A 72,089-nucleotide genomic window follows, 5' to 3' on the forward strand; every position below is an offset into this window, starting at 1 on the left:
CATTTTTGGTTTTGCATTTTTGCTAAGCAATGATAGTATAACTTGACACTAGTTGGAGATAAAGCATATGTTTAATACCTTGTGTATAGAAGCAATTGACATTTTTGAAAATAAAGAAAAATTTAAGTTGAAATGATCATGTGGATTCAAATTAGTCTGTATAAATGTCTCAATTAGATTCTTGCTGGATTTGACACTCTTTTAAGCTTCACAATGCACATATGCACATTGGAAACTAAACTGTGAGGCATGCCACTTGATCGACCTTGACCTTGGCCTAGTTAATTTGATTTGATGAACCTGATAGATGAATATCTTTGGCATGATTTAAGTTGTCTAAAAAAAAAAAAAAAAAAAACTGAGAAAAAAAGAAAAAAATGACCAGTTGACGTTCGTAGCCTTTCCAACTCGAGCTATTAAGCCCTAGGAGTGTCTCTACACTTAGCACCCTAAAACCGTCTGGTTTGGGAGTTGTTGGCCTAACGCTTACTACAGGGGTTGGTTAGAAAGCTTAAGGGACTTAAACATTGCACGGTCATTCAAAAAAATAAACTGGTAATAAGCATGGTTCGTTGGAGTTCGTAGCCTTTCCAACTTGAGCTATTAAGCCCTAGGAGTGTCTCTACACTTAACACCCTAAAGCCATCTGCTTTGGGAGTTGTTGGCCTAACGCTTGCTACATAGGTTGGTTAGAAAGCTTAAAGGACTTCAGCATTGCACAACCATTCTATGTTTCGCTTATGAGTTGTAATAAATTGTCAACAAGCAACTAAAGTTGTCTTGCAAATAAAATCATGCCTTAGGGACCTCATTTAAAGGGGAATTCAATGATTTGAAAACTTGTGCTTGGAAATTGGAAAAGAAAGTAAAAGCCGCATGTTGAGAATCCAATTCACTTTCACTGAAGCTAGAGTTGATTTCCATTCAAGAGATGATAATTGAGTTATTTATATAGACTTTGATGTTGATGCATGTATGTGGAAATGTATTTAGCCAATTTTTGTATCAATGTTTCATATATGCAAGGTAGTCTTCCCAATGACCCCATCTCCAGCTTTTTTTCTATTTCAAGTTATTTTTGAGCAATGTATATATCTTATTTTACCATGGATGATATTTTTGTAGTAGCAAGCCCATGGTTGTCTTTTCATTAAATTTTTCATTGTAGTTTTGCTAAGGGACTAGCAAAATGTAAGTTTGGGGGTGTGATAAGTGCCGAATATTATATATTCAAGCGCCCTAAATTACATTAGTAAAGTCCGTTGTATGTTAATTTATATAGATTATCTTCATTTCTATGTTTTTATGCATTTTCAGGTTCATTGGCCAAAATGGAACAAGAATAAGGCCTTGTGGAATCTTGAGCAACAAAAGGTGCCAATGCTGAATTCTGGCAGCAGTAGAACCTGGACTTTGCTTGCCATTTTGACCTTCCAAACTCGAGAACTGGACTTCCCTCATAACATAAAAGATTTAGGGCTCTGAATTAGCTTTCTAAATCTTTAAACGGTTTGTCATTCGGAGCTTGGAGCAGAGAGTTATGGCCTTATTACCAGAGGTGCGCAGAACTGCCTGGCAGCAATGAAATTCTGTCTTGATCTTCATTTTCGACCAACCATCCTTGAGAATTGGATCTTTACTAAAACATGAAATATTTAGATCTCTGAATTATCTTTCTAAATCTTCAAACGGTTCATCATTCGGAGTTTGGAGCGCAAAGTTATGGCTGTTTAACCAAAGTAGGTCTGGGCGGAGCAAGTGAAGCATGGAGCTTTTTACACTAAATTCGAGTGCTCGAGGCCTTGCTTAGAGTGCTTGAATTTTCGGCAGAATGCCCTTCGGAAATGGCTCATTTCAGCCCACTTGCACCTTGGTTTCTTCAATTTGCTTTCCTCTTTAATGAAGTGGTTGGAGATGTTGGTTGGTGGCTTTTTGGTGGTAGATAAGAGGGATATGAGCCACACAATAGGGGAGGGCTTCATTCTACAAGATTAGAGGAGAGAGAAGAGAGCAAAGGAAGGAGAGTTCTTGGAGCAAGAAAGGGGAGCTCGAAAATGGAGATGAGGATCAAGCTTCTTCTTCAATCTAGGGCCACCATGGGTAACTAAACCCTCTTCTAGGGAGGTGATGAAGCCCTCTCTAGTAAGCATGTTCTAGCCTTAGTTTATTTTGGGGAAAATGATGTATATATGTGATTATTTCACAATCTAGAGTTACACTTGATGTAATGAACCTAATTTCTTATAAATGATTATGATGAATGTATTATCTTGTCTTAGATCATCTTTTCTCATGATTGTATGCCTTGCATTTCTATAGTGACATTGGAAATGAGATTGTGAAATGGGTTTCTTGGCATGTTGTATGAGAATCTTGATATTCCATAGCTTAGGACCCTCCTTTGATGGACTATTCTTGACTCTTGACTTCATGTGCTCTTATCATGTGATTAAAGGCTTGATAATCTCTAACTTAGTAAGCATGTCCAAGGCTACACACTAGTTTAGGTAGTTCAAACATGTGCATCTTTGATAGGTTATACTTGCCATTGATTTCATGAATTTCTTGAAGGAATGTAGCAATTTTGGTTGTAGCATTCCATGGTCACATATTTATGTTGTTTCCCCAATTTAGCTCTAATCTAGCATGTGTTTAGGGATGGAGCGGATTCATTTCCTTAGGCTTCTCTACTTGTATTATATCTCTTTACTTCCTAGCACATTACTATTTTATGCATTCTAAGTTCTAAGTTTAAGTGACAAACAAATAAAACCCTCTATAAACCCCTTATCATTCTAAGAACAATTCTAGACACTTAGGTTGCCATAGACTAGCGCAGTCCCAGTGGTTCGACTTACCCGACCAATAGCCCTATTTTACAATGATTCGTGCTATTGCGAAGGTTGATGTATAGTTGATCAACCGATCACCCACTTAATATTTTTTCTCGAATGAAGTGACAATCAACTTCAACATGTTTGGTCCTCTCATAAAACATAGGATTTGATGCAATGTGAATTGCTGCTTGATTATCACAGAACAATGAAGTAGGATCCTCAGCTATCAACCCAAGTTCTTTTAGAAAATGTTGTATCCATGTCAACTCACTAGTGATATGGGCCATTGCCCTATATTCAGCTTCAGCACTAGATCGAGCTACCACCGTCTGCTTTTTACTTCGCCATGTAACAAGATTTCCTCCTACAAATGTGCAGTATCCTGTAGTAGATCTCCTATCTGAAGGAGAACCAGCCCAGTCAGCATCTGTAAAACCTTCCACCCTGAGATGACCATTTGATTTATATAGTAACCCTAAACCTGGAGCTTTCTTGAGATATCATATAATCCGAAGAACAGCAATCCAATGTGGCATTTTAGGAACTCCCATGAACTGACTTACAACACTGACTGCATATGAAATATCAGGTCGAGTGACAGTGAGATAAATTAATTTCCCAACAAGGCGACGAAACCTGCCCGGGTCATTAAATAGATCACCCTCATCAGATACAAGTTTTGTATTTGAATCCATAGGAGTATCAACCGGACGACCACCCAACATACTTGTTTCTTCTAATAAATCCAACACATATTTGCGTTGGGATAAACTTATACCCTTCTTGGATCCAGCAACTTCAATGCCCAAGAAATTCCTAAGTTTACCCAAGTCTTTAGTGTGGAATTGATATTGCAGAAACAACTTCAACTTAGCAATGCCTTCAAAATCATCACCTGTGATCACAATATCATCTACATACACCACAAGAAATATGAAGCCAGCTTTAGTGCGCTGGTGAAACACCGAATGGTCGGTCTAACATCTCTTAAGACCAAATTTTAATGCCACCTCAGAGAATTTTCCAAACCAAGCCCGTGGAGATTGTTTCAATCCATATAGAGCCTTTTTAAGGCGACAAACAGTGTGAAGATACTCCCCCTGAGCAACAAACCCAGGTGGTTGCTCCATATAAACCTCTTCTGCTAAGTCACCATGCAAAAAGGCATTTTTAACGTCTAACTGAAACAGAGGCCAATGTCTATTAGCAGCAAGAGAAATCAAAACACGAATAGAAGAAATCTTAGCAACGGGAGAAAATGTCTCGTCATAGTCAATACCATAAGTTTGGGTACAACCTTTGACAACAAGACGGGCTTTTAAACGCTCAACAAACCCATCTGGAAGATACTTCACAGTATATACCCAGCGACAACCAACAGGTTTGACATCCGGTGGTAATGGAACAAGATCCCATGTGCCATTCTTATGCAAAGCATCCATTTCATCTTGCATTGCTTTCCTCCAGCCCAAATCAGATAACGCATCCTGCACAGTTTTAGGAACGAATGTAGTAAACAACTGAGAGGAAAAACATGAGAATGATGGCGATAAGGAATTATAAGAGACATAATGAGCAATGGGATGGTTAGTAATACATGAGCGAGGAGCTTTACAAAACGCATTAGGCAAGGAATCAGACACAGTGGAAGGCGCCGGATCCAAGGACTCTGAAGAGGATGGAGGAAGCACGACAACCGATGGCTTTGGTCTTCGAGTGTACACCTGTAACGGGGCAGATGAAGGAACAAGAGATCAAGGTTGAAGAGAGAGTGAGGGAAGAGGAACGGCAGAAGGAGGCGATTCAAGAGTGATATCAAGAAGTGAATCAGTATCTGAAAAATATGGGATGGACTCAAAAAATGTTACATCTGCGCTAATAAAGTACTGTTGAGAAACAGGACTATAGCAGCGATAACCTTTATGAGAACGAGAGTAGCCAAGAAATACACACTTGGTGGCACGTGGGTCTAATTTATCAAAACCAGGACCAAGATTATGGACATAACATACACATCCAAAAACCCTAGGTGGAAGAGAAAACAAGGGAGAATCAGGAAATAAAATAGAATGTGGAGATTTGCCATCTAATACAGATGATGGCATACGATTAATAAGATGATAGGCAGTAAGAACAGCATCACCCCAAAACCGTTTAGGCATACGCGTATGAAACAAAAGAGCACGAGTTACTTCTAAAAGATGTCGATTCTTACGTTCTGCAACACCATTTTGTTGTGGAGTATAAACACATGAATTTTGATGAATAATTCCTTTATCACTAAGATATGTATCAAATGGAGTTGAAGAATATTCCTTAGCATTATCAGAACGTAGAATACGAATTGGACATCCAAACTGAGTTTTGATTTCTTTGCGAAATTTTTGAAAAATTAAAAATAACTCAAAACGATCTTTCATTAAAAACAACCAAGTTAGGCAAGAATAATCATCCACAAATGTCACAAAATAATGAAATTTATTGATTGAAGAGTGTTTTATTGGACCCTATACATCTGAATGAACCAAATGAAAAGGACTAGAGACACGATTATTAACCCTAGACTTGAAAGACACACGATGGTGCTTACTAAGTTGACAAACTTCACATGACAAGAATTTCAAATGACTAAGACTAGGAACTTGACGCTTCAAAACTTGAAGTGACGGGTGACCAAGGCGACAGTGCCACTGGAAGACTGAAGAGCCACAGGAGAAGATTCGAAATCAAAATAATATAAGCCACCAGCTTGATGACCCGTACCAATCGTCTTCTTCGTCTTGAGATCCTGAAACACACAAGAAGTAGGATCAAATGTAACAGAGCACTGGAGAGATTTAGTAAGCTTACTGATAGACATTAAATTAAAGGGAAACTGCGGAACATGTAAAACAAACGAGAGAGACAATGAATCACTAAGTGGAGTTGTCCCCAAACCTGAAACCTGAGTGGATGAACCATTAGCAAGAGTAACACTTTGAGAAGGATGTACAGAATGAAAATCAGATAGAAGAGAAGAACATCCGGTCATATGATCAGATGTTCCAATGTCTATGATCCAAGGACTGCGAGTGGAAGACAATAGACATGTGTGTGCAGTACCTGACTAGGCAAAAGTAGCCGTGGAAGATGAATTAGATGCTTGCTTATAAGACAAAAACTGGGTATACTCATCTCGTGGAACATGAACTGTATCTGATTCAACTACGTTATGTGATCCAGAAGCAACATCATTCGGAGAAGAGGAAACTTGATTGGCATAATTAGATGGTTTCCCATGAAGATCCCAACAAAAGTTCACAGTATGATTAGAAAGACCACAATGGGTACACTTTCTGAATTCCCTGCCACGGCCACGTCCTCCACGGGTGGAGCGTCCCCCACGACCTCCACGGTAAGTATTATGTTCACCCTTTGAGACCACTAATGCTAAACGCTCACCACTCTTTCCAGTAGTCAAATTTGAGGTATCACTTGCAAGTGTAGCACGCTGAAGTCTAGAAAACACCTCAGCAAGAGATGGACGTGTTGGACTGCTCATAATCTGTGCACGAAAAGGCTCATATGCTGATGATAAACCAGTAAGAAAACGGACAACATTAAAGTTCGCACGCTGTTGTTGCATACTGCGAACATCACCTGTAATGGGCTGATACATATTTAACTCTTCACAGACTCCCATAACTTTAAAATAATACTCTTCTATACTTTGAGTACCTTGTTCAAGATTGAAGTACTGCTTACAGAGCTCATAAACACGAGTGATATTACCTGTCCCAGAATACAATTGCTGCAATCTGTCCCATATCTCCTTGACAGTATCCAAATAAAGTATAGTTAAACTAATTTGGGGTTTAATACTATTTATCATCATAAAGATGATCTGAGCATCTTCCTTTTCCTATGCATCAAAGGAGGCATCAGCTGCCTTGGGTTTCTCTTTAGTCAAATGAGAACCAAGACCTCTGCCTTTGAGGAAAATGGCAACAGATTTAGCCCACAATATAATTCTTCCCATTCAGTTTAACTGAAGTCATGGGAGAATGAAGACTGTTCGTGGGTGACAATAAATCTAAACTAGATGCCATGTTGAATCCAGCAAAAACAGAGAAGAAGAAAAAACGCAGGAGAGAAAAAAAACAGATTCTGTATTCTGGCCGAACCTGGAAACCGGGTCGGATCTGAAACTGGGTCGGATCTGGTCAACGGACTCAAACGGGTTGGACTGAATTGGGCTAACCAGGGTTGAAGTAGCCAAATAGAGGTCTTCTTCTTTACACCTTCACGGACGCTTGGGAATAACGCGGCGGCAACGACGGCGACCCAATCACAAGGAACGGCCGAACCAATAAGCAGTGATCGCTGCAACTTCTGGCCAATAGAGATGAACCTCACCTCTGCGAATCAAGATTTTAGAGGTCGATGAGCTCGCTGGCAACCAAAGAGAAGCTGCCGGCGACGACGAACACGGCAGAGACGACTGATCGGTTGATCAACTATACATCAACCTTCGCAATAGCACGAATCATTGTAAAATAGGGCTATTGGTCGGCTAAGTCGAACCACTAGGACTGCGCTAGTCTAATACAACCTAAATGTCTAGAATCATTCTTAGAATGATGAAGGGTTTATAGAGGTTTTGTTGGATGTCACTTAAGCTAGGAAATTAAAAGTGCATAAAACAATAAATTGCAAGAATTCAAGGGAGTGAAGTACAAGTAAAGAAGGCTAGGGAAATGAATCCACCTCCATCCCTATACACATGCTAGGTTAAGATTAATTTAAGGGAAAAACAACATATATGATAGTCATGATACATAACAATACTAGGTTGCTATAAAATCCTCAAGAAGTTCATTTAAATAGAAAGGCAAGAATAAACCATCAAAGGTTCACATGATCAACTACCTAAACTAAAATGTAGCTTAGAACATGCTTACTAAGTCAAGGATTATCAAGCCCTAATTTAAATGGTGAATGCACATAAAGCTAAGAATCAAGTATAGACCATCAAAGGGAAACCCTAAGCCATAAACTATCTAGGTTCTCCAACTCCATGCCATTAAAACCATTCCATGATCTAGCTTCCATTGTCACCATGGAAGTGCAAGCAATATGATTAAGAAAAGTAACCATCCAAGACAAGATGAATAACTTACAATAATCATTTATAAACATTCAACATTCATTACAACAAAAATGAGGCTCTTGATCATGGAAAGACTATCAAAAATACATTGTAATCCCCAAAAATAAACTATACTAACACATGCTTACAAGGAAGGGGTTTCATCACCTCCCTAGATGAGGTTTAGTTATCATCTCCATTTTTGTGCACCCTCTTTGGAGCTTGAAGAGCACCCTCTTTGCTCACTTCTCTCACCTCTAATCTTGTAAGAAATGAAGGATAATGAAAATGTGTGGCTCTCCCCTCTTTATCTAGATAAGAAATCCACCCAAAAAGCTCTCTCTCTCCTCCAAGAAACATCCCCAACCAACTCATAAAGGAAAGCTTCCAAAGTAAGTAAAATCTGAGCACAAGTAGGCTGAGTCATGTAGAATTCTGCCCTAATTTCGAGTGCTCGAAATAGGGCCTCGAGCACTCGAAAATTGGGCAGAATGCCCTATTCTCCATTTGCTCCGTCCAGACCTACTTTGATAAAATGGCCATAACTTTGCACTCCGAACTCCAAATGATGAACCGTTTGAAGATTTAGAAAGATAATTCAGAGTTTTAAATACTTCATGTTTTGGTGGAGATCCAATTCTCAAGAATAGTTGGTCGAAAATGAAGATCAAGGCAGAATTTCATTGCTGCCAGGCAGTTCTGCGCACCTCTGGTAACAAGGCCATAACTCTCTGCTCCGAGCTCCGAATGACAAACCATTTGAAGATTTAGAAAGCTAATTCAGAGCTCTAAATCTTTCATGTTATGAGAGAAGTCAAGTTCTCAAGTTTGGAAGGTCAAAATGGCGAGCAAAGTCCAGGTTTCACTGCTGCCAGAAATTCAGCTTTTGAGCACATTGTTGATCAAAAATCCACAAGGGCTTATTTTTGCTCCCTTTTTGCAATTAAACCTGAAAATGCATACAAACACACAAATGAAGATAATCTACAGAATTAAACAAACAACGGACTTAACTAATGCAATTTAGGGCGCTTGAATATACAGTATTCGGCGCTTATCACACCCCCAAACTTACATTTTGCTAGTCCCTTAGCAAAACTACAATGAAAAACTTAATGAAAAGACAACTATGGGCATGCTACTACAAAAATATCATCCATGGTAAAATGAGATATATACATAGCTCAAAAATAACTTGAAACAGAAAAAGAGCTGGAGATGAGGTCATTGGGAAGACTACCTTGCATATATGAAGCATTGATACTAAACACATTTCAACATGCATGTATCAACATCATAGTCCATATAAATAACTTAATTGTCATCTCTTAAATGGAAATCAACTCTAACTTCAGTGAAAGTGGATTGGATTCTCAACATGCGGCTTTTACTTTCTTTTCCAATTTCCAAGCACAAGTTTTCAAATCATTGAATTCCCCTTTAAATAAGGTCCCTAAGGTATGATTTTATTTACAAGACAACTTTTGTTGCTTGTTGACAATTTATTGTAACTCATAAGCGAAATATAGAATGGTTGTGCAATACTGAAGTCCCTTAAGCTTTCTAACCAACCTATGTAGCAAGCGTTAGGCCAACAACTCCCAAACCAGATGGTTTTAGGGTGTTAAGTGAAGAGACACTCCAAAGGGCTTAATAGCTCAAGTTGGAAAGGCTCCGAACTCCAGCGAACCATGCTTATTACAATTTTTTTTGAATGACCGTGCAATGTTTAAGTCCTTTAAGCTTTCTAACCAACCCCTGTAGCAAGCGTGAGGCCAACAACTCCCAAACCAGATGGCTTTAGGGTGTTAAGTGTAGAGACACTCCAAAGGCTTAATAGCTCGAGTTGGAAAGGCTACGGACGTCAACTGGTCATTATTTTCTTTCCTTCTCAAATTTTTTTTTTTTAGACAACTTAAATCATGCCAAAGATATTCATCTATTAGGTTCATCAAATCAGATTAAATAGGCCAAGGTCAAGGTCGATCAAGTTGCATGCCTCACAGTTAAGTTTCCAATGTGCATCTGTGCATTGTGAAGCTTCAAAGAGTGTCAAATCTAGCGAGAATTTAATTGAGACATTTATACAGACTAATTTGAATCTACATGATCATTTCAACTCAAATTTTCTTTATTTTCAAAAATATCAGTTGCTTCTATACACAAAGTTTTAAACATATGCTTCATCTTCAACAAGTGTCAAGTTATACTATCATTGCTTAGCAAAATTATGAAACCAAAAATGCATAAATGCACCCCCAAACTTGAATGTCACATTGTCCTCAATGTGAGAAGACAAGTAAATCAAAATAAGCGCAGAGAGGGTTAAAGAACAATAATACCAAGTGGAGTGACAAAGGCGAAGATGTTCAGCTATGTGAGTGTGCAAAAGCGTCCCCCCAAACTTGGACATGAAGACCTATCAAAATAGAACTAATGTACACAGGTAAAAATCAAAACATAAATAAAAAGAAAAACAGGACTTATTTATATATATATATATATATATATATATATATATTAAGTATAGTTATTATTGTTATTATTATTTTATTTACTTATTTATATATATATATTCTTTTTTATAATATTATTATTATATATATATAGTTAATTTATTTGCAAGCCCTTATTGAGGCTATATTATTGTTTTAATTTCGTGTTCAAGCATCGGTCCTTGTCGTGGCCATTTATTTTCTGTCTTAATAATTGAGGAGAAAGGGAACATCGTATGTGGAGTTGTGGTTGATGAATTCCTTTGTTGAGTATATGCTTTGTTGTTGATGTTCGGTCGTAGGTCACTTTCCTTACCCACAATTGATTCTCCCATTGATATTAACTCTCTTGAAAGAACTCTTAGACGGAACCCTAGGGAACCTACTCTTACACGGGATCTTGAAACTGAATTTAATACAATAGGGGATAATATAGGAAATCCAGGGAATGAAAGGGCTGAAATTCCTAATATCGAGCCAATGACTCTTAGAGATCATTTCATCCCTACCACCTATGCTTCTCCATCTTGCATAGTGATGCCAAACATCGATGCAGCTCAATATGAGATCAAATCTAGTACCATCCAAATGCTTCCATCTTTTCATGGTTTTGATAATGAAGATCCATATAAGCATCTCGATGAGTTCCTTGAAATCTGTTCGACCATCCGGTTGAGAGGATTTCCTAAAAATGCACTCCACTTACATCTTTTCCCATTCTCCCTAAAGGATAGGGCAAAATATTAGTTGAACTCCCTCGCTCCCAACTCTATTACTTCTTGGGCTCAATTGCAACAAGAATTTCTTAAGAAGTATTATCCGGTGAGTAAAACCAACCAAATGAGGCATTCCATTCTAAGCTTTTCTCAAGTTGATGGAGAACAACTCCACGAGACTTGAGAAAGGTTACAAGATCTTCTTCGGAAGTGTCCTTATCATTTGATCCCAAAATGGCAATTAGTGCAAGCTTTCTATGCCGGCTTGACCGACACCCATAGATTCATGGTTGACTCTTCTTGTGGTGGGATGTTCATGTCCAAGAATGCGGATGAGGCTTGGACCTTACTTGAGAATTTGAGTGAAAATTCACTTCAACACAATTCTCGTAGGGCTCCGACCTCAACCACTCCAAAGAACACCAATCCTTGTCAACAAAAATCAATAAGGGAGGAATCATCTCAAGTGGATGCCATTCCTCATAAATTCTACCAATTGATGGCACCACATCTTCCCCCTTCATTGTCTCAAAATTCGGCAAGTTTGGTTTGTGCTTCATGTACTAGTCCATTCCATCTCTCGGAAGATTGCCCCACACCGGAGCAATTTCCCAATCCCAACCAAGAGCAAGCTAATGCCATGTTCTCAAGGCCCGGGCATAACCTGTATTCCAATACATATAATCCAGGTTGGAGGGACCATCCGAATTTTTCGTGGAGGCAACAAGCCCCATAAAATTCCCAACTTCAAAATCAAGGGCCTCAAAATCAGCCCTTTTCTCAATAACAAGGTAGGCCTTTCCAAGCCTCTTCAAGCTACCAACCTCCATACAATCCAAATGTCTCCACTCAACCTCCTGTGAATCCAATTGATGAGATAGTGGCTGCAAACAAGCAAATGATGGAATCATTAAATGTGCAAATGATGGAATCATTAAACAAGCAAATCATGGATTCCAACAAGCATCTCTTGACATCCTTGCAACCTACTCTCCAAATGGTTCACTCCCATACTCAATCCATAGCTAGGCTCGAAAATCAAATGGGACAAATAGCTAACCAAGTGAACCAACTTCTTCAAAAAGACAAGGGTAAGCTTCCCGCTCAACCATTTGAAAATCCTAGAGGGATACATGCAATTGATGAAACCCCTCTTCCGAGTGGGCCGAGTCTTGAGCATGTTCAAGCTATCACCACCCTTCAGAGTGGTAAAGTGGTTGACAACAAGGTCGATGGAGACAAAAGTGAACAAAATACTCCTTTGAAAAATCTAAATTCAAGCTCTTCCAATCCAAATCCAAGTTCTTCTTGTCCAAATACCATTCACGAAAATCCCACGCATGTAACCCCAAATGTGGAAACTACTTATGAGCCAAAAGCTCCGTTCCCTCAACGTCTTCAAGAGTCGACACATTTTGGGAATAAGAATTGCAAAATTCAAGACATGTGGGAGGTCTTTAGGCAAGTAAAGATCAATCTTCCTCTCTTGGATGCTATCAAGCAAATTCCTCCCTATGCAAAATTCCTTAAGGATTTGTGCACTCAAAAGCGCACTTCCAGAAGTCATTTACCAAAGAAAGTGAGGTTAACCGAAAATGTTAGTGCGATCATTCAGCACAGCACTCCTCCGAAGTATAAGGATCCGGGTGCCCCCACAATCTCTTGTGTCATTGGTGACAACAAAATCGAGAGGGCCCTCCTTGACTTAGGAGCTAGTGTGAATTTGATTCCATATTCGGTTTACCTACAACTTGGTTTGGGAGATCTTAAACCAACTCCGATAGTATTGCAACTTGCTGATAGATCTATTAAGCAACCACGGGGAATCATTGAAGATGTTATCATAAAGGTGGATAGGTTCTACTTCCCGGTAGACTTCATGGTTCTTGATACGGAACCAGTCCACGACCCAAGAAAACACATTCCCATAATTCTCGGACGTCCTTTTCTAGCTACAGCTAATGCTTCTATTAACTGTAGAACCGGATTGATGGATATCTCTTTTGGGAATATGAATGTTAAGCTCAATATTTTCAATGCTGTGCATCTTTCTCTGGATGAGAGTGAGTGTTTTGCAATCACTATTGCTGATGAACTCATTGAAAATCCAATTCCACCTCCTTCAACGGAGGATCCCCTACAAGCTTGCTTGGTCCACTCTGATTTTGAGGATTTTGATGAGGAAAAATCCATTCGGAAAGTCAACTCCTTACTTGATATTCCATCACCATTTTCCTCTCCTTTATGGGTAGCACCAAACCCATCTCTATCTTGGGAATGTCCATGTCCTTCCATTTCTTCACCAGAGTTACCTCAACATTTTGAGGGTGAACCACCGGACAAAGGTAAGGAGAATGTTGACAAGTTGTTGGAAATTCTTCCAATCATTCCGGCCCAATCTAGAATCATTGTCCATGATACTCAACCTGTGAACAAACCATTTGAGTACAATGAGGTATATGACTTGGAGATTGCAAATATGAAAGGTCATGATCCTCCCATTGTTAGTCAAGACAATGACATTCAACGAGCCTCCATAATCTCGAACAAGCAACACCTTTGCTTAAATCTGAAAATAAAAGAAATGAGATTAAAAGTGATGCTCAAATCCTCTAAGGCCAAACTTGTTTCTCTTCGGAAGGATCAATATCCCTCACCATTCATTGATCCAAGTTTGAGACCATATGAAGGAGGCAAGTTGCATACGGAGCGTTAAGGATCCATCTCTCCAATGGATCCCGATCCTGGTTCGTCTAGCTATCAACATTAAATTTAGCAAAGCAAGCGAAGAAATTCTTTCGATGTTCCAAGCTTCCCTACCTTCTCAAATTGCTCGTGCCTTGAAATTTTCTGGGAAATGGTTTAGAAAAGCCAAAAATTTGATTTTTCTGAAATGGTCTTCAGTTGTGTTCCGCAATTTTAGACCGGCCTCTTGACCTTCTCAGCTCTAATTTTCATTCCCGGAAATTTCCATCGCTTTCTAGCAATTTCATAGGATCTTTAGCATGCAACTCATGTGCACAACCTCTCATTTTCAATGCATTGTTGGATCATGGTTCCCCAAAATTTTCCATGCATTGGAGATGAAGTGCAAGGTAAAAAAAAAAAAAAAAATTTCCTACATTCATCCATGCATTTGAAGAGACCAAATCCCATCCATGCATTGAAAAGATGTTCTAAGGTTTAAAAATTTTCTCAAAATCATCCATTCATTGTGTGAGGTTGCAAAAGTTGGGAAATCTTCTTGAAATCATCCATGCACTCATTGAAAAAAAAAAAAAAAAAATTGCACAATTTGAAAAATTTTCTAAATTTTCCATGCATTGCAATGAAGTGCAGAGTTTGACAATTTTCCCTCCTTGCATTAGAATGGATTGAAGTTCAAAAGTTTGAAAATTGTCCATGCATTAGAAAGAAGTTGAAAAGTTTTCAAAATTTTCCATCCATGCATTACATTGGAATGAATTTGCAAAGTTTTAAAAAAATTTCTGAAATTTAATTCATGCATTGTGTGATGTTGCAAAGGTTTAAAAATTTTCCTACATTCATCCATGCATTGGAAATGTGTTGCATTTTGAAAATTTCTCCAATTTGATTCATGCATTAGCAAGATGTTGCAAACTTTGACACATTTGTTTCAGCAATTGCATCCATTCAAAATGCTCACTGGGCCAAGATTCTAGCACTCTAGCTTCCATTTGGATTGCTCCAAATTACCACACCAATTTTGCATGCTCACTGCCCAAGTTTAGAGCGCTCTAGCTACCATTTGGATTGCTCCAAACTTCCCCACCATTATTCCGAGGCTGCTGCTTGTATTTAGAGCACTCTAATTCCATTTTAGAGTGCTCTAAATGTGAACCAATCTCATCCCAAGCTCACTGCCTTCATTTAGAGCACTCTAAATTCCATTTGGATTGCTCCAAATTTTCAGCCTAACTTCCCAACCCACTGCCTCATTTTCGAGCACTCTCAATTCCTGTTAGAGTGCTCGAATTTCCTGCACTAACCATGCCGAGCCCACTACCTTCAATTCGAGTGCTCCAAAGCTCAGTTCGAGCACTCGAATTTGCTTCCTCACTCTCTTGTCAACCATAAACCAAGCATGCCACAGCACCCATCTCTTTTTCCACCCCTCAACCAAGCAAACCATTTCATGCAACCACCACCCCTCGGCACCTCCAACCTTCTCTCCCCGGCAACAGCGCCAAAAATTGATCGGTTGATCAACTATACATCAACCTTCGCAATAGCACGAATCATTGTAAAATAGGGCTATTGGTCGGGTAAGTCGAACCACTGGGACTGCGCTAGTCTAATACAACCTAAATGTCTAGAATCATTCTTAGAATGATGAAGGGTTTATAGAGGTTTTGTTGGATGTCACTTAAGCTAGGAAATTAAAAGTGCATAAAACAATAAATTGCAAGAATTCAAGGGATTGAAGTACAAGTAAAGAAGGCTAGGGAAATGAATCCACCTCCATCCCTATACACATGCTAGGTTAAGATTAATTTAAGGAAAAAACAACATATATGATAGTCATGATACATAACAATACTAGGTTGCTATAATATCCTCAAGAAGTTCATTTAAATAGAAAGGCAAGAATAAACCATCAAAGGTTCACATGATCAACTACCTAAACTAAAATGTAGCTTAGAAAATGCTTACTAAGTCAAGGATTATCAAGCCCTAATTTAAATGGTGAATGCACATAAAGCTAAGAATCAAGTATAGACCATCAAAGGGAAACCCTAAGCCATGAACTATCTAGGTTCTCCAACTCCATGCCATTAAAACCATTCCATGATCTAACTTCCATTGTCACCATGGAAGTGCAAGCAATATGATTAAGAAAAGTAACCATCCAAGACAAGATGAATAACTTACAATAATCATTTATAAACATTCAACATTCATTACAACAAAAATGAGGCTCTTGATCATGGAAAGACTATCAAAAATACATTGTAATCCCCAAAAATAAACTATACTAACACATGCTTACAAGGAAGGGGTTTCATCACCTCCCTAGATGAGGTTTAGTTGCCCATTGGTGAGCTAGAAGAAGGAAGAAGCATCATCATCATCTCCATTTTTGTGCACCCTCTTTGGAGCTTGAAGAACACCCTCTTTGCTCTCTTCTCTCTCCTCTAATCTTGTAAGAAATGAAGGATAATGAAAATGTGTGGCTCTCCCCTCTTTATCTAGATAAGAAATCCACACAAAAAGCTCTCTCTCTCCTCCAAGAAACATCCCCAACCAACTCATAAAGTAAAGCTTCCAAAGTAGGTAAAATCTGAGCACAAGTGGGCTGAGTTGTGTAGAATTCTGCCCTAATTTTGAGTGCTCGAAATAGGGCCTCGAGCACTCGAAAATTGGGCAGAATGCCCTATTCTCCATTTGCTCCGCCCGGACCTACTTTGATGAAATGGCCATAACTTTGGACTCTGAACTCCGAATGAGGAACCGTTTGAAGATTTGGAAAGATAATTCATAGCTTTAAATACTTCATTTTTTGGTGGAGATACAATTCTCAAGAATGGTTGGTCGAAAATGAAGATCAAGGTAGAATTTCATTGCTGCCAGGCAGTTCTGCGCACCTCTGGTAACAAGGCCATAACTCTCTACTCCGAGCTCCGAATGACAAACTGTTTGAAGATTTAGAAAGCTAATTCAGAGCTCTAAATCTTTCATGTTATGAGAGAAGTCCAGTTCTCGAGTTTGGAAGGTCAAAATGGCCAGCAAAGTCCAGGTTTCACTGCTGCCAGAAATTCAGCTTTTGAGCACATTGTTGATCAAAAATCCACAAGGGCTTATTTTTGCTCCCTTTTTGCAATTAAACCTGAAAATGCATACAAACACACAAATGAAGATAATCTACAGAATTAAACAAACAACGGACTTAACTAATGCAATTTAGGGCGCTTGAATATACAGTATTCGGCGCTTATTAACGACGACGAGCAACTCCCAGATCTGACGACGCCGCAGATCTGACGACGATGAACAAGCCGCTGCTGATGACGACAAACAAGGAACCGATGAACCAATGGTAGAGATCACCAACACCATAATTGCAATTTGAATCTTAGACAAGAAGAACCCAATTACAGATTCTCACACCCATGATCGTACGCTCTGATACCATGTTCACAGTTATATATATGAGAGGGAGAGAGAAGTTTCAGACTTGTCTATATTCATTATACTTGAAAAACCTAATAAAGTGTACAAGGCTTATATAAAGAGTACAAGTCTTACTTAACTACACAAGGGCCCCTATCAACATTCTGTAATTACATAATGGCCCAACACTTATATATATATATATATATATATATATATATATATATATATATATATCATTCTAACACTATCTACCCTATTTGAATCACGGTCTTGATCATTTTCCTTCTTCATGTTTCATCTTTGAGGCTTTGGGATTAAATGACTTGACTTCCTTTATCCTTGGAGTGCATGAGATGAGTCTTGCTTGACTTTGCTATTACTTGATTTCTTCTCCATTTTTGGACTTCAAGTGACATACCTGTCACATGTTCTCAAGGTAAACATTAGTCCTTAAAACTCCATTAATGGCTTGTGATCATCAAAATTACCCTTAGGGTCAACAGGACTCAATGAAATTTGAAAATTCAGTCATAGCAGCGGACCAATCGCCCATTGAAGATCTTTCACTTGGATTCCGAATGGCATTGAAATCCCCCCCCCCCCCAACACCACACACACACACACACACACACGAAAAAGACCATCTTCTTCAGCTCCTCCCACAACCCTCTTCTTTCAACATCACCACCTGGACCATAAACTCCAGAAAAAGCCCACTATGACCCGTCTTCCTCCAAAGCAAACAAAAGGGATAAGGAGTATCTCCCTTTCCACATATCTATCTTCGAAACCCACCTCTTATCCCAAAGGACAACAATACCCCCTGTCGTACCCTCTGCATTGATCACCTCCCAATCCACAAATCTACTTCCCCACAAACTTTTCAAGATCCTAACTGAAGGGTTATCCAGCTTGGATTCCTGCAGGCACACCACATGTACTCCCCATATGCGAAATAAGGTCTTCACCGCCTTCCTTTTGTTCAGGGCCTGAATGTTCGGGTCATTCAGGCCCCGAACATTCCATGATACTATTTTGAGCTTCATGGACACAAAATCTCTGCCAACCCCCCTCCTTCCCTCACTTCCCTTTTACACTCCCTCCTCCACTTCTCCCTTCGTAGTTCACATAACAAATGAGGCTTTTCAGCTCCCTCTCCCCCTTCCAATACTGACCTTTTTTATGCTTCACCACTGCCCATTCATCATTCACTGATTGGAACAGACCCTTAACTTGCTCCTCCTCTCCATCACATGGCATCCCCAAGAGATTACTTTCCCTCTGAATGCACTCCATAAACCACGCATCATTTGAACCTTCCACATTTGAGGCCCTTTGATCATCCCTGATGACTGGCAGAGGAGTAACAATTCCTATATTTCCAATTCCACCTGCATCACCATTCTCCCAACAGGAGGTGGAATATCCATCAAAGAGCAGCAATCAGCAATAGCCCAAGAATCACAACCCGTACTCACAGATTCTTCGCCATACTCCCTAACATTAGGAGAACAAAAATCCCAAGTATCCATTGACACATCATCCTGCTCCTCACTTGGCACCAGATCACCTGCCTCAGCCTCAGCACACTGTAAACACAGATCAGATTGCAAGACATCAGCAGACTCCCCATCCAAGACCATCTGTATCCCACATCCCACACACATAATAACACTGCCATCTCTCTTTCTACTTGGAATAAGTTTCAAACACTGACCATTGTCCACATCAATGCTGGGCTCGTAACAAGTGATCGACCCTGAAATCTCAGATTAGTCAGACAGCTCCCCTCTGCCCTCCTCAAAACTTCCTTCAAATTCCCCTTCCTCCACCGGTTTTATTATCTGAGAATCTGGCAACAAGCCACCATCCCCCACCCCACCAACACTCCTCAACACCCCAAGAGGAGTAGAAGGAGGAGGAGGAGGAAGATAGAGAGCAGAGGTCATGTGATTCAGGTTAGAGCACATACCTGGAACTTTGGCCGTATTTTTGTTTCTGTTTCCTGGACCATCTCCTTCCCTTAGATTTTACACGAGGCTTCTTGGATGGATAAAATCTATGAGGTTCCAGATTAGAAGAGGCAAAAGATTGGCTCGGTTGAATCTCATCTCGAAAAACAATCGAGTTAGAACATCTCAAAGGGCTTTCATCAAAATCCTCAGCAAAAATCAAATTACTTCCATACTGGTTAACCCAAGTGGAAGTTCCTCCGCATATGCATCCTCCCCTTCCAAAATCTCCTCTTCCGAACAAACATATGAGACATCCTCAAGTACCGGGGATAGCCTCCTACAAACGGAGGACAAAATTCCTTTCTCCACCCCCGCAACCCGTCTCAACCTCTCACACACAGGAAGAAGAGAAGTATAAGGAGCATCACTAGAATGCCGAGGAGACTTACCCGAAACACAGTCAGGCTGCAAATCATTTACCCTTCTCTGTTTCTCCTCTCTAGCCTTTCTTCTCCTTGCACGAAGTTGAACTTTTTTAGGTCTAGGATAAATACCCAATGATGATCAACTGCCCTCACGAACCTCATTGTTAACTATTTTGGAACTTTCATAAAGAGAGCTGCAAATGTCCTCAGATTGGCCATTTGATTTATTCGGTAAGTTTGGTTAATGGAAAATGACTCTCAAGCATGAGAGACGTATAGACTCTTGTATTGATTAGTTAGTGCTTTGATTTATTCGGTGGGCTGCAAGGGTCTACTATCTGTTTCTTTAGGTAATAATTAATTAATAGCTTGGGAATATACTCTCAAGAGTTAAATATATATATATATATATATATATATATATATGTATGTTTATTTATTACATACATTATTTTATTAAATAAATGATTTACATGATCAAATAGGAAATAATCAAGGATTCCAAATAAATGGATTAATTAAGTGGTTGGATTGATGGCATTTGTTCATTTGATAGCTAATTAAGAATAGAGGGGTCATTATGCAAATTGACTTAGTGGTTAGTAATTTTTTAGTTGGAGTGCAACCGTTCTTATATAGTGGAGTTAAGTTTGGTTAATGGGCTATTTGAATTGGGTCAATGGGATTGATTGGGTCAATTATTAGCCCATTGGAGCCACGAAGAAAAAGAGCCCAATAGATCCTCACTCCTATCCCATATGATGAGTTTAAGCCCAAGAGGTAGGAAATAGCAAATGGAGTGTAGTGATTGACAAGGGCACTCGATAAGTGTTGTATAAAGAAGTATAGAGTGATATTGCTAGGGTTTTTGCTTCATCTCTATTGTTCCCACAAACGTGGCTTGAGGAAATCATCAAGGGGGTCATAGGAGTAATTCTTGAAGTCAAGGAAACGACAAGGAGGAGGGAGAAAGGAGAACTTGAAGATTCAAACTCTAGGTTTCTACATCTTCATAGAGTTGGTGATTTCGAGATTTGTTCAAATCTCATAGGTATAAGGCTCTACAACCTTATATATGTGTGCATTTATCATCTATATTCATATAGTGAAAGGTCTTTACACATAAACTTGGATTTGGGCAATTCATGCTTCCACAAAAAGTTTTAAAATTCCGTTTTCCCCACAATTTCATTGGAAACAAAGTATCATTTTCAAGTTGGGGTTTGCAGAAATGAACATGGCCTCTTCTTCTTCAGATTTATGGAGTACATCAAAGAGATGCTATCCTTGAGGAGTGCTAACAAAAACATAAAAGTGCTAACAGAAACGCTAAGAGCAGCTGTCCTAGATCAGAGATTCGAATACCACTGGAGATGTCACAAATTGGAAAAACTTACATTTTTCTTGGACTTGCTTGTTTAAAAGTAGCAAAATTGAGGCTGTTAAGGTGGTGAAAGAAATCTTGGAAACATTTAGTAATTGGGCAGGCTTGTTTTCTAATTCTTTGAAATCCTTGATTTTCTTCTTCGTGTCAGTCAAGGGGATAAAGAAGCTACCATTCAAGCCACTGGATTCCTTGAAGGTCAACTTCCAGTGAGAGATACTGGTGTTCTCTTGTCTCCTCTAGACTTAAGAGATCACCAGTGTGAGGATCTTGTTGAGACATTCACTAAAAGATTCCAGTCTTGGACATTTTAGTGATTGTCTTCTGCTGATGGGCTTCAACAACTAACTTAGTGCTATTTGGATTCAAGTCTTCTGGAGCAACTCTGCCTGTATATTGCCCAAGAAAGTCATTAGGGAAACGAAAAAAAAAGAAGAGCTTTTTGGAAGGGTGGTGCTTTATGTGGTGGTGGTGCTAAAGATTGCTTTTGAGGAGGTCAGTCTTCCTAACAAGGTGGGAGGATTTGGAATCAAAAGTTCTTATTCTAACGTGTGCTCAAATAACATCAACTCTCTTTGGGTTAAATGGATTAGCACTAATTTTCTAAGAGGAACAGCTTCAGAATAGCAAAGTTTCTGGGGAATGCTCATGGATCTGGAAGAAACTTTTATAATTGAGAGAAATCTCTAAAGAGCTTGTCAAGCAAGGTAGGATCCCTGATTTGGATTCCTAGTCTGGGGATAGCAGCTACTGTTGCTCAAATAATATGAAATGATTGTCTTGGACATTTTAGTGATTGTCTTTTACTGATAGGCTTCAACAATTAACTTAATGCTATTTGGAATCAAGTCTTCTGGAGCACATCCGTTTTTGTATATTGTCTGAGAAAGTCTTTAGGGAAAGGAAAAAAGAGAAGAAGATTCTTTTGGAAGGGTGCTTCTTTATTTGGTGGTGATGTTAAAGATTGCTTCTGAGGAGGTCAGTCTTCCTAACAAGGAGGGAGGAATTGGAATCAAAAGTTCTTAGGAGGCCTTCTTTGCCCTCCACTTAAGCTGCGCAAAAAAGGCCCAAAGCCAATCCCAGGGAGCAATAAAATTCATATAGACAGACACCTACGGAGTGTGTGCTCAAAAACATCAACTCTCTCTGGGTTCAATGGATTAACACTAATTTTCTTAAGGGGAACGGCAAAATTTCCAGGGAATGCACATGGTGCTGGAAGAAACTTTTAAAACTGAGAAAAATCTGTAAAGAGCACGTCAAGCAAGGTATGATCCCTGGTTTGGGATCCTGGTATGGGGTAAGCGGCTACTGTTGCTCAAATAATATGAAATGGTGACTGGAACAGGCCAAACTATGTGATAAGAGCTCCAAGGGAACTGGCAGAGGAATGCCTCCTCTTCTAAATCCCCAACCTAAAGATCAGGTAGGGTTATATATGGTTTCCTTCTGGTGGAAAATTCACTGTGGCTTCATACTTGTGGAAAAATCACTAAAAGGTTTCAGCCTTTCACATTCTAATGGTTTTCTTTTGCTGATTGGCTTCAACGATTAACTTAGTGCTATTTTCTATTCAAGTTCTTTGGAGCAGCTCCGTTTGTGTATTGCCCGAGAAAGTCGTTAGGCTAACAAAGAAATATATCAAGAAGATTTATTTGGAAGGGTGCTTCTTTATTTGGTGGTGGGGCTAAAGATTGCTTGGGAGGAGGTCTGCCTTCCGAAAAAAGAGGGAGTAGGGAGGAGGGACGAATTGGAATCTAATGCAATCAGCTATGAGAGAAAACAAATAAATCAGAAAAAGGGAAAACAGAGAGCAAGATTAAGCTAACAAATAGCTTAAACACCCACAACTCAATCCCAAAAGAAGGGAGAGGTAAAAGCTGCAGTAGCAGACAGTATATATTGATAATACGCCAAAAAATCTGCTGATTACAACTTAAAACAACCCTTTTATAAGTCACAAGGGATGCCCTAGCAAAGATTTAATCCTAGCCCTTCAAATAAATGTAATCTAAAGGCTAGTATTTTGTCCAGCAGAATAAAGAGCTAAAAAAGGATGAAACAGACCTTAAATAGTCACGACTCAAATAAAAGGCACATGCCTTATAAAATAAAATCAAAATGACAATAATACCCTAACTAGAGCTTAAGACAAACATTAAACATAAAATTAAAACAGATTTAAGACCCACAAACAATGCTGCCCCTATTAATGCAATTTCAATCTAATCTTCCGAGGATCTTCAACTGTGTGAAGAAAATCCTCTTGCATTTGCACTGCATCAGAATCGAAGTCTTATTCTTGGAACTGAGTAGCTATAGTCAGACACCTATGGAATGTGTGCTCAAAGAACAACAACTCTCTCTGGGTTAAATGGATTAACACTCATTTCCTCCGGGAGAACAGCTTTACAAGCTGGAAGAAAATTTTAAAATTCAGAAAAATCTCTAAAGAGAACGTCAAGCAAGGTATGTTCCCTTGTTTCCTAGTGGCCCTCTCACTCGATTTGGAGGTTGGGGTTTCTACAATTGGTATTCTATCCTACAAAAAGTAGAATTTATCAATTTCTGTCCCAGCCAAAATGACACATTGAAAAATTCTGTTAAAATACTCTTCATTATGCTGTTGTTTAAATTGGTTAGAGAATTTCATGAAATTGCTTCTGAATAATGACCTTAAGAGAATATGGGATTTGACAACCACTGGATTTAAAATCCCGGGATTTTAAAATTCCATGACTCGTAGATTCTCGTGAAATTTAATGTGTTAATTGTTTTGTTCATGCATCTAATTTTGCCAAAAAAAAAAAAATGAATATATAAATTCTAATTGCTAGCTACACTTATGTGGTTCTCTTTTGATATTGGCTGATTGAGTTGAAATGTTATTTCTATTGGAATACTATCATTACAGTTGATAGTTATCTTAATTTTCTTTAGTCACCTTGCCCGTGGGTTCTAGATTTTACTGCTTTTGAGGCATTCTGTATTTTTATTTTAAAATCTATCTCTCTATCTCTAAATTATTTTTATCGCAATCTTCATATTTAATGTCTAATTATGTGATTTGGTGTGTTGCCCTTAAACCTCTTAAGTTGCAATGTGTTTTCTTGTTCCTTAGTATGTGCCTATCTGGCAGCATGATAAATATTATAATGTTGTTTATATGTATGTACCTAGTGCTTATTTTTAGTTGATAGATTTAATTTATTAATTTTTTTTTGTTTATTTAGCCTTATTTTCAATTAAATATGGTTCACTATTTTATATGTGGCTTTGGCTTTCTAGGAAGTACGCGTAGTTCCCGATCTTCTAGTTCATCATCCTCTTCTGGAATTTCAGGAAGTAGTTCCTGGTTTCGATCATTTCGTTGGCCATCCTTCTTCCAACGAATGCCTAAGCTCAATGGTAAAAGATTGAAGTTTTTTAAACTTATGGTATTGATGTTTTGTTTCAAAAGAATCAAAACCTTTATTTTTGCATATCTATAGACACAATACATTCGTAGTGCATTTTTCCTTTGCTTAAGTGACCTTTATATTTTACCATCTTAGCTCAAATCTAGCAGATTGTTTTTGGGTTATTTCTTCGACATGACAAGGACGTAGCCACTAATTTTTTTGAAACTGAAAAAGAATGTTTTTATTTGGAATAAACATCTTGATCGATTTTTTCCCAGAATTATTTTCAATAAGGATCACTTTAATTTCTTAACTGGTGCTGTTATTGATCGTTGCTGCACATTGCCAAGCAAGCTTAATTTGTTTTCTAACATTTTATCTCCAATAAATGTTATTTCAACCATCTCAAGAATGTGAATCAGCTTTAATTTTACTTTTTCTTGGTGACATGTCACACATTTATTTTAGAGAAAATTACATATAAATGGAGTCAAAGTTCCATATTTACTTAGAGACTGAGTCAAAGTTCCATATTTCTCTAAAATGGATTGCTGAGGTGGCACATGATTTTTTACTGTTTAAAAAATTGTGGTGCCTAAAATGTCCTTCCCTAACAAAAAGTTAGTACCTTCAGTTCAAAAAAGTAGTACCTTCGGAGAAAAAGTAGTACCTTCGCGGGTGTTTAAAAAACATGGTACCTGGACGCCAAAAAGTAGTACCTTCAGTTCAAAAAAGTAGTACCTTCGAAGAAAAAGTAGTACCTTCGCGGAAGGGTATTTTAGGCACCACAATTTCTAAACAGTAAAAAACCATGTGCCACCTCAGCAATCCATTTTAGAGAAATATGGAACTTTGACTCAGCCTCTAAGTAAATATGGAACTTTAATTCCATTTATATGTAATTTTCCCTTTATTTTAACATTCCCATTTCTGGTGCAATCATTTTTTTATTTCCGTAAATGGTGGTGGAGTTCCATTAAAGATAAAACAATACATTACATAACTTTAGACCTTTTAGCTTGGTGGGGTGTGTTTATATGCTAATAACTAAGGTTCTAGTCTCGTGATTGAGTTCCGTCCTCGATAGTATCATCTCGGATACCCATAATAACATTATTTTTTATCAACCTAATAATGAAAAAAAATTTGTGCTTTGCTAGGGAAAAGAAAGAATGATAGAAAGATGGTTAAGAAATAGGAGAAAACAAAGAAACATAAATATGCAAGAGTTTGAACCTTTGAACTAAATATAAGCATAAATATCTGATTGTTTAATATAAAATTGTTTTATAAAATAACTTTTAAGTAATTATATAATGACCATCATATCATTGAAAACTAATAAACAACTCCTCATAGTTACACTTCAACCTAGCGTTCCTTCTAAAACTTACTTAAAATCCTCAAGTGCCTTGCTTATAAAAAATTAAAAAAAATTCATGGCGTGTCCATGTTGTGCCCGAATATCTATGGCGCGTCCAATGCATGTCCATGACATATCTGTGCCGTATTCAAATATTCAAAAAAATAAAAAAAATTCAGACACGGTTTTTGGCGTATTCTACACGTGTCAGCACGTGTCCGTGTCCGACACGGATTCCTTACCTTTTTAGGCGTGTCCATGCTTCGTAGCTAGTGAGTGTGTGGACTCCAGATTGAGTAGTGGGGTTCCAGGGCTTCTATGCAAGCTTGACATTGAGAAGGAGTATGATCATGTGAGCTGGAGCTTCTTACTTGTTAGAGGGGATGGGGTTTGGGGAGAAGTGGAGGATGTTGATTGAGTTTTGCATCTCCTTAGTGAGATTCTCAGTTATGAGGTAGTTCACGAGGTTGGAGGTAGGGGGAACCTCTCTTGCTTTTATTGTTTGTCATTGTGATGGAGGCTTTTAGTAGACTGATGAGGAGAGTAGCGGATTTCGGTTTCATAAGAGGGTTCAGGGTGGTACCATTGTCACGTTTGAGTTCTTTATGGGTATATACAATTACAACTATGACTACTTCTGATCTTTCTAGGGGCATATTTGGTACTTCTTCTTTGATCACAACAACAATAACGTTGGCTGCTACCATAGCGTACTCGAAAAGAAGGATAACTTCTATCGATGCTGATCCGAATCTATCGAGTCTAGTGGCAAGTGGCACGGTACCTCAAGTCGCCTAGGAAAGAGGGGTTCTCTAGGTCCGAATCTTCACTTAGATTTCGCAGCAAGTTACCATCTTCCCCTTTGGAGACAACAGATGAGAGATCTTCTTACTTCCCAAACAAACTCTCCTATATATATATATAAACGTTGGTTTATCAAGAATACACAAGAAATTCACTTTCAATTGTTGATTAATCGCCAGAGATGGCTTAGAACCAATAGTTCAATTATTATTACGCCTTAAGGGAGTGCCCGTGATCTTTACTCAGCTCGCCTAAGAAGACTTGCATGTGAAGCATATAGCTGGGACCTTGCACGGCTAAGGTACGCTCTAGTGTGGGGATGTAATGGCTGAACCTATCACCAAAGGCCCAATGAAGTGGGGGGAGGGGGGGGCGTCTGAGGAAACTACTAGAGCCATTTCTTTGATTAGCCAACATCCGTATGCCCGTTGGGCTGCTAGCCATACATTCTTTCTTTTTTGGGGGAATAACCTTGCCTTTTCCCACTTAATGTGAATATAATCCCGATGCAAATGCAATCTCTTGCTCCTGAGGGCATGGGCACAAGATATTTTTGTTATAACTGTGCTATACTAAAGCATTCTACTGCCCTTCTATTTTATTACATGATAGCTCGTGAAACGGCCCCTTTTTCGGTAAATGAGATTAAGATGAAATGTATTATCTAGCTTGCTCTTCCAAATCCAATTTCGGCCAGCGGTAATGTAATCGGGATTTCATCTCCTAAATTTGATTTTCTATGAAAGCAAGAGACGGAAAATCAAACGTGCTTGGTCCTCTCGTGGAATATATGATTTTTACTCAAATTTATGGCACTCAGGCTATATCTCAAAACACAGGAAAATCATCTTGCTGCAAGCCCAAATCACAAACTAAGCCTTTCAACCATATAGCTTCCTTTATTGTCTTTCTGGCTGCCATCGACTCTTCCTCAATCGTAGACTATGCAACTGTAGACTACAAAGTCACCTTCCCAATTGATCACACACCCATAAAGAGTGAGTACATATCCTGTCCAGGACCTCCTATAAAGATCTTCAGTATAACAACACTCCCATACGTGTCGCTGCCTTTTGTCATAGACTAAGCCAAAATGTGCAATGCCTTGCAATTGCCGCAATATCAACTTTCTAGATTGCCAATGGACCTTATTACGTCTATCAATGTATCTGCTTATTACATAACCGCATGTGAAATGTCTGGCGTAGTGCACACTATAGCATATATGATGCTACTAACTGCATTAGCATAATAGACATGAGACATGTGCTCCACCTCCTCCTTGATCTTTGGTGACAATCGTGTCGAAAGTCTAAAGTGGGTTGCCATTGGAGTACTCATGCTTTGGTGCTTGCATAGTAAAGCGTTCCAGCACCTTCTCATTGTATTTCTTCTGTTACAAATACAATCTGCCTGCTCCTCTATACTTGTGAATTTTCATACCTAAAATCTTCTTCACGTCACCAAGATCCTTTATCTCAAATTCACCACTAAGTTGAGCCTTCAACATGTTGATTTCTGACACGCTGGTGTAAGCTACCAACGTATCATCAATATACAGGAACAAATACAAATTTGAACTATCTGAGAACCTCATGTGATATACACAACTGTTGAATTCAGGCAATCACATCTTTGTTGAAGTGCAACTTGACGTCAAAGTGCTTGGTCCTCTCATGGAATATCTTATTTTTACTCAAATTTATGGCACTTAGGCTATCGCAAATCAGTCAAATCATCTTGTTGTAAGCCCAAATCACAAATGAAGCCTTTCAGCTATATAGCTTCCTTTCTTGTCCTCCTGGCTGCCATTGACTCTTCCTCGATCATAGACAATGCAATTGTAGATTACAAAGTCACCTTCCAACTGATCACACTCCCATAAAGAGTGAGTACATACCTGTCCAGGACCTCCTATCAAGATCTCCAGTATAACAATACTCCCATTCATGTCGTTGCCTGTGTCATAGACTAAGCCAACATGTGCAGTGCCTCGCGAGTACCGCAATATCAATTTCGTAGCTTGCCAATGGACCTACCCATGTCTATCAATGTATCTGCTTACTACATAACCGCATGTGAAATGTCTAGCGTAGTTCACATCATAACATATATGATTCCACTAACTGCACTAGCATAATAAACACGAGACATGTGCTCCACCTCCTCGATCATTGGTTACAATCATATCGAAATTCTAAAGTGGGCTGCCATTGGAGTACTCAGGCTTTGATGCTTGCATACTAAAGCGTTCCAGCACCTTCTCAATGTGTTTCCTCTGTGAAAAATGCAATCTTCCTGCTCCTCTATACCTTTAGTATAAATACAATATAGAAGGAAAATGAGAGAATTGTGTAAAGGCTTGAATTAGATATTTAATAATATGTAAAGGCTTGAATGATATTTAATAATATGTAAAGGCTTGAATGATATGAATTACTCATTCACAGCTCTAGTATTTATACATAAAAAGAGCACACGCTCATATCACAAGAATGGAAACTAAATCACAGCATATTCTAAAGCATATTCTATGGCATATTCTATAGCATAATCAAATCTCTACTAATATGGTAAGTCATTCCATAATTCGTGACTATCATATATGCTAACACTCCCCCTCAAGTTGGTGCGTGGATATCTGAAACGCCCAACTTGGACAATGCATTCTCAAACACAATTTTGCCGAATGCCCTTTGGAAGAATCTACAAGTTGCAGAGTGAAAATCTGACTAGCAATGATTTTCTCTCAGATGAAGGGCGGATCAACAAATCAAAAATGTCTTCTCAGACCATAAACAATTAACAATGTCTCCTCAGACCATAAACAACCAACAATGTCTCCTCAAACCATAAACAACCAATTATGTTTGCTCAGACCATAAACAACCAACAATGTCTCCTTAGACCATTTCCCTTCACATGTTTAAAACATGTAGGCGGAAGAATCAAACCATTCCCCTTCATACATATGTTTAAACAATGTAGATGGAAGAATCAATAATGTATCCTCAGACCATAAAAAAAAAAGAAACAACTATCTCTCCTCAGATCGTTTCTAAATGGGTGGTGCCAAATTCGCAACGCCCTCATTGAGGTCGGACGGCCCTGCCTACCCGACACCTCCCGGATGGCCATTAGACCATTCCCGAATGGGTGGTGCCGAACTCACAATGCCCTCATTGCAGTCAGACCACCCTGGCTCTGATACCAAGTAGAAATACAATATAGAAGGAAAATGAGAGAATTGTGTAAAGGCTTGAATGAGATATTTAATAATATGTAAAGGCTTGAATGATATTTAATAATATGTAAAGGCTTGAATAATATGAATTACTCATTCACAGCTATAGTATTTATAGATAAAAAGAGCACACGCTCATATTACAAGAATGGAAACTAAATCAAATCACAGCATATTCTAAAGCATATTCTATGGCATATTCTATAGCATAATCAAATCTCTACTAATATGGTAAGTCATTCCATGAATCATGGCTATCATATATACTAACATATGCATAATCAAATTTGTGCTATTATGGTAAGTCATTCCATAAATCGTGACTATCATATATGCTAACACCTTTCATACCTAAAATCTTCTTCGCGTCGCCAAGATCTTTTATCTCAAGTTCATCACTAAGCTAAGCCGTTGATTTTTGACGTGCTGCAACAAATATAAATTCGAACCATCTGAGAGCCTCTTATGATACACAACTGATGAACTCATTCCTATGTCAGCCACTCCCAACCATAAAGGTGTCAAATCGCTTGTATCACTGTCTAGGAGACTGCTTCAGCCCATACAAGAACTTCTTCGGTAGGCAAATATGGTCTTCCTTTATCAGAATCTCAAAACCCTCAGGCCAGTGCACATAATTATGCTCTTCCAACTCACTATGCAAGAACGCAGTCTTGACATTTTTTTTGATAAGTAAGCAAATTCATTCAAAAAAACGTTCAAAAGGGGAACGGGAGCCTAATGTCACGGACTTGAACCTTTTCAAGCTACCGTGCGGCCTTAGACACTTTCAAGCCCCCTTGAAGCGCTAAGTCAGCCTACCCGAGTGTGCTAGCTTAGTGAAGACTAAGGCTAGACAAGTGTTTTGCTTACTTGGGTGTGTAGGAAGAGGTTAGGCAAGTGAGCAAGAAAGTTTGGAAATGTATAGAACTTGTATTGCTTGAGAGGAGAGATTACAACTTGGTTGCTTGGTGAGGAGCAAATGAACTCCCACCTCCTATTTATAGGCCTTTGGCCTTACAAGAACATTCTAGATGTGTACAAATATGTGGCCTAGATTTAGTATCTAGAATCCTCCAGAAATATCTACACAACTCTAGAACTATCTATTATGTACAAGACAAGTCTAGAGAATTCTAGAGAATTCTATACAACTCTAGACAAGTCTAGAAAAGGCTAGACAACTCCACACTAATCTAGAGAATTCCGCAAAGTTCCATACATGTGTAGAGAAGTCTAGAAAGCTCCAGTCCATGCAGGCTCCATGTCATCGTCTGCTGGGCGTCTGCGTGGCGCCTGCGTGGCATAGCCTCTTGGTAGCGGGGTGTGACACTAAGGTCCTAAAGAAGAAATAAAATCAATCATCTCCTCCGGTGAGGAGCAAAACCTACCCGAACCCCAAAAACATAAAGATGAAATAAAAGCTGACTTAAGAATAGCAATTGAGGATTCCTTCGCTTCAAAGGATCTATTATTCCGCTCCCTCCACAAACACCACCATAAACACAAGGGCGCTATCCTCCAAAATCCACGAGCATGACCTCCCACATAGCACCCTCTCCAAGCCTCCATCAAACCTCTCGTAGATCGAGGCATAACCCATGAAACCCCAAACATTCTTAGCAAAAGACACCAACAATCCAAAGCCACTGGACAATGCAACAGAAGATGATCCACCGATTCCCCATTGCACTTGCACATACAACACCAGTTAACTGTGATATGTCTTTGCCGCCTCAAATTATCAAGCGTCAAAATCTTGCCCCACACCACTGTCCAAGTAAAGAACGCCACTTTGAGTGGCACCTTAGATCTCCGCACTGATTTTCACGGAAACATAATCCCTGTATTATCTGATAAGCATCGGAAATATGATCTCACTTCAAACATTCCCCGAGAAGCAGGCACCCAAACAAGCGAATTTCTATCCCTGCCGCGGATCTCATGCCGATACAACCGATCTAGCAACTCACAAATGTCGTCCAACTCCCAATCCTGAAGCACTCGCATAAACCGCACATCCCAAGTAACCCTCCCGCTATCAAGCTAATAACAGTCAGCAACCGAAACATGCCTATTAACAGCAATCCTAACCAATCTGGGAAATGCACAAGCAAGAGTACAATCACCACACCGAAGATCCCCCAAAAACCGCACATCCCTACCCTCCTGAACTCTGAATCTGATGTGTTTTGAAAACTCATTCCAACCTTTCCTAATGAATTTCCAAACTCCGACACCAACAGGAATCCTCACCAAACACGAGCACCATCCCCCCGTTTCTTCCCCAAACCGGCACAAAATAACCCTCCTCCACAACCTATGACGTTCCATTTCGAATCTCCACAACCACTTGCCAAGAAGAGTCCTGTTAAATGGCACCAACCTCCTTATCCCTAAGCCTTCGGCCTGAATCGGCCTACAAACCTGCTCCCACCGAACAAGATGATATTTAAATTCTCCTTGAAGTCCACCCCATAGAAAATTCCTTTGAAGCCTCTCAATCGAACTAGCAACCCCAGTTGGTATCTGGAAGAGGGATAAAAAATAAGTAGGAAGACTTGATAGTGTGCTTTTCAAAAGAGTGACCTTTCCCCCTTTCGATAAATACTGCTTCTTCCACCCTGCAAGTCTCCTCTGAACCCTCTCAATCACCAGATCCCAAACACCCACATTTCTCTAAGAAACTCCCAAAGGTAACCCCAAATATCTATCGAAAAACTACTGATTCCACATCCAAGCCCAGAAGCTAACTCACCAATATTCTGCACCTCCCCTACTGGAATCAAGGCACTCTTCCCTACATTCACTTTCAATCCTTACACCGCCTGAAAACAAATTAGCACCGATCTCAGATACCTTATCTGGGAGACCTCAGCCTCACAAAACACCGACGTGTCATCCACAAACAATAAGTGAGAAATCTCCATATGATGAACATCACCCCCACCCACCATGAACCCCTTAATAAAACCCAACTCCACCGCCCTCCTCATCAACCTACTAAGAGCCTCCATAACAATAATGAACAAGAAAGGAGACAAAGGATCCCCCTGACGCAAGCCTCGCGAGCTACCAAAGAACCCGGTCGGAGACCCATTAACCATCACCGAAAATCTGACTAAAGATATGTAGGCCTCAATCCAACACCTCCATTTATCCCCAAAACCCATTTTGTCCATCAAATACAAGAAGAACTTCCGACTCACATGATCATAAGCTTTCTCAACATCGAGCTTGCACAGAACCCCTGGGACACCACTCCTCAACCTCGTGTCCACACATTCACTAGCAATAAGAGCTGAATCAAGAATTTAACGCCCACTTATAAAAGAGTTCTGAGATTCCGAAATGATATCATTCAGAACAACCCTCAACCTTAATGCTAGAACTTTAGCTATTAATTTATAAATGTAGCCCAACAAACTAATAGGTCTAGAGTCCTTTACATCCGAAGCTCCCCCCTTCTTAGGAATAAGTGCAATAAACGATGCATTCAAAGAGTTCTCAAACCTCCCCTGAATATGGAAGGCATGAAACGTAGCCATCGCCAAGCTGTTCAACTGCTCAACTCCCTGATTGAGTTATGCTTCATCACCTGGGAGACAAAACTTCATTGAAGTCCACCCTTTCCCTCTGTGTATAGCCCTTCGCCATCAAGCGTGCCTTGAACCTCACATATTATACTCTTGGGGTTCCTTCCTTCTTTTTGAAGACCCATTTACAACAGTCCATAATCTTCTGGCCCTTAGGCTTCTCAATTAGCTCTAAAGTCTAGTTCTTATGAAGAGACTCAACCTCCTCACTCATGGCAATAGAATAATGTGTCGATTCTCCACCCGTGATGGCCTCATGATACCTTCTCATCAGGACTCTCTGCCACATTAAGTGCATAAGCAACCGAATTAGTATTTGGAAACCCGTACTGCTGAGGCGGCCTAGCCTCCCTCCTCGGCTTGTCTGTAGGCACACTGTACTGCTGCAACTATACATCTTCCTTCTCAGCTTGAAATTGCACTGACTCATCATTTGACCAATCAGAAACATCCTTTACATGATCTACTTGCTCAATGACACCCTGAGCTCTCCCTGAATCAACTACCTTAATTTGTGGAGTACGGATTGCATACTCATGAAAGGTCATATTCCTGCTAACAATTAAATTTTTTTTTTTTTTCCCCCTGATGTATCTGGGCACAATATGTATCCTTGACCTTAGGCACAGAACCAAGAAATATGCAATTCTTAGCCCTCGGTTCAAGCTTCCCATAATTGACATTAGCATACGCAGAACACTCGCATATTCTCAACTAGCAGGAGACCCAGACCATACCTCCTTCATAGCAGTGTTGTCAAAGGTGGGCACTTAGGCTCAGCTAGGCTCCAGGCTCGTACTGACCACACTTGCACCTATTGTGTGCCCGGACACGCTTTTGACAACATTTGAGCCTTTAGTATGGAATGCGAATGCTTTCATAGTAATTTAAGTTTTCAGGCGCGTGCCTTGTTCTTGCGCCTTGCGTCTAGGCTCCAAAGAACTCTAGCACCTTAGTGCACCTTGAGCCTTTGATAACACTGCTCAGGAGTCTTACAATCGATGGAGACCGGTTTTCCAAGTAACAACTTGTGCTAATAGATTTAGCCTAAAACACTTTTCCTAACTTAGCATTGGACAACATACACAGTGTTATGTTCATCCGTTATAAAACTCTATTCGCCTTGGCTATTGAGGCTCAGGGCTTGCACCTTAAGGGGCCTGACGCCTTTGACAACTATGGCTGTCAGTACATAGCAGTACACTTGTCCTGACCACAACACTGAAAGTTGTTAATATTGATGCTTCCAGGCAGTGCTGCATTTCTACTCCACGGCATATGAACTAAATGCCTCAAAATTGAACAAGGTGTCATGTAAATGTCCCATATATACCTCATGTTTCAAATGGTCCCCATGATTGTCCTTGTGATGAATTATCAAATTTAATATCTTCTTTATTATAGAATAATATATTACTATTTTATTGTTTGTCATACTTATTTCTCGTATCCGTATTTGTATTAGTGCTTTTTAGCCCCCTACTTATTTGTGTATACAGCAACCTAGCAAATTAACGTTTACTTTAGTTTAATCAAGTGGCATAGATCGACTCTCTACAACAATCCTACGAAGCATCTAAGATTTTTACACACTTTTAGTTGCCATTGATATCCTAATCTATTGAACTCTATAATTATCAAACACATTTTAGAAGACACCATCCTTCCTTGCTCATTTACACACTATTACAGAGCACTTTAGAAACTAATACACTATAGCATGTCATGTAGATGCCATGTTACCTTACCAAAAGTGCATCCATGGCACTTGTGTGGCCTAACCTTCATTTAACTTGGACAGTTTGTGACAATTAGCCGATGTTCAAAGATTTCTAATGAAGTATTATGCACAACTGGAAGAAACCACACCATAATCTCTAAGAGATACTCACTCTTGGGGAACTCTAAATCTTACAACATACTCTTTCATTGTATGTAGATGTCTCTCTCATACCCCTTGTATATCACTCATGAAGATCCTTAGCTCTGTATGGTATTTTGGGATCCTAATCCCGCTAAAACAATGATATTAAAGATCTTTTCAGACTTGGAAAGTCTGAATCATTTAAGGTTCACTCTGAGGTGTTGAGATCGATCTTGGGCATTATTCTGCACTCTAGGGCAATGGGATCAATCCTTCCAGCTTAAGGATTGATCCTCAACTCTTCAAAAAGAAAAACACCTCGAGTGATGGACATACATAACCAGACTGACTAACTGGCTTGACCAATCACAATACATTCTTGTTCATGTCATTTTACAATATATAAAGATTGCCTATCCTAACAGAAGTTAGATGGAAAATTGAGCCTAATGAAAGATATAATTCAAAGAGCCAATTCATGTCATCTAATAATTTTTTGCTTCATTTAATAATTATTAGGATTTCATTCTCTTTTTAAGTTCATGTGCATATTCTCCTCTGGTTTTTTTTTTTCCAGGCATTGGCAATGATGTTCAAGAAGTTGCTGCCAGCTTGAGTGCTTTCATTGATTGGGATGCACTGTTCAAGGTTTTTCATAGTTCCGAAGAGCACGACAGAGGCACTATTATTGGTTGCAAAGTGATCGAGAGTGGGCTCCAAGATGTAAGTTCTTCATCTCAAATCGCATGGGGTGGTTGTTGCATTATACGGCACTGGTTTAAGCTTCTCTCTTTTCCCATCTTTTCAATATTTGAAGCATACTTTTTCAAATTTTATGATATTCTATTTAAAACCAGCAAAGTTAAATACTATTTTCATTAAAAATTATTATCCAGAAGATTTGGAATATATATTTTTTTCCATAATCAGTTATTTTATGCTAATTTTTAAGATAAATGTTTTAGCTGATAGACTGATACTTCATGTCGAATGAGTTTTTCTTGAAACTAAAAAACCGCCCCAGCCCCATAACATATCCATAAAATTAATAAAACCTCCATTTAATTAAACCTTCATCCACAAAAAAACCGCCCCAGCCCAACCCACACAGACATCCACGGTCACGTCACGGTCTGGACCACCAAGTTTCACTTTGAGAGCATGTTGAAAAACAGTGTCTGCAACGAGGGCTTCAGCAACAACTCCTCAGCAACCTATCATAACAAGATCATTTAAATAGTTCTTAGCAAAAAAACAGTGAAGACTGTGGATGTCTACCAGAAAATGATTCCCAAAAAGGACACACAAGCCGTGGAATTGAAATCAGTGAAAGCTGTTGCCAAAGATTGTTGGAGGAAGTCCAGCTCTCCCAGTCTTTTGCCAAGCTCAAAGCTCAAAGTTAGCCATTTGGATTTGGCCGTTCCTACCGCTCTTGACCCGGAGAGCCCCTCCGGCGGTCCTGTCGAGTACGATAGCTGAAATGGAGGTTTGTGTATCCTTTTTGGGAGTCATTTCTGGTAGACATCCACGGTCTGGACCGCCAAGTTTCCCTTTGAGAGCATGCTGAAAAACAGTGTCTGCAACGACGACTTCAGCAACACCTCCTCAGCATCCTCAGCAGCCTATCATGACAAAATCATTTAAATGTTAAAATCCAATAAAAAACCCAAAAAAAATAAGTGTTACAAAATAAATTTCTTACCAAAAAACCTTGTAACCAGAGCATTTTCTTAGGATCAATAAACTTTGAGTTCTGGAACTTGATGTCCTCAATAGGAATGCTCTTAATCAGCCGCACAAGCATTAGCTTGACGAGATTTGACTGACTCACACTGAGTAGGCTTGCCACCTAATTAAATATTAAAAGATTCAGAACAGTAAAAAATATGAAAAACAAAAACAAACATGATAAGTGTATAAAAAATAAAAATATATATATAAAAAAAAAAAAGCAATCAAAACAAAATAAGCAAATCAAATGATAAATCTGATTATTAAATTTTTTGAGTAGCGAGAGAGAGAGAGAGAGAGAGAGGGAGGGAGAGAGAGGCGAGAGATATAGATATAGGGTTTTCGGGTTTAGATAAACATGTTAGATTTAATATATAGAAAAACAAAATAGCTTTCTAGTGAATCTGAACCGTACATTTAGTAGAAGAAACTTTTGGAATAAAAGATATTAAAATGCATACACAGAAGCTCCTAGATCCAAACAGTTAAATCCGGCCGTTAGTTTTTCAATATAAAACGTCCACACCTTTGAATGCTCAGAGAGCCATTGGATATAAACCTAAAACATCTCAACTATTGATGACCAAAATTTATCCTTTTTATTTGACTAGAATGAGACATTGGCGACGACGTGGCACAACAACAAAATTCCATCTATATATCTGCAAAGGAGAAAAGAAAAATAAACGAAAAAAACAAAAGCCATCACTTAACTGGGACTTGACCAGAAATCATTCACACTAAAACTACTCTTTAAGTTTTATTTCTTTTAAAACAAAATTAAGTTAAAAAATGAAGCAACGTTCAGAAGATACATATTAATTAAAAATAAAAACAAATTAAAAAAAAATATCATATAATAATTACAAACTGCATATAAATACACTTTCCATGAGACAGAGCTAATGAATAAGAGAGAGAGAGCTGATGAAGAAGTAGAAGAAGAAGAATACTAATCCATTCATTTCTCTTGGACATAATATATATATCCAGAGAGAGAAAGAGAAGTAAATTAATGTGGTTGTGGGTAACACGCAAGCCTTTTGAATTTCTGCATTGGAAAGGGGAAAATGGAGGAGCTAGGAGGACGGCTAACAGAGAAAGAGCAAGGTTCGGAAATGTGTCATATTGCATGTCTCTTCGTATACGTATATGCTGGCCTAGGGAACTCCACATATATATATTAGAGGATTCAACTCATTTCAATAACATTTCTTCTCTGACCGATTTGACAATTCACTAGTAAATAGTAATCCATTGTTTGGTTGATAACAAGTATATAGTCCTGATCTAATTGAATGCACTGTGTAGGTTAAGTATGTGTGTTTGAAATAATTGTTTCAAATTTGAAAAAAAAATTATTAGAAATTTAAAATAATACTCAAGATATATGATAGAAATATTTTCGTGTTATTTATTTCTAAAATATTTCTTAAAGACTCGTACAAGTAGTAATTTTTTTTTTCAATTTTAAATTGTAATGAATACTACCAAGTTCAGTGTACATTTTGAAATTATTAGACACATTAATATTATGCTATATTTTATTCCTAATTTCTCCAAATTTTTTAATTTGTAATTGAATAATTTATTTTTTGCCTTCATTATGTTAAAATTTATTTGACTTTTTTGGAAAACTTCCGCCTTGTTTCGAACAATTTCCAAAAATAATTTTTAGATAATGAGAATAGAAAACTGAAAACAGTTTTTTGAGTTTCAACATCTACTTGATAGGAAATATTTTCAAAACAGTTTTTAAAGAACAAATAATCAAAAAACTATTTGGTTGCGTAAAAATAGTTTTTTGAACTTAAGAAAAAATATATATAATAAAATATTTATTTTGCCTTGTATGCTATATATATATATATATATATATTTTAAATCTTATGTGACTATGCCATTACTATTAGCAAAAAATATATATATATCTCATCAAGAAAAGATTTATTCAACAAACAAAGCTAAATAAAGAAAATTAAAATAAAAACTAAATACAATCAAATTATACTAATAATCGTAATCTTGGAATATGATGAATGTTTATACTTAAAATAATGCTTAGTTATTAACAATCATCTGATTTTTATTCTTATCAAAAATTTAATAATTAAATATGCAATTAGGGTTAAATTTAGCGGAAAAAGATCAAATCAACCACTAAATTAAATGCTTGTAACAATCATCCAAATTCAATTTGGGGCAAGTCTCCCTTGTAACAATCATTCACTAAATTATAAATGATAGATTCCAAATATTGTCAATTTTGTTATAATTATATTAATAATGCCTTTCTTTATGCAAAATTCTTTCTAAAAAAAAAAAATTAAACAAATTGTATTATTAATAAAAAACGATTACAAGAAAGGTATTTGGCTCAAATAAAGACTTGCTATTAATAGCAATGTGATCAAAATAGTGTATACCTTTAATTAATTTTATATTCATATTATAAGCAAATAAGTAAAATTAGTAAAAAAATTAATGGTGTTGGTTCACAAATTGTGTTCTTAACCAAAGATTAGTTGCCTAATTACACTAATGAAATTGATTAAACATAAAGAGGATTTTCTCTCTTTTTTACTTTCTAAACTGTAAACACATGATATTTGGACTATAACCGTAGCATTTGATGACTGATCTTGGGTGGGGCCCTACTAAAGGGACAACCATGACGTTCAAATTATATCAGATTTGTGAGTCCGAAACACGAGAAAGCACTGGATTATAGCTTTCAATGCACGGTTCGTGTTCCAAAATGTGTCTTTTAGAATTTGGATAAGTGGTAGTCAGGGAGTGATTGATTGTTATAATATGTAATTAAATTTAGGGGTAATTTCATAAAACCCGCACTGCTATCAGATTTTGTATCACATACCCCCAACCTATTTTAGAAAACTTCCAATATTATGAAAATTGATCACATTGCACCACGTTTGTGATAAAAGGATGAAACTACCCTTCTGATATACCAAATCAATTAAAAAAGTCAAAATAGGTATTTTACCAATTACTAAAATACCCATGGTGACATTTACTAAAACAACTGTGTTTTGTGTGTTGATGCGAACAGAGCAATATATATAAAGATGATAGTTTTAGAGAGAGAAAGTGAAGGTTGTGTGATAGACTTCGTCGGCCAGGGAGGTGAAGGAGAGGAGCCAAGATCGATGGAGAATTTGTGGAGGCGGCAGCGTATGTGGGCTTTGGTGGTGTTGACGATGCACAGAGAGCAGCGATAGAGAGTGGTGGTGAGAGCGACATCAGAGGGCTGCGCCAGCGGTGAGGACGTCGTGATGTATGTGGTGTGATGATGAAGTTGAGAACACCGACAGAGAGGCGGCAAAGAGTGACGTCAAAGGATTTTCGGCGGCGGCAATCAGGGATGAAGGGACTGCTCACGGCAGAGAGCACAAAATAGCGGTGAGCTCGACTGTTGGTGGCAGCTGGTTCGGCCGTGGATGACTCGGCCTTAAATGGCTCCGGCTGACTGTGATCTGACTAGCGGTGGCGATGGCAGGGAACTGGGCACGGTGATGGTTGTCGTGACTGGGTTGGATGAAGGTTAATTTTGAAGATGGGTTTCAATTCCGAAGCTTAGAATACCACTCCAAAGGGTTTAACATTGCTGATTTTGTTGATTTTTATTTTTGTTCGAAACTGTTGGGTCAGACACCATCGGTGATGAATCAGGATTTGAATCCGAATCAAACGGTTCTGGTTTCACTTTATACGAATTCCCGCTCGAATTGGACGGAATTGAGCTTGTCTCCAGTGAGTTCACCGTGGCAGCAAAGACGGAGAACTTAGAAGCACGATCAAGTAGAGCTGTAATGACCCAATCATTTTTCTTCTTTTTCTTTTTTCTCAGATTTTAACGGATATTTTTTTTCCGTTGTCTTTTCCTTTTTGGGTTCGGTTTTTCATCACTTGATGTCGTCTCGAGTACTCTGAAATGATTTCTGAGACTTTTTTCCTTGAATTGACAACTTTCTTTGGGGATTGTGTCATTTCCATATTTTATTTTTCCAAACACTATTCACATTTTGTCTTTTTCTCGTTTATCCTTTTTCCTTACACAACCTCACTTTTTGTGATCGGATTTGATTCCGGTTTTGTATGCATTCATGATATTTGATTTCCATGATAGTGGTATTTTTATTTTTCTAGAAAAACATGTTGATTACTTACTTCTTTCATAAAGGGGCATTAATGCATACTTTAGTATAATTATTCTTAACTTGTGGGGTTTTAGTGTAATTAAATAAAGTAATTATTTTTCATCTTGGGGACCATTTTACAATTAAATTTGAAAGATATTTTCAAAAAGGACCTTTTTGCAATTTTTGAAAAGTGTGACAAGTGTCACACTCTTATTGATCCACTTGTTGACATTTGTGTGGAAATACTTTAATGCATTGGATGATGACATTTGGAGGGTGAGGATTCACCCACTTGTTGGCTTAGGATTGGTGCACTTGTTGGCTTGGATGGTTGACAAGTTTAGGTGTGGGATTAAGCCTAGGAAGGAGCCATGGATTGGTGACAAGTGTAGGTTCACAATTTAGTCTTGAAAATATCTTTGGGCCACTTTGGGATTATGGTTTTAAAGGATGGTTTTTGTGCAATTGACCATGGATGTGTGTATTGACCATGGTGTAAGAGTACATAGTGAGTGGAGGATTTCTATTTCCTCCACTCACACTTAACCACATTATTTCATTCTCTTCCTTACAAGAAAACCCTAGCCTCCATGGATGGAGCTTGAAGCCTTAGGCATTGACCTTGATCTTTGTGACCCTTCCACTTACTTTAGACCATAAAGCTTGGAATACTTTTTATTCCCCTCATCCTCCTCTTCAAAACCCTTGAAGGATCTAGCCTAACTCCTAGTTTTGCTTTGATATCTAGAGATTCAATTCTCTAGTAAGGTATTAATCTATTATTTTGAAGTATTTTTAGGTCATTATTGAGTGTTTTACATGCATGGAAAAGAATGACTTGTATTTTGCCCTTAAACTGTTTTAACTTGAAATTAATCTTGTCAAATTAAATATAGAATATGAAAATATACTCAATTATCTTTCATTTAGTTTTGGTTTCATGTAATTTGGATTTAAAATGAATTAGTTATGAATTTTTGAAGTTGCAAGCTAGTTGCTGGAAATTTGAAGCTTTTCCTTTTCGGTCAAGGAAATGAATTTTTATATGGAGTTGTGGTGCTTCAATTGCCTTGAAATTTTTACTGGAACTTCCGCCATGGGTTTTAAACTACTCAGAATTTTTTCACGATTTTAGAGCATTGCTAATTTTTTTTTAAAATCCGAAATTATTTGCTGTCCATGTTTTTATTACAGCTGGAAAACATATTTTTAGATGATTTATTTCACTAACCTTTTGACATTGGATCATGGCTTAAATTTCTAGTTTTACACTCTTATATGTTTACTTCCAAAATAAATTAGGTTTGCCCAATTTGGATGTCAAATGATTTTTTCATGAATTTTCAAAGTTGGAAGCTACAGGCTGAAAATGTGTTTTCTGGACAAAATTTGTTTCAAAATTGTGGGTCAAAACCATTTCAATTGAGAAAATATTTTGTTAAACTAAATTGATATTATCAAATTACAGTGTTTAAGCTTTCATTGGGCTTTAGATTCATTCAATTTGGGTTAGAATTGAATTTTTTATGAATTTTATAAGTTAAAGGTAGCAAGTTGAAAAATCAGTTTTGCGGACTGAAAATTTGGGGCGATTTCATTTCAGTGGTAATTGGGATTTTCATTCCAATTGAGGTAGGGAATGTTTTAGGATTATTTGTGTATTGTATTGTGTGTTTGCCATGATTATACAACATATATATATGCCTTGTATCAAATCTAGAAAGTTAGTAATTTTTATTTCTTTTTATAAGATTTAAAATTTATGATGATGTATAACTTTGATTTGAATTGTAACATGTTAGGAAATTATGCTTAGATATGTTGGTTAACATATATTAAATTTGGATTATTTAATTAAGAATTACAACTTTTATTTAATATTTATCTTTAGTGAAAGTTTAATTCATATAGTTGTATCAAGCATTAAATCAAGTTATAATGCGGTATTTATATAGGCCTTGGCATGTTCTCTAACATAGATTAAATTGAGGGCATTTGGAATTGTTTAAAAACTCTAGAGGAAATTAATTAATTAACTTGATTAATTTTGTTTTAAGTGTTTTAATCACTTAACTTGTTATTTGATGTTATATATATGATGACCATGACATGTCTTTCAATATATATTAAATTGAGGTTATTTGGATTAACTTGGAATTTAGAAAATTTAACAATTTATGTTTAATTAAATTCTACTTTATTACTCCATGAATTTAATTGCATTTTGGAAATTGTTTCTATATTTAAATCATGGATTTGGATTTGATGTATGTTCACTTAATTACTTTTGAACATTAGATAACATAGTTGTTACTTTTATATTCATGAGAATATGTTTTTCCTTATTGAATATATTGTTGTTATGTGTAAGGAATTGCACACTTTGTATTTGACATCTTACATGCCATAGTAGTTATGAATTTTGAGCATGTATTGTATAAGTTTCCAAAATTTGGATTGTACTTAGTAAATAGCTGATATCTTGTATATACATGTTGATATATATACGTTGTTGCATAATTTGTTGATTTTGGAAACTTGGGGATGTCGTTGTTTGGTTATGGCTAGGACTTGGTTCTAGTACGGGGGATTGTCCCTCTATATAGTCTAGTGCGCACATAGGGAGGTTACCCATGGGCTAGTAACCCTAAAGTAGCTATGTTGTCGGTCTGATCCGGCGTGACGTCTGAGTATCCACTTTGTTTGATTTCGTATTTCATTTCAAGTTGATAACTAGATGATATCGTAACTTGTTGTTCCTTATTTGATTTCCTATTTTGAGCTTAAGATGTAACTTTGTGAAAGCATGCTTCACGCATTGTATTGGAAGTTCCATTGTTGGTTAAATTACATCGATATCATAATTTGTGTTTTGATGTTCAAATATAGTTTAGAAATGACCTTATAGATTCATTTTGAACATAGACGTTAGGTGGCATGACCCACACTTGTTATTTTCGTATTTTGGATTTCAAGTTGAAGACTTTGAGAATTTATATCTTGTTGCCTTGTATAACATGTTTCCATGTTGTTTGAATTGCATGAATAATGTAATTATGATAGAAATGATCTAGGTAGCTTAGGATGCTCCCTGGGTCTCATCTTGACATAGACGTTAGGTGGCATGAGCCCCTTTAACATGTTTCACCATAAGGTGATAAAATTGTAAAATGCTAGGTCGATGCATGCTTATCTCCTACGAATAGCTTTATGTTACTCACCCCTATGATACTGGGGCATATTTCAGGTACAGGATTCAGGATTTGAAGATTTCATTGCTCTTTGGATGGCTTACAGTTTCTAAGTTTCTATTTTTTGCATGTGTTAGCATAAAATGCCTCTTTGTAGCCCTATTTGTTTAAACTTGTATTCGTTGATTCGTATATGTAAAGTGTAAGTAAGTGCACTCTTTTCAATGTATTTAACATGTATGAGATGAGGCCGGAGGCCAATGATATGTATCTCATTTTCTATGCACTTTTGTTTTCAAAGTTTATTATGAAAATATTGGAAAATGTTAAGTCATTGCTTTATAACTTTCGCATCGGGTGTTGGAATTTCATATCTTTTCTGCCCGGACTCAGAATCAGACGATTCTTGAGTCTAATTTTGTTTATTTTTCGTTATCTTTCCAATGGTGTGCACGGTGGCACCCTTTTCAATGAGAAATGACCATTTTGCCCTTAGTCCATCTCTTTTCGGGTTAGGCATTCTTGCTTCATTTGCTTAGCTCATTTGAGTTCCGTGGCTTCATGGAGAGTTACTTTGGGGCCTTAGGGATGATGTACATCTCTTGAGGTCATTTGGCTTCTTTCGCTTCCGCATTTCGGGTCCATTATCGGGTCAACTTCCGGTTCATCACTAACGCACCGGGTTGAGAAATCCGAGTCGTTACAGGTGGTATCAGAGTTCCTAGGTTTGAATACCTTGGACAACGGGTTTTGCGTGCATATCATGCTTATGTTGCTATGCTCTATGTGTTTATATGCATCATGATAATATGCTTTGGTGTGATAACATGTTTATGTGCTTACGTGCTACATGTGGTATGCCGTTTGTTTAGCATAATTTAATTATTATGTAAAGAGCATGACATATGATGTATTCTAGATCAGATTTGTATATGCATAACTGTGTTGCATATTTGGCATGACACGAGATTGGTCATTGAGGCTCGAGTTGAGGTTGATGATGATTGTAGTCACGGTTGTATTGTAGTTAAGGTTGTTGTTGACCTAGAGTTGGTTTTGAGGTAGGTAGAGAGACATCTTTTGTTTAGGCGCTCGTAGGGTGAGCCATTAGGCACAACCGTAGTACTGGATTTGTTGATTTTAGGCCATGGTTAGGTTTTGGACCTTTTGGGATCCTTAGTTGTTTTGGAAGGTTTGTCTGAGATTGCAATTTTCGTAGGCGGGTACGTTGTGGGCGGGTGCATGGCACTGTCATGCTATCGTACTGACAAGCTACGAGTGCAGTTCGGATGGAATCAACGTTGGGTTTTGTTCCAACAGGTGTAGTCCTTTTGATCGATAATGATGATGGTTGTTTTGGGGATCAGTCGTAGCGATCGATTTGGTTGTCTGATTGTATGGCTAGAGTTGCCATTTACTTTGAGTTCTCCTTGCATGATGACGCTTTTGTGGTCGAGTCGATTGATCAATGTTTTGGGTTAGTGAGAGCATTGCATTGTTAGTGTCACTCATAGTGTCACCTTTAGATTTAGAGATGGATTGTTAGAGTATTACCATTGTGGTGAGGGATCACGTTTGTTTTAAGACAGGTTGTTGTCATATTGGTTTTTGGAGTCAGATTATAGCTAGGACTTATTTTCCTTTTACCTAGACACTCTAGGACACGATGTCCATAGGGTTCATTGTTGCATCATCTTATCTTTTACAGTTTCGTTTACTACCATGTTAGTAGTATGATTTATGATATTATGATGCATGAGTAGGTGGAGGTCTATCCACGTCTGCCTTCTTGTTGTGTGGCAATAACATGCCTTTCTTATATGCTTCAAGATGTCATGTTGTTACTGCGCTTTAATGACATGCTTTTGTGTTTATGTGGAGACGTGCATCATATGCTTTTGATTTTCATCTATGTAAGTAGATTTTCTTTCTGGTAGTTGCATTTCTTTTCATATGCATAACTTTCAGGTTTGGTTTTCCCATTCGTTTCCCTTGGTCGCACGTAGTCTGTATGCTGGTTTCCACAATGGTTTTGTGCTGGTTCGTGTTAGGGACTTCACAAGGAGTGAGTCTCTTCCCTCCGTTACGTTGTGCACTGTTTTGGGGTTGGTTGGTCCATGAGGATCATCGTTGTTGTCTTGAGTCCTTGATGAGGATTTGATAGATTTTGGTCGACTTACTTCCATGTAGGGGGTGAAGTCGTTAACTTTGTTGTCTTTCATTTCAGAAATGGAGTCGTGGTGTTGTCCTTTTTAGGACTGGTGGTCCCCTTTCTTTCGTGTCTTCCCTTGGGGAGTTCCTGCCATGGTTGTTGACGGTTGTGGTGCTCAAGTGAGTTGATTGGTGTGAGATCATTTTACGGAGACTTATGTCCATATCTTTGAAGATTGTTTGATTCGTGAGGTGAGCTCGATGCTATTTTGAGAATGTCTTTTGGAGACTTGTTCTAATTTTGGAGGCCTGGATGTGGTTGACTCTTAGGAGGAGTTTTGGAGGATCCTTGTTGGATATGGCTTGCTTGTGGAGTTTTCTAGTCCTAGTTATGACTAGGCATGGCCTTAAGGAATCGTAGTTCCAGTGGTTGTTTATAGATGGATCGAAATTGAGGAATTTTGATTTAGCTTGGTGTTGTCAAGTACGATTTTGAGAGACTCGTTCTATGACCTTGGTTGTCAAGATTTTGATGTGTGTGCCACTTCGTGGACTTGTATTTCGAGGATCTAGTTATTCGTGATAGGGATTTTTGATTCGATGTTTGATTACGGTGAGTAGTCTTATAGTTGATCTATTTTAGGATGATATCTGGGATTTTGGAGATGCTGTTTTGCTTGTCAGACTTTGGATTCGTAATTGATGTTGTTGATTGTAGTGTTTTGAGATGTTAAAATTGTTGGTCCTTTTGTATTAAGGATTTAAGGCCTTAAGCATAGCGGTACCTATGGCATTGTTGTCAGAGTTTTGGGATTGGCCAGGATGGTCCGGCCGGACATCTTTGAACCATATCTCAACTCTCACAAAATGTTGGTTTCCGTAGTACTTTTGGTAATGATCATTTTTGACATTGAAGTCATTTATATCGAGAGGTTTCATGGGTAGACCTAGTGGGGGCAGGTTATGAATTGGTGTCTTATACTGTCATGCTACCGTACAAGTTGTGTGCTGTGGGCGGGTTTTAGTTGCCGCCGATGCTACCTTACTGACGAGTAAGTGTGGGCGGACACTACGAATTGTCATTGCTACCACACATTTGAGTACGTCGTGGGCGGGTTCTGGTCGCTATTCGTACTGCCATGTCGTCTTTGTTTAGTACTTTGATTTGATTTATTAATATCTTGGAGTTCTGTTGGTGGTTATTTTTGGTTCCTTATGATGGTTCGTCAAGAGGGGTGCTTTCGATTGTTGTCTTCCATTCCCTCGTCTAGCCTTAAGTTCTGTGTGTGAGTTTCGACTTGTGGTGTGGCCATGTGATCACTTTTCTTTTGAGGGGTTGTTCTGTTGTGAGCACGTGGGTGCGAATGACATGGGGTTGTACGTTGTCTTCAGTTTTAGGATTGCTTTCGTAGCATGTTGTGAGGGATACTCAGAGATGTACTCCATACTTATCTTAATTTTGCCTTTTTGTTTTGTTGGGGCTAGATTTCGGGGACGAAATCCCTTTAAGGTGGGAAGGTTGTAATGACCCGGTCATTTTTCTTCCTTTTCTTTTTTCTCAGATTTTAACGGATATTTTTTTCCTGTTGTCTTTTCCTTTTTGGGTTCGGTTTTTCATCACTTGATGTCGTCTCGAGTGCTCTGAAATGATTTCCGAGACTTTTTTCCATAGATTGACAACTTCCTTTGGGGATTGTGTCATTTCCATATTTTATTTTTCTGAACACTATTCACATTTTGTCTTTTTCTCGTTTATCCTTTTTTCTTGCACAACCTTACTTTTTGTGCTCGGATTTGATTCCGGTTTTACATGCATTCATGATATTTGATTTCTATGATAGTGGTATTTTTACTTTTCTAGAAAAGCATGTTGATTGCTTGCTTCTTTCATAAAGGGGCATTAATGCATACTTTAGTGTAATTATTCTTAACTTGTGGGGTTTTAGTGTAATTAAATTAAGTAATTATTTTTCATCTTGGGGATCATTTTACAATTAAATTTGGAAGATATTTTCAAAAAGGACCTTTTTGCAATTTTTGAAAAGTGTGACAAGTGTCACACTCTCATTGGTCCACTTGTTGACATTTGTGTGGAAATACTTTAATGTATTGAATGATGACATTTGGAGGGTGAGGATTCACCCACTTGTTGGCCTAGGATTGGTGCACTTGTTGGCTTGGATGGTTGACAAATTTAGGTGTGGGATTAAGCCTATGAAGGAGCCATGGATTTGTGACAAGTGTAGGTTCACAATTTAGTCTTGAAAATATCTTTGGGCCACTTTGGGATTATGGTTTTAAAGGATGGTTTTTGTGCAATTGACCATGGATGTGTGTGTTGACCATGGTGTAAGAGCACATAGTGAGTGGAGGATTTCTATTTCCTCCACTCACACTTAACCACATTATTTCATTCTCTTCCTTACAAGAAAACCCTAACCTCCATGAATGGAGCTTGAAGCCTTAGGCTTGATCTTTGATGCCCTTCCACTTGCTTTAGACCATAAAGCTTGGAATACTTTTTATTCCCCTCATCCTCCTCTTCAAAACCCTTGAAGGATCTAGCCTAACTCTTAGTTTTGCTTTGGTATCTAGAGATTCAATTCTCTAGTGAGGTATTGATCTATTATTTTGAAGTATTTTTATGTCATTATTGAGTGTTTTACATGCATGGAAAAGAATGACTTGTATTTTGCCCTTAAACTGTTTTAACTTGAAATTAATCTTGTCAAATTAAATATAGAATATGAAAATATACTCAATTAGCTTTCATTTAGTTTTGGTTTCATGTAATTTGGATTTAAAATGAATTAGTTATGAATTTTTGAAGTTGCAAGCTAGTTGCTGGAAATTTGAAGCTTTTCCTTTTCGGTCCGGAAATAAATTTTTATATGGAGCTGTGGTGCTTCAATTGTCTTGAAATTTTTACTGGAACTTCCTCCATGGGTTTTAAACTACTCAAAAAAATTTCACGATTTTAGAGCATTTCTAATTTTTTTTTTAAAATCCGAAACTATCTGTTGTCCATGTTTTTATTGCAGCTGAAAAACATATTTTTAAATGATTTATTTCACTAACCTTTTGACATTGGATCATGGCTTAAATTTTCAGTTTTACACTCTTATATGTTTACTTCCAAAATAAATTAGGTTTGCCCAATTTGGATATCAAATGAATTTTTCATGAATTTTCAAAGTTGGAAGCTACAGGCTGAAAATGTGTTTTCTGGGCAAAATTTGTTTCAAAGTTGTGAGTCAAAACCGTTTCAATTGGGAAAATATTTTGTTAAACTAAATTGATATTATCAAATTACAGTGTTTAAGCTTTTAGTGGGCTTTAGATTCATTCAATTTGGGTTAGAATTGAATTTTTATGAATTTTACAAGTTGAAGGTAACAAGTTGAAAAATCAGTTTTGCGGATTGAAAATTTGGGGCGATTTCATTTCGGTGGTAATTGGGATTTTCATTCCAATTGAGGTAGGGAATGTTTTAGGATTATTTGTGTGTTGTATTGTGTGTTTGCCATGATTATACAACATATATATATACCTTGTATCAAATCTAGAAAGTTAGTAATTTTTATTTCTTTATATAAGATTTAAAATTTATGATGATGTATAACTTTAATTTGAATTGTAACATGGTAGTAAATTATGCTTAGATATGTTGGTTAACATATATTAAATTTGGATCATTTGATTAAGAATTACAACTTTTATTTAATATTTATCTTTAATGAAAGTTTAATTCACATGGTTGTATCAAGTATTAAATCAAGTTGTAATGTGGTATTTAAATAGGCCTTGGCATGTTCTCTAACATAGATTAAATTGAGAGCATTTGGAATTGTTTAAAAACTCTAGAGGAAATTAATTAATTAGTTTGATTAATTTTGTTTTAAGTGTTTTAATCACTTAACTTGTTATTTGATGTTATATATATGATGACCATGACATGTCTTTCAATATATATTAAATTGAGGTTATTTGGATTAACTTGGAATTTAGAAAATTTAACTATTTATATTTAATTAAATTCTACTTTATTACTCTTTGGATTTAATTGCATTTTGGAAATTGTTTCTATATTTAAATCATGGATTTGGATTTGATGTATGTTCACTTAATTACTTTTGAGTATTAAATAACATAGTTGTTACTTTTATATTCATGAGAATATGTTTTTCCTTATTAAATATATTGTTGCTATGTGTAAGTAATTGCACACTTTGTATTTGACATCTTACATGCCATAGTAGTTGTGAATTTTGAGCATGTATTGTATAAGTTTCCAAATTTTGGATTGTGCTTGGTAAATAGTTGATATCTTGTATATACATGTTGATATATATACGTCGTTGCACAATTTGTTGATTTTGAAAACTTGGGGATGTCGTTATTTGGTTATGGCTAGGACTTGGTTCTAGTACGGGGGATTGTCCCTCTATATAGTCTAGTGCGCACATAGGGAGGTTACCAATGGGCTAGTAACCCTAAAGTAGCTATGTTGTCGGTCTGATCCGGCGTGACGTCTGAGTATCCACTTTATTTTATTTCGTATTTCATTTCAAGTTGATAACTAGATGATATCGTAACTTATTGTTCCTTATTTGATTTCCTATTTTGAGCTTAAGATGTAGCTTTGTGAAAGCATGCTTCATGCGTTGTATTGGAAGTTCCATTGTTGGTTAAATTGCATCGATATCATAATTTGTATTTTGATGTTCAAATATAGTTTAGGAATGGCCTTATAGATTCATTTTGAACATAAACGTTAGGTGGCATGACTCACACTTGTTGTTTTCTTATTTTGGATTTCAAGTTGAAGACTTTGAGAATCTATATCTTGTTGCCTTGTATAACATGTTTCCAAGTTGTTTGAATTGCATAAACAATGTAATTATGATAGAAATGATCTAGGTAGCTTAGGATGCTCCCTGATTCTCATCTTGGCATAGACGTTAGGTGGCATAAGCCCCTTTAATTTGTTTCATCATAAGGTGATAAAATTGTAAAATGCTAGGTCAATGCATGCTCATCTCCTACGAATAGCTTTATGTTACTCACCCCTACGATACTGGGGCATATTTCAGGTACAGGACTCAGGATTTGAAGATTCCATTGCTCCTTGGATGGCTTACAGTTTTTAAGTTTCTATTTTATGCAAGTGTTAGCATAAAATGCCTCTTTGTAGCCCTATTTGTTTAAACTTGTATTCGTTAATTCGTATATGTAAAGTGTACATAAGTGCACTCTTTTCAATGTATTTAACATGTATGAGATGAGGCCGGAGGCCAATGATATGTATCTCGTTTTCTATGCACTTTTGTTTTCAAAGTTTATTATGAAAATATTGAAAAATGTTAAGTCATTACTTTATAACTTTCGCATCGGGTGTTGGAATTTCATATCTTTTCTGCCCGGACTTAGAATCAGACGATTCTTGAGTCTAATTTTGTTCATTTTTCGTTGTCCTTCCAATGGTGTGCACGGTGGCACCCTTTTCAGTGAGAAATGACCATTTTGCCCTTAGTTCATCTCTTTTCGGGTTAGGCATTCTTGCTTCATTTGCTTGGCTCATTTGAGTTCCGTGGTTTCATGGAGAGTTACTTTGGGGCCTTAGGGATGACGTACATCTCTTGAGGTCATTTGGCTTCTTTCGCTTCTGCATTTCGGGTCCGTTATCGGGTCAACTTCCGATTCATCACTAACGCACCGGGTTGAGAAATTCGGGTCGTTACAAGAGCAGTGTTGGATGGAAACGTCAGAGTACAATTGAGTGACTGAATATGATAGGGATTGTGATGATTATTCCAAACCCCACCGGAAAGTTTCGCAGGAGTATCGTCAGATTGCGGCGAGTGTAGGAGCGACATTGCTTGATTCGTCGGAAGTTCAAGAAGTGCAGTGAAGGAGCTACCGACTTCCAGCGGTGTGGACATTAATCTTTGAATTTCCTCACCGAATTGGAACGATTCGACTCCAATTTCTCCGGATCTAACTTCGGCACTTTCAAGTCCCTTCATCAAACGCTTCAATTCCAACCGAAATAAAAACCAAATTAACCAAGCCAGACCTCGATTAAACAAGTTTAATTTAACTCCAACGCCGTTTTAACAACGATTTTTGGAACTATTTAACTAAAACCCATAAAAATACCTCTACGGAGAAGCAGAATTGAAGCTCAGTTCTACCTGTACAAAGAAAAGGCCGGTTGATTAAGGAAGGACCTCCCATAGCCAATTGGCAAAATAGGTATTTTGCCAATTGAAGCAAAATTTAACTAAGAGTATGTTAAAAGCAGCGCCGTTTGGTGTAGGAGGTACAGTTGCCGGTTCTTCAGACAAAGGCTCGTAGCCGGAGACGACTCAAGAGGCGATCGTTTTGTCACCAAGGGTATTTTAGTAATTGGCAAAATACCTATTTTGGCTTTTTTAATTTATTTGGTATATTAGAAGGGTAGTTTCGTCCTTTTATCACAGACATGGTGCAATGTGATCAATTTTCATAGTGTTGGGGGTTTTCTAAAATAGGTTGGGGGTATTTGATACAAAATCTGATAGTAGTGGGGGTTTTATGAAATCACCCCTTAAATTTACTAGAACATAGCTTTTTATTTTAAGTCAAGTAATATTTCCTAAATTTTTTAAATAAGAAGTTAAAGCCAAATATTGTTTTATAATTAAATTTCAATCTTTTATTATTATTATTATTTTTCAATTAATTCGAAACACACAAATGGAATTTCATTTCAAATTCAATCTCAAATTTCTTTTTTTTTTTCAATTCCAAATCTCAAAAGAATTTGGTTTCAAACAAAGCCCGCTGATTGCATAATGTTGGGAAGTTCGATCATATCAATATTAACAAGTTTAGCAAATCAAAATTGCTAAGAAAAGAGTTAAAATAATCGAGTTATAATTAATTGCCAATTTTTTTTAGCACAATTCTATCTGAATACATGAATTTATAAAGTGAATACTTACCATATTAAACATCATTTGGAAAAATTATGAGTGTTATTAATAGAATTTAATAAGAAAAAATAACTCATGTTATGCTATGATTAACTAAATGTTCCTTTGTTGATGGAAATAATTACTTATTCTTATAGTTGGGCTGAGTTAAAAGTCTTCGAGTGGCAGACATCGGATTAAATACAGAATTTGATTCCGATACTAATCCCAGTGTTTCATGGTTCGATAAAAAAGTTTAAACTATTAAGTGAGATTAATTACCCTACCCAAATATACCTAATTATTCCATCCAAATTCGATGTGAGGTCAAGACCCTTCTTATAACACCCCTTCATCCGCTTTCCACGACATTCAGGAACAAATAAATAACATAGCCCATCAATATACAATATTATAAAAATTGACATGTATTATTATAATTTAAAGTCATAAACTTATGTATATTCCTGTAATGACCCAAATTTTCCTATTTCTTAATATTTTTTTATTCATTTATTTTTTTTGATTTTTATATACACATTTATTTATTTTAAGAGTTACAACTCTTCATTTTTTCATCTCTCTATTTATTTATTTTTATTATTATTGAAGATCGTTACAACTCTTGAGTTATGTAGCATTAAAATTTTAGTGGGTTTTAATTTTGACAAATTGACCAATTAAATATGGGCTTAATGTTTAATTAAGTTATTTTGGTCCAAGTTTGGTCCACTTAAATTATTTAATTAAGCCCAGTCCTGATGGTTAAATAAAAAGAATAATTATTCCTAATAAAATATATTTGGAATAATTATTTTTAAGGATAATTATCATAATATAACCGGTCCGGCCCAATTATGATATTTTTCTTATCAGAGAGGACACATATCATCATCATATGGATCCAAGAAACCTATAAATAGAGGCCTGGAGGAAGGGAGAAGGGACACAAATTCAGAAATCTAGAATTCCAGAGGGAAATACAAAAAAAGCTCTCATCCTCAACATCCAAACCCAAAAGTGAAGAACATCAAGCACATCCAAAGACGTGTCGTTTTTCATCAAATTCCATGGTGATCAACAACAAGCACATCCAACGACGTGCCGTTCTTCATCAAATTCCACGGTGATTCAAGAATAAGCTCGTGTAGCCTTTGAATCCAGCCGACAACAACAAGGAGATCGAATTAGAGGACCATTCTTTTTGTAACGAATATTACAAAGGATTGTACTCCATCATTATTATCATTAATAAAATTATATTTTGCCACTATTTTGTTTCCATTGCAGACTTACAAAATTTGTGTGTACAAATTTGTGGCACGCCCGGTGGGACCTCCTTTGCCTCTCATCTCTTTCTCCTACCATCAAGTTTCTTTTCTATCAGATTTTATGGCTCCCCCTAAGGCTCAGACAGACAAGAAAGCCCCAAAGAACATCACTGCTGCAAAGGCCGATGCCAAAGCCACCATGAAAAGTGGCACGAAGGCCAAATCAAGTGATGGAAGTACCTTGGCGGGACCCTTGACACGTAGCAAGTCCCGGGCGATGGCATCATCCAAACATCAGCAGGACTTGGTGAAAGACACTCATGCACAGCCGGCGAACGTGAAAACCCAACATGTCAAGAACCCTGGCGTTGTTCCAGAGGAGATTCCGCCACCAGATTCATCTCATTCCATCCATGATGCTCGCTCTAGTGTCGGTTCACCTCCAGAGTCACCACGTCAGACTTCGGAACATTCAATCACTTCAAGAAACGTTGACTCTCAAGGCCTATCATACTCAGATGTGGTCACTGCTATGATGACTGGAGCTGCCACGGTGGAGGAACAACTAGCAACTATGTCTCGTGCCATTGAGAACCTCACAAAGACTGTTGAAGAGAAGGACTTACAAATCGCTACGCTGATGAACAAATTGGAAGTTCAGACCTTCGGTGAATCACTAGTACAATCTGGGCATCCTACATTTTCCACAGCACTGCCAACTGGGAATCGTGCAACTTTCACACCACCACCGTCTGGGCATCTTACATCTTCCACAGCAATGCCGACAGAGAATCCTAATTCTACCGCATAAGGTACTCATATGGAGGACCCCAAACTGACGCCGGTGACAGAACAGGTGGCTAGTCAAAACCAGACGCCGGTAACAAAACAGGCAGCTAGTTAAACCAATCATGCTTCTTCAGTCTCTTCATTATCTGTCGCACAATTGCAAGATATGATAACGAATACAATCCGAGCCCAATACGGAGGCATTTTGCAGAGCACTCTCATGTACTCAAAGCCCTATACAAGGAGAATCGACAGTATGAGGATGCATGTAGGATACCAACCTCCGAAGATTCAGCAAAGTTACGGAAAAGGTAACCCCAAGCAACACATTGCCCATTTTGTCGAGACTTGCAACAATACCGGAACAGAGGGGGATTTACTAGTTAAACAGTTTATCCGCTCCCTCAAGGGAAACGCGTTCGAGTGGTACACCGACCTAAAGTCAGAGTCAATTGATAGTTGGGACCAAATGGAACGAGAATTCTTGAACAGGTTCTATAGCACTCGTCGTACTGTTAGTATGATAGAGTTGACTAACACGAAGCAATGGAAGGATGAGCCTGTAATCGACTATATTAATCGATGGCGAACACTCAGTCTTGACTGCAAGGACCGATTGTCAGAAGTCTCTACTGTGGAGATGTGTATGTAGGGAATGCATTGGGGCCTTCTTTACATTCTGCAAGGCATAAAACCTCGCACATTTGAAGAGTTGGCTACGCGTGCCCATGACATGGAGATCAGTATGAAATCCCATAACGGCAAATGTCCGATGACCATAGAACCACGCAAAGACAAGAAGGACTGGAAGAAGGGCGACAAGTCGTCAAAGACCGCTACTAAAGATTCCATGGCTATCTCGACTACCCCAATCAAGATATCTGTTAAAGATGACAAGAAGGAGGATAAAAAGCCTCGCCAGTTTCAAGAGAGGGAAAGACAACGTCCTATGCTAAAGGAGTTGGAGAAGAATTAATACCCCTTCCTCGATTCCGATGTCCCTGGCATATTGGAATGTTTACTCGAAAGTAAAGTTATATAACTCCCTGCATACAAACGCCCTCAAGAGATGGGTCGTGTTAACGACCCGAAATACTGCAAATATCATCGTATTGTCAGTCATCCAATTGAGAAGTGGTTTATCTTCAAAGAGGTGGTGATGAATCTGGCAAAACAAGGAAAAATCTTGTTAGACACAGACGAAGCTGTAACTTCAAATCATATTACTGCTACTTTGACAACCTCTGATGTAGGGAGTGCTCGTTCTCAACCTTCAACTTCTGAGGTATATTGCACAACCATCCAGTTTGGCTCATTGGAACCAATCCCTATCTATCTTAGCCAAGGGAGTGTACTTGACATTTCAACAATTGGAAGGGTCTTTCCTCAGGATGATGAAGAAGGATGGACTCTGGTGACAAGAAAGAAACCACGGAAGCAACGAGCTAACATTCTCCAGACTAGTTATTCTGACAGGGGGCAAAGGAAGAAGAAACCTCAATACCGCCATAGACAGTATGGCCATAATAGAAAATGGGTCAAGAAGACACAATCAACCAAACACGTCTCTATGAGCAAAGGGATCCAAAAGCCTATTACTTTGTAAAAGTTCTTTCCAGAAGGATATCTAGATGACAAAGTTGTGACAGCGTACATGGTCTCAACTGAGAAAACGAGCCCTGATGATGAGAATAGCAAGGATCAAGATGAAGCCTAGACTGTGGAGAACCATGTAAAGGATGCAGCCATCATTGACAAAATCGATGATGATGAAGTAGTCGGAGGTACACTTGATTCATGTTATACACCAATTGTTTTCACTGACGAGGATCTTCAGCTGGGTTCGAAACCGCATAATTGTCCTCTTTTCGTTTCCGGTTACATAAAGGAATAAAAAGTTACTCGAATTCTTGTTGATGGTGGATCAGCGGTGAATCTGATGCCAAAATTTATGATGAAAAATCTCGGCATTACAGCCGACGAGTTATCTCGCAGCCGTCTTATTATTCAAGGTTTTAACTAAGGAGGACAGAGAGATATTGGCATGATTCGGGTGAAGCTAACTATTGGCGAGCTCCAAGCTGAAACCTTATTCCACTTAATTGATACAAAGACGTCTTACAACTTGTTGTTAGGAAGGCCTTGGATACATAGTAATGGCGTCATTCCATCAACTCTTCATCAGTGCTTCAAATTCTACAAGAATGGCGTACAAACGGTTGTGGCGGACTACAAACCATTTACAGAAGCAAAATCTCATTTTGCCGATGCTAAGTTCTATATCGATCCTGATACACCTTCGGAAGTGCCCATCCCAAGCCGTCCGTCTATACAAGAGAGTCAATCTACAAAGACAAAAGAAGCATTAAGTGATCCATTAGATGTTTTAGTGACAGACATTGTAAAGGTAGCTAAAACGCGAGGGGTCTCTATAAAAGCACATCGGACGAAACATATTTTAAAGTATGTTCCAAAATCTCAACGACAAGAAGGGCAGTCACCTGTTATCGAGATAATTGAAACCAAGGAATTTAAATTGAAGATGTCACAAACCAAGGAAAAAGAACATGTACAAAAGCTTAAAGGATAATTAACTCTTCCTCTCACTGAGATTCAAAAGTCTTCGTCGTCCAAGTCTCGGTTAAAAGGGTTCGTGCGGCCTTCTCAATCTCTGGTTGAACATGGATCACTTCTAAAACAAAGGACCGATGAAGGATTCGATCCTAAAGCATACCAACTCTTAGCTAAGGCGGGGTATGATTTTATAAATCCTACAGGCCTTGGAAAACTGAATTATGAGGTCACTGGTGAGAAAGTGCATGGCCTCAATGAGACACAGAAGAAGTTAAAAGATCAAGGGCGTTATATCGTTCCACCTAAGTCTGGTCTCAGCTTCGCAGCAACTGAGCCACTTCGAATTCAAATCACAAAAAAGGATAAGAAGTCAAATACCTTATACATTGGGTTTGAAGAAGTTGAGGATGAACAAGATCAGCAGACTAGGAATCAAAAATCGGTCTTCGATCGTATTGGAGCTCCATGTGATCGAATATCTGTATTCAGCAGGTTGTCAAGCCAAGAATCAAATGTTTCAAGGTCTCATGTCAGTAGTTTGCCTCGTACCTCTGTTTTTAACAGAATGAGTTTTCATGACCAAGGAAGAAAATCTCCACAACCTCAACCTCGAAAGTCAGTATTTTCTCGAATTGGTACTATCAATGATGCACTGCTGAAAAGTAGCAAGAGTGGGAAGTCAGAGGAAGAAAGCATTAACGTAGTGAACAATAGTGAAGTTCAGAGCCTAGTGCCCTCGCGAATGAAACGCAAGACAAAGATAGATGTCACCAATGATGTTACACTAAAAGCTCGAAGGCGAACCATTGTATTCACTACTCAATCAGAAGAAGTGGATAGAACAAAAGACACTGGTGAATCATCTTGTGTTACTGCGTACCACATTACTATTGAAGAGGAACCTGACTCTGAACAACCAGATGACATTGAGAAAGCACCACCAACACTAGAAAACGGAGGGCAAGCTACCGTTGATCAACTCAAGGAAATCAATTTAGGGACTGACAATCAACCCAGACCAGTTTTCGTTAGTGCATTCCTAAGCCCCTCAGAAGAAAATAATTACTTTCAATTGTTATCTGAGTACAAGGATGTCTTTGCTTGGACATACAAAGAGATGCCCGGTCTTAATCCTAAAATTGCAGTGCACAATCTCGCTGTCAAACATGGGACACGTCCGATTAAGCAGTCTCAACTTTTCTTTCGTCCAGAGCTAGTTCCAAGGATAGAGGAAGAACTCAACAAATTGATTAAAGTATGGTTCATTCGTGAGGTCAAATATCCAACATGGATTTCGAGCATTGTTCTAGTAAAGAAGAAAAATGGACAGATTCGAATCTGTGTGGACTTTCGTGATTTAAATGAGGCATGCCCAAAAGATGATTTTCCTCTTCCCATCCCCGAGCTTACTGTAGATGCAACCACGGGGCATGAAGCTCTCTCTTTTATGGATTGTTACTCTGGATACAATCAGATAAGAATTACTCCGAAGGATGAGGAGCTAACTGCTTTTCGCACTCCTAAAGGTATATATTGCTACAAAGTTATGCCCTTCGGACTCAAAAATGTGGGAGCAACATACCAGCGCGCCATGCAAAGGATCTTCAACGACATACTCCACAAGATTGTTGGATGTTATGTTGATGACTTGGTGGTAAACACAAAAGAGCGAAGAAATCATTTACAGGATCTACGTACAATTTTTAATCGCCTCCAAAAATACCAGCTCAAGATGAATCCCCTTAAATGTGCATTTGGTGTAACTTCAGGAAAATTTCTTGGATACGTTGTACGTCATCGTGGTATTGAGATTGATCCTAATAAAGTTGAGGCCATTCAAAAGATGCCGCCACCAAAGAATTTACGTGAGCTTTGAAGTTTACAAGGTCAACTTGCGTTCATTCGTCGGTTCATCTCAAATTTAGCTGGTCGTTGTTAGCCTTTTAACCAACTCCTGAAGAAAGATATTCCATTTAATTGGGACCAATCATGCCAAAATGCTTTCGATAGCGTCAAAAAATACCTTCTCAATTCTCCGGTATTGGGAGCACCTGTACCTGGAAAGCCGCTCATACTTTACATTGTTGCGTAAAAAGAATCACTGGGTGCCTTACTTGCTCAGAATAATGAAGAACATAAAGAGAAGGCATTGTATTACTTAAGTCGCAGGCTCACCCAGACGGAGCGAAATTATCCTCTGATTGAAAAAACATGTCTTGCGCTTGTCTTTGCCTTTAAGAAATTGAGGCATTATTTCTTGGCTCATACAATACATCTTATTGCAAGAGTTGATCCTCTTAAATATGTCATGTCTAAACCGATCCTTTCCGGACGCTTGGCAAGGTGGTCAATTTTATTCAATGAATTTGAAATTGTTTATGTGCCACGAAAAGCAGTGAAAGGACAAGTCCTAGCAGATTTCTTAGCTGACCATCTTGTCCCAGCCGATTGGGAAATTTCTGAAGATTTTGCTGATGAAGAAGTCTTCCTTGTGGATATCCTCCCTCCATGGATGATGTTTTTTTATAGGGAAGCACGGTCAGACGGGGCTGGAGCAGGTGTAGTTTTTGTGTCTCCAAAAAGACATGTTATTCCGTACTCTTTTGCACTCGCTGAAAACTTCTCAAATAATGTAATTGAATATCAAGCCTTGATTATCGGCCTTCAAATGGCAAATAAGATGAAGATCATGGATTTTGAAGTATATGGAGACTCTAAGTTGGTGATTAACCAACTTCTTAAAGAATATGAAGTTAAGAAAGATGATCTAGTGTTGTATCATCATTATGCCTCTCATTTTTTGGAACGATTTGATAGCGTCATGTTAGAACACATTCCGAGGAAAGAAAATCGGATAGCTGATGCTTTGGCAAATTTAGCTACAACATTGGCTTTAACTGCTGAGGACTTGGTTGATGTTCCTGTATGTCAACGATGGGTCTTGCCACAAGTCTTGGAAGATAAATTTGAAGAAAGTAATTTGGTTTCTTGTTGGACACAAGAGGAAGAAGACTGGAGACTCCCTATCATTGATTATCTGGAACATAGAAAGCTTCCCGAAGATCAACGCCACAAGACTGAAATACGAAGACGAGCACCTCGATTCATCTATTACAATGATACGTTATATAGGTGTTCATATGAGGGCCTTTTCCTTCGTTGCCTCGCAAATGATGAAGCCACCCATGCAATGAAGGAAACACATTCTGGGATTTGTGGAGCCCATCAGTCTGGACCAAAATTTCACTTTCGCGTCAAAAGAATGGGTTATTATTGGCCCATCATGGTCAAAGATTGCTTGGAGTATGCAAAAAGGTGTCAAGTATGTCAATTCTATGCTAACTTCATACACCAACCACCGGAGCCGTTACACCCTACTGTGACATCATGGCCATTTGATGCATGGGGATTAGATGTAGTTGGTTCTTTAGACAAGTCTTCAAAGGGCCACTTGTATATCTTGGCTGCCACTGATTATTTTTCCAAATGGGCGGAAGCTGCATCCTATAAACATGTGAAAAAGGAAACAGTGGTTGATTTCATCAAATATAACATTATCTATCGATATGGTGTCCCTCGATACATTATCACTGATAATGGGACGAATTTCAAAAATAGTTGGGTAACTGACCTTTGTGAGAAGTTTGGTTTCAAACAACATAAGTCCTCCATGTATAATGCCCCTGCAAATGGTCTCGTGGAAGCATTCAAAAAAACTCTTTGTGAGTTATTGAAGAAAGTAGTCAGCCAGACAAAGAGAGATTGGCATGAGCGAATGGAAGAAGATTATGGGCATACCGTACTACGCATCGTACACCTACTCAAGCAACTCCATATTCTCTGGTCTATGGCGTAAAAGCGGTCCTTCCATTATAACAACAGATTCTTCGTTAAGGATTGCCATACAAAGTCTTACAAGTGAAGAAAATGCCATCTTACGTCTTTAAGAACTGGAAGCGTCGGATGAGAAGAGATTAGAAGCCCAACAACAGCTAGAGTGTTATCAAGCTCGACTTTCTAAAGCCTTCAATAAAAAAGTTCGACCTCGGTCATTCCAAGTTTGAGACTTAGTATTAACTGTTCAAAGACCAATTATCATGAATCGCAAGGGAAATAAATTTATATCTAAATGGGATGGGCCATATGTTGTTCGTGAAGTCTATACTAGCGGTGCATATCTCATTATTAATGAAGATGGAGTAAGAGTAGGGCCCATTAATGGCAAGTTCCTGAAGCGCTACTACCCATGAAGACTATGCTCCTGGCCCGCATAATTTAAAACTGTGTACGGCACCACACAAAAAAATATATATATATATATATATTTTTACTACAGCAAGTGTGGAGAAGGGAAAAAAAAAAGAAAAAAAAAAAAAATTATTTCTCCAGCAAGTGTGGAGAGAAAAAAAAAAAAAAAAAAAAAAAAAAAAAAAAAAAAAAAAAAAAATTGTTTCTCCAGAAAGCATGGAGGAGGAGGAGAAAAAAAAAAATTTGTTCATACCAATTATTTGTTAGAGCAGATGCCGCAATCCAACACAATCTTCAGAAGCTGCAATCTTACAAGTCCTTCAGAGCCAATTGAAATTGATGTCAAACTCTATGACTTGGGTGATTTATATAGGCAAGGGATTTGTATAAATTGAAAAGTAAAATTCCAATCCAAAGTTGGATTGGAAAGAAAAAAAAAGGAAAGTTGGATACTTCAAGTCCAACCTGAAAAAGGAGACAAGTCTTGTTAAGCTTGGGACTTGAAGTGGGGGCAATTTGTAGACATTAAAATTTTAGTAGGCTTTAATTTTGACAAATGGACCCATTAAATATGGGCCTAATGTTTAATTAAGTTATTTTGGTCCAAGTTTGGTCCACTTAAATTATTTAATTAAGTCCAGTCCTGATGGTTAAATAAAAATAATAATTATTCCTAATAAAATATATTTGGAATAATTATTTTTAAGGATAATTATCATAATATAACCGGCCCGGCCCAATTATGATATTTTCCTTGTCATAGAGGACACGTGTCATCATCCTATGGATCTAAGAAGCCTATAAATAGAGGCCTGGAGGAAGGGAGAAGGGACACAAATTCAGAATTTAGAAATCCAGAATTCCAGAAAGAAATACAAAAAAAGCTCTCATCCCCAACATCCAAACCCAAAAGCGAAAAATATCAAGCACATCCAAAGACGTGTCGTTCTTCATCAAATTCTACGGTGATCAACAACAAGCACATCCAACGACGTGCCGTTCTTCATCAAATTCCACGGTGATCAACAACAAGCACATCCAACGACGTGCCGTTCTTCATCAAATTCTACAGTGATTCAAGAATAAGCTCATGTAGCCCTTGAATCCAACCGACAACAACAAGGAGATCAAATCAGAGGACCATTCTTTTTGTAACGAATATTACAAAGGATTGTACTCCATCATTATCATTAATAAAATTATATTTTGCCTCTATTTTGTTTCAATTGCAGACTTACAAAATTTATGTGTACAAGTTATATCTTTATTTAATCCTTATAAATTTTCTAATAGTTACACAAAAATGCATTCCACTGAGTTTAAGAATGAACAAAGGACATGATCTATATTTATGTAGTACAATTTTGAGTATGTATAGTTGAGTTTTAGTGAAAAAAACATGAAGTAAAAAGTTGTATTATCTCAATTTCTATGTTCCCCCGATATGATTAGGCATTTGAATGCTACTGATTTGGCTATGTATTACTATCATATACTCTGCTGTTTGTTAATCCTTCTTTTTAATTGTATTCTGGTATTATTAATAGGGAATCTAATACATTATAGTTACGAATTTAATAAATATTTTTATAGTTAAAAATATTTTTAACAGTAAAATTTATTCTTAAATAGATTTACCGGTACATTTTAGATATTAATGAAACATGGTAGTTGTAACAAAAAAAATAATAATATTATTACTATACTTTTTATGCTATATTTACTTATCATATATTTTTACCTACATGCATGTTTTTTCCTAGTGTGTGTGCGCGTGCGCATGTGTATATATATAAAAAGAGAGATTTATGTTTGGACGGGTTAAAAATGGATAATATTTCCCAATTTTTCGGCTCTAAGTAACTAAATCAATCAAAACTCAATAAGAGTTTGTACATGTTAGTGAGTGTGGATCAACAATAAAGGCACCCACAAACACACATTCCCACCTACAATTCCGAAACACCCAACAGCACTGAAGAAACCACTGAACACAAATAAACACCATACACCATTCACTCTCAGCACCACAAAACACCCATCCACATCATTACTAACCCAAGTATACCCCCTCCACTACCTCCATCCCTCAATGGACAATCTTTTCTATCTCCTACCGTCCTCCCAGTTCGAGGTACAAGCACTGCAAACCTTGCTCCTACCACCACAGAATAGCCCCTACCTCAGCAGCCACAAAGCCCACCCCAAGGTCATAAGCCATCCACATTACCCACAGAGTACAAGCTGCCAAGAAACTTCAACCCTCTCTTATATGACTCCCCTGAACATCAAATTGAGCGCCTCACAGAAGAGCTACAATGGAAAAATGAGAACCTGGGAAAAGCCTTGGACATGTTCAAGGAGAAAAATCAAATCATTTCTGAATTAAAGAAGGAAATAGCTCAGCACAAGGATCAGAAGACTCAACCTGATGTTCACCAAAGCTACATAAATACAATCTCAGAGTTGAGAACAGAGCTGAGAAAGCAGCTGTAGCATTATCTCCGGCCAGCAACCACCACCACCAACCCTTCTAACGATCTGACAGCAATGGTAGACCCAGGTTTGAACTCAAATTTATCCCCTAACAATGACAATCCCACTCCTACTTTTCAACCTACTTTGGTTATACAACCAAAAACCACAACCACAAATAGTACCACACCTGTTACTATCCTACCTACATCACACCCTACCGTCACATTTAACCCTACTGACCTTAGCAGCAGTCAACAAATCCCACCTCCCAAAACCATTGCCACATCACACCCTCCTATTACACAACAGACAAAACCTTGGACTGAAATTGTCAAACAAGGCAATGACAAAATGAAATTCGAATTTCTTCCCCCTCCCTCACCCACAACTAACATCATTGAACTCCCAAAAGAAGTTGCAGAAGAAGGTTTTCAATTTTGGGTTAACTCTCATCTAGTAGGGATTTCTGTTCACAAAAGAATACATTTCAAGATCATTCAAGCAGTAGCTACAAAACTTTTGAAGAAGTATGGTCTTACGGACATAATCATAGGTGAAAGAAATTCATTCTTCTTCAGATTCTCATCCACTTCTGAAGCTGAGAAAGTCCTATCATTAGGACTATGGACCATTGCAGACCACCTCTTCTCTCTGATGAAATGGAATCAAACAAGCAAGCCCCTCACATCACAACCAAGCTGCATTCCTACCTGGGCCTTTCAATTATTGGACAGCTAAAGGACTTAGTTACATTGCCAGCTCTATGGGTGAACCCCTCTATGGTGATAAAGCTATAGAGAAGAGAATCAAGCTCAAATATGCAAGAATTTGTGTAAATTTGGACCAAACCAAACCACTGAAGTCTGAGATTCAAGTTAAGATGGAGGATGGCAGCTTTGAGCAGGTCAACATTGAATACCAATGGCTTCCAAAATTTTGCACCAAATGCAACCCAAATTAATCACACTGAAGGCCAATGTCCATTGAATTACATCAAGCCTCCACAGGTCAAGAACCAGATTCTTATTAACACCCCTAATCCTTTAAAGGACAATAACCCATCACTATGTCCCCCATCAACTGAATGGGTTACTGTTAGAAAGAAAAAAAGAAATATTAATACAACACCACCTGAACCTCCCTTACCTGTCCTCAACACCACCTCAGCCAACCAATTTTCCCCCCGGCATGCATACCACACAATCTCAGTCTTCTCATTAACTCCATCTCCAGTTCACCTACCACCCCTTTACATCAAAACAGCCAATCCTCATCAAATACAAGGGTACAAAATACCTTTGTGAGCCCTGTCCACACCTAAACATCTCATTCACTAAATCACTCCCCACTGTGCTAAAAAAAACTGAACTTCTCTCACATCATCCCCTCTCCCCCCCTTCATGCTCCAATATCCACCGTAAACCCTATCTCCCCAACCACATTCCCACAGTATAAAAGATAAGGAAGAACAAAGCCCAATTCAAGGTCAGCAACAGGCACCCCAAACTCACCTGCAATTGAATCAGACAACAGTAAGCAACATGTAAACCATATGGAAGGAAAGTTAACTGTCAGAACCATAGTTAACTGTCAGAACCATGAAAAAGGTTGCAAGAAGGAAGTCCAGCAGTAGTTATGAATTGATGTTGAATGGTCCTCCACCAGGCCAGGAACATCCAGAAGGTCTTATCCCTTTCCTCTTTAATGATATCATTTCTCACATGGAATATTAGAGGGTTGAACCAACCTTCTAAACAATCAGAGATCAAAAGGTTAATCTCTGATAAGAAACTAGATTTAGTCTCTATTGTGGAAACAAAAGTCTCTCCCTTGAATTTTGAATCTATTCATAGATTCTTGGCTCCAACATGGTCCATTACCCCCAATTATGAATTTTCTCAATTGGGCAGAATTTGGGTTCTATGGAACCCTAATGTGATTGATTTAACAGTGTCTCCAATAGATAAGCCATACATTGTAGTGTCTCAATCATTGCCACAACATCAACTTTTTCACCTCCTTCATTTATGCTGCTAACCTCACAAATGAAAGACAATTGTTGTGGGAAAATATCATTCTTCATGCAGCAAACTTCTCTCAATCTCCTTAGTTACTGATGGGAGACTTCAATGCCATCCCAAATGCCAGAGAAACTCATGGTGGCTCTATGAGGTGGAATCTAGCAATGTTTGAATTCAAAGAATGTTTACAATAAGCTGAGCTAAAGGACCTTAAATTCAATGGAATTTTGTTCTAATGGAGTAATAGAAGCTCAGGAGCAGCCGGCATAGCTAAAATGTTGGATCGACTCTTGGTTAATCAAATGTGGACAAACTCATTTCCATTGTCTGAATGTAGCTTCCTAACCCCAGGTATCTCAGGCCACAGTCCCATTTTGGTTACCATGGATTTCCACCTTCCAAACAGATGTATCCCTTTCAAATTCTTCAATGCATGGAGCTCACATCCACATTTCTTACCCACTGTACATGAAGCATGGTTTACTTTCATCAAGGGCACATCCATGTACCAAGTTGTTCGGAAACTAAAGATCCTGAAAAGAATCCTTAAGGAAAAATGCAAAAAGGAGTTCATTAGAATTGATTCAAAGCTGCACTCAGCAAAACTGGAACTTGACTCATGCCAAATGGACCTTAACAGCAATCCTAGCTGCAGCCTTCTCAGAGACCTGGAGAAATCATTGACCAAGGAATACCTTAGTTTTGCCAACAACCAAAAGGATATGCTGAGACAAAAGTCAAGGATGACTTGGCTAAAATTGGGGGACAGTAACTCCTCTTATTTTCACAAATCTCTCTCCTCAAAGAACAACAAGAAAAAAATTGTCTCTCTCACCACAGATACTGGTTTAGTGATCACTAATAGAGAAGCAATTAAGATTGAAGTGGTGGCTCACTTCCAAAATCTACTTGGTTACTCTCCTCCTTCAACACACAACATCTCTAACTTGCAGAATCTCTTAACCAAAAAAATCCCTGAACATCTTCACTCCTTACTGGTTAAGATCCCATCAAGCTTGGAAATTCGAACCTGTATGTTTAAACTCAGCAAGGACAAGGCCCCTGGTCCAAATGGATATAATGCTTCTTTCTTCCACAAGATTTGGGAAATTGTTGGGAGGTCTGTAACCAATGCAATTTTAGAATTCTTCAGAAATGGGAAGATACTCTCTGAGGCTAATAATATATATATAGCTCTGGTTCCCATGTGCCAAAATCTAACCTCTTTACATGATTACAAGCCCATTTCCTGCTGCAATATAGTGTACAAGTGCATAGCTAAATTGCTTGCAACTAGACTACAACTTACACTCCCACACTTCATTGACAAATCACAGGCAGCTTTCATACATGATAGGAAAATCACTGACCCCATTCTCCTTACTCATGAGTTGCTAAGAGGTTACCACAAGGATGCTTCTCCAGCTAGATGTGCCATCAAAGTAGACCTAAGGAAAGCTTTTGACTCTGTGAAATGGGATTTCATACTTACTTGCCTTTCTCTCTTAAACTTCCCACCCAAATTCATCTCACTAATCCATGCCTGTATTTCCATACCTTCCTTCACCATTGCCCTAAATGGGGAGTTTCAACGGTTTTTCAAAGGCAAAAGAGGGATGAGACAAGGAAACCTTATTTCCCCTTTCCTCTTTGTCATAGTTATGGATGTTTTTTCCTCCATTATTAATGACTATGTTAGTAGAGCTCATACCTTTAAATATCATTGGAGATGTGAACCTTTGAAGATTACACACCTCTCCTATGCAAATGACCTCCTCTTACTTTGCCATGGTGACATCACCTCTGTCTCAACCCTGAAATCTGTCCCTGACCATTTCTCTTGCATGTCTGGGCTTGACATCAACCTCTCTAAGAGCAGTGTATTCTTCTCTGGTACCAATCCCCACACACAATCATAGATTACAACCTTGTTAGGCATTGGACCTGGCACTCTCCCTGTCAAATACCTTGGAGTCCCTCTTATCTCCACAAATCTAAAGGGACAACACTGCAGCATCCTTATTGAGAAGATCACAAATAGGGTCTCAATTGGACTGCAAGATCCTTATCTTATGCAGGTAGACTACAACTCATCAAGGCAGTCCTGGTTTCCACTCAAATATATTGGTCAAGCTTATTCATTCTCCCAAAATCAGTCATCAATCAGCTCAACCAAATATTTAGATCTTTTCTTTGGTCAAGCCTTGAGAAGAAGTCAAATGGAGCAAAAATTGCTTGGGGGAAGGTTTGCAAACCTAAGGAGGAAGGTGGTCTTGATATCCCAAATTTGGAGCTCTCAAATAAAGCTGGTATCCTGAGGTACATTTGGGATCTCTAAACAAATGGAAATGACAGGCTTTGGATCAATTGGTGCAACACTCATCTCATTAAATAAAAGAACTTCTGGACACTCAAGATCCCACAGCCTTGCTCATGGAGTTGGAGGAAGATACAACAGCTTAGGCACCCTGCAAGACTCCTTATCCAACATAGGATTGGTGATGGCACTAATACATCTTTCTGGTGGGACAACTGGATCACTGGTGGCCCTCTCAGCACAAGACATCCACTGAATACTCTCACTAATGCTGGATTCACTAACACAATCATAGTAGCCACATTCATTTTAAATTCATCTTGGTCCTTACCTATAAGCCTCACTAATGCTATCCCAGAGCTACTTTCACTCCCTCCTCCTTGTCCTTCAAGAAGAGATAAGTAACTGTGGCAAGCATCACCAAATGGTTCCTATAGCCTCAAGCACACATCATGGCATCTTACAGAACACTCCCCTCCAATCCATTGGTTCAATCTGGTGTGGAAGTCACCCACAATTCCAAGAATGAAATTCAATCTATGGTTAGTAGTTCAATCAAGACTTCCAACACTTGACTGCAAGTCTATGTCCAAACATAAAAATGTATGTGCACTCTGTCAAAACCACTCGGAATCACACCAACATCTCTTCTTCACATACAGTTTCACATCCCCAATTTGGCGCTTTATCAAACTCAAATGTAAGTTCAATTCTGCAATTACAAATTCGGAGGACCTGATTCTCTCCATAAGCACTCAATGGAAAAAGAAATCAGCAATGAACCTGCTACGCAAAGTTTGTTTCTCCTTTATGGTCTACCACACTAGGGAAGAAAAAAATGAGCGGATCTTCAAGAAGAAAAAATCAACACAGAGAGCTGTACTTGCAAGGATTACCTCCACAATCACTTCCCTCCTAAAATTAGGGTTTCTGGAAGATAGCAACTCCTCAAGGCGAATCCTCATGGACTGAAACCTGTCTCCATCTCATTGCCGGCCTCTTCCAAGACCGCCTAATTAATTTTTCAGTAGAGGTTGATGAGAACCAATCATTACCTCTAGCTAGGGCCACTCACCGAATCATGTGCTAACAACCGCATTTAACAACTAATTAGCTGTTAACTACGGTTATTAGCTTTTCCATATGATTGGGTTTTTCATGGTTGGGCTGCTTTTGGGCCTTGTTTTCCCTTTTGGGTTGTATTTGGCCAAATGGCCCACTTTTGTAATTATTAATTTATTTAAGTAAGTTGCTTAAAATTCTAAAAAAAAAAAAAAAAAAAAACAAACAAACAAACAAACCAACTGATAGCGGGTCCCTTGACATTTCGGTGCTCTCCTAATTCTTATTCGGTTGACACGTGTTCCTTTTTCCCTTTCATTGCTTGCCACGTGTATCCATGAGAACCATCATCATGTGCCATTGACATCTGACTTTCTAAGCTTTCCATCCAGTCATTTTATTGTTACTAAACCCACTCAGATAGATACCGCCACGTTGCATTGAATAAAATTGTAATCCAAACACCCATTAATAAAATTACTATCATATTCGTTTTTAATTTAATAATTTAATATTATTTTTTGTCCCTTTAATTTTTCAATCCACCTATTTCTATATTTAAAGATAACAAATTGATCAGACCAAACTGGAAATAGAAATTGGCATGTGATTGTACTCAATGCACAAGAGTACAACTTCAAGAGTGCCAATGTTTAATCAATTTCATTAGTGTAATTAGGCAACTTATCTTTGATTAAGAACACAATTTGCAACCACACCATCAATATTTTTACTATTTTTACTTATTTCCTTATAATATGAATATAAAATTAATTAAACGTATACACCATTTTGATCACATTGCTATTGTGTGGCAGATATCAATAGCAAGTCCTTATTTGGGCCAAAGGCCTTTCTTGTAATCCTTTTTTATTAATACAATTTGCTTAATTTTTTTTTAATTTTTAAAAAAAGAATTTTGCATAAAGAAAGGCATTATTAATATAATTATAACAAAATTAACAATATTTGGAATCTATCACTTATAATTTAGTGGATGATTGTTACAAAGGGAGACTTATCCCATATTGAATTTGGATGATTGTTACAAGCCGTTAATTTAGTGGTTGATTTGATCTTTTTCCGCTAAATTTAACCCTAATTGCATTTTTAATTATTAAACTTTTGATAAGAATAAAAATCAGATTATTGTTTATAACTGAGCATTATTCTAAGTATAAACATTCATCATATTCCAAGATTACGATTATTAGTATAATTTGATTGTATTTAGTTTTTATTTTTATTTTCTTTATTTAGCTTTGTTTGTTGAATAAATCTTTCCTTGATGAGATTTTTTTTGGTAATAGTAATGGCATGGTCACATAAGATTTAAAATATAGGTATATATATATATATATATATAGCATACAAGGCAAAATAAATATTTTATTATATATATTTTTTCTTAAGTTCAAAAAACTATTTTTACACAACCAAATAGTTTTTTGATTTTTTGTTCTTTAAAAACTGTTTTGAAAATATTTCCTACCAAGTAGATTTTGAAACTCAAAAAACTGTTTTCAGTTTTCTATTCTCATTCTCTAAAAACTGCTTTTGGAAATTGTTCAACCAAGGCGGAAGTTTTCCAAAATAGTCAAAACCTAACTCAAATTACAGAAATGATTTTAACATAATGCAAGACGAAAAATAAATTATTCAATTACAAATTTAAAAATTTGGAGAAATTAGGAATAAAATATAGCATAATATTAATGTGTCTAATAATTTCAAAATGTACACTGAATTTGGTAGTATTCATTACAATTTAAAATTGAAAAAAAAAAATT

General features: G+C 37.8%; 2 protein-coding genes across 2 annotated transcripts; both read right to left on the reverse strand.

Annotated features, from left to right (window-relative positions):
* Nucleotides 1-31,714: 31,714 nt before the first annotated feature.
* Nucleotides 31,715-34,031, reverse strand: LOC132266242 (uncharacterized). Its single transcript, XM_059767094.1, has 6 exons — nt 33,879-34,031; nt 33,686-33,763; nt 33,315-33,462; nt 32,761-33,188; nt 31,982-32,566; nt 31,715-31,933 (listed from the first exon to the last, which is right to left on the reverse strand). The coding sequence occupies exons 1-6, from the start codon at nt 34,029-34,031 to the stop codon at nt 31,715-31,717; spliced, it is 1,611 nt and encodes a 536-aa protein (XP_059623077.1).
* A 6,666-nt stretch (nt 34,032-40,697) lies between these two features.
* Nucleotides 40,698-52,820, reverse strand: LOC132266243 (transcription factor bHLH60-like). The gene is made up of 3 exons (XM_059767095.1): nt 52,743-52,820; nt 52,325-52,615; nt 40,698-40,937 (listed from the first exon to the last, which is right to left on the reverse strand). Exons 1-3 carry the CDS (start codon nt 52,818-52,820, stop codon nt 40,698-40,700), a joined length of 609 nt encoding a protein of 202 aa, XP_059623078.1.
* Nucleotides 52,821-72,089: the final 19,269 nt, after the last annotated feature.

This window comes from Cornus florida, unplaced genomic scaffold (assembly GCF_030987335.1).
Source record: "Cornus florida cultivar Cherokee Brave unplaced genomic scaffold, ASM3098733v1 CherokeeBrave_3.0.0_Hap2_Chr07, whole genome shotgun sequence".
NCBI classification, from domain to species: Eukaryota; Viridiplantae; Streptophyta; class Magnoliopsida; order Cornales; family Cornaceae; genus Cornus; species Cornus florida.

What these genes read in the sequence shown, in the direction of transcription:
- LOC132266242 (XM_059767094.1), bottom strand. Translation starts at nt 34,031, where the DNA reads ATGACCTTTCATGAGTATGCAATCCGTACTCCACAAATTAAGGTAGTT. An exon ending in CTATTGCCATGAGTGAGGAG is followed by an intron (nt 33,463 to 33,685) that starts GTTGAGTCTCTT and finishes TAACTCAATCAG; the next exon opens with GGAGTTGAGCAGTTGAACAG. An exon ending in AAAGGACTCTAGACCTATTA is followed by an intron (nt 33,189 to 33,314) that starts GTTTGTTGGGCT and finishes TTCTTGATTCAG; the next exon opens with CTCTTATTGCTAGTGAATGT.
- LOC132266243 (XM_059767095.1), bottom strand. Translation starts at nt 52,820, where the DNA reads ATGGGAGGTCCTTCCTTAATCAACCGGCCTTTTCTTTGTACAGGTAGA. An exon ending in AATTCTGCTTCTCCGTAGAG is followed by an intron (nt 52,616 to 52,742) that starts GTATTTTTATGG and finishes TTGGAATTGAAG; the next exon opens with CGTTTGATGAAGGGACTTGA. An exon ending in TTCCATCCAACACTGCTCTT is followed by an intron (nt 40,938 to 52,324) that starts GTAACGACCCGA and finishes CTGAGAAAAAAG; the next exon opens with AAAAAGAAGAAAAATGATTG.